This window comes from Ictalurus punctatus, chromosome 24, assembly GCF_001660625.3.
Source record: "Ictalurus punctatus breed USDA103 chromosome 24, Coco_2.0, whole genome shotgun sequence".
Lineage (NCBI taxonomy): Eukaryota > Metazoa > Chordata > Actinopteri > Siluriformes > Ictaluridae > Ictalurus > Ictalurus punctatus.
Window position 1 is genome coordinate 15373672 of NC_030439.2, and position 72089 is coordinate 15445760.

Consider the following 72089-nt stretch of genomic DNA (forward strand, 5'->3'; position numbering starts at 1 on the left):
CCACCAGTGAAGACTCTGCAGCAGCCGGACCATCTGCCTGCAGCCCTCTCTCTCTCTCTCTCTCTCTACATCGCTCCCTCCCTCCTCTTGACACACACACACACACACACACACACACACACACACACACACACACACACACACACACTGAAGCTGAAACCTATATTAATAGAAAAAGAAAAGATATATATTAATATTAATGGAATAGATATAGATACTGATAAATAAGTTCATTAACGTTACACTATGTTCTAACTTCATTACCCTGTTATCAACCACGATCTGCACATCTGCTCTTACTTGTTTGCTGTTATTGGAAACTAATCAATGACAACTCCAAAGTTTATTTTCCATTCATAATTACAGAATCACACACTTTAAAAAAAAAAAAAAAAAAATCTGTTTAGAGTTACATTTATTATTGTGGAATGTCTGCAAAACAAATTCCTATTATCCTTTACCTTATAACTACTATAGCTACATTTTTTAATGATCATATTTTAACATATTTTTATATTTCTTTATCTTTCCTTTCCTACCTGTATTGAAGTAAATTCTGGTTTATGTATATTCTATTTTTATGTGACAGACCATTTAAAAAATGGGAGCATCGTACTGAATATGGTTGTATATGTGACCAATAAAATTTTAATTTGAAAGACTCATTTCCTCACCAGACTCATATTACAGAGGAACCACAATATCCTCTGTACTAAACACTTCTCCATGTTGGAAAACTTAAAGTTGCATCTTTACCTCTGACCGTTAGAAGTGCTGACACCGAAGACTCCTTCCATAAACATTATACAAACAGAAAACCTAACTATATCCACAATTACAGAGCTTTCTTGCTTTTCTTTTCTTTTTTTTTTTCTTTTTTTTTTAAACAAAAAACAAAAAGTGCCTGCCATACAAGTCCCTGTGCAAGAATGATAACATTAAAACAAGGGCTATAATATAAAACTTACAGCTGAAACCATTAGTCAGAGCTGCTGTTATGGAAATGTAATGTACACATTCTGACTACGCAGAATGAAGCATTCAATATAACCACTGGTGCAGCTGGACACTACCATAAAAGCTCCGTGAGCACATGTGGCTAAAATCCAGCATCGCCTCGACTGGAAACGTAATGACATTTAAACACTGCAGACTCACGTGTTTTGCAAGGCCTGACAAAACAAATCTATTAAACAGAGCTCCTAAACCGCCAGCAATGAGGAAATATGACCTACTGAATTCTTCTTTCGCTGCTTTAATGAAGCTTATCTCCTGTCCCAAAACTAATTACAGGTACAAAGAGACACTGGCAGATGAAAGAACCTGTGCTTTGATGGATGATGTGGGGCTCCGCAAATACAATTTCTGCCCTAATTGACAACAGAGGAGTGTGTGCAGCTCTTGGTGGGTTTGTTACCGGGTGTTATGATTGCTCTCCATGCCGTTAAACAGGCAGCTGACACATGTTGAACACTTACACACCTGTATATTGACACATGCACAGATAGTTTACAGTGTTAATGTCGTCGTTAATGTATTGATGGATGTATGCAGCATGGTGTAGTTTCAGCTCAAGTGAACATGCTCAAAACTGTGAAGCATAAACAGCAGTATATCTGTCCATGAGAACTGTCTCAGAAATATGCACTGTTTAAAGACCGTGTTTATTACTCACACGACGTTTCTAGCATTTTAGGAATTTCAACTATGTTCCAGAAATTTCAGCAAGTGAATTAAGCGAGGAAGGTTCCAATGCTTGGATATAATTTAGTACCAAAGTACACAGTTACAGTTGTATTACAATAAATGCAGATTCTAGAGAAAACAATTGGTTACTGAACTACACTGATTTGTTTATCATGCTTATTAACCCTGCATCAGACTCTGATTCCATTGTAATAAACTTCACACAATTAAGGGATTTTTCTTTATTAAAATGCATACATTAAGAGAAGGTTCACAGACTGGTTAACGGAGAATTCTGGGTAATCTGTTAGAGTCAGGATTTGTTTTTTTGAGTGCCACATCCAAAGAAAATTAGCATCATTCTGAAGAGACGCATGACAACTATAACAAAAAGGACCTTCCAGTACTTCTTTACAGATATCTTTACATGTTAATGCTTATATTTGATCATATCAAAACGAACTTTAGGGTTTAAAATGATACTTTTGAACAGTATTTTCATTATTTTATAAACATTTTTTTTATTATTTTTTTTTTTTTTTAGAAACTGATGTTGCTTATTGTAAACACAAATCTGTGGAGATACAGTGTTAGTACTTCTATTGCATGGTAAAGACAGTGATTTTTTATTTATTATTATTTGATGATATACAAAATCACACAAGACATATGTTTGAATTTTTACAGTTCACAGAATTAATTTCCTAGAAATTCTGCCAGAGGATATCTGTCTAAAACTGAAAAGTCAAAAAAAGTCATAAGAATAAAAATGAAGATCCACTCAAGGTTAAGGCAGACTCAGAAATAAGAGCAAAACATTCAATATTTTAATACAATCAATGTTCTTGAAACCTAATCATAGGGTTCAGGAGCAGGGTCTTGGGCCTTGTGTTTCAGATTAGATTAGTCCTCGCAGTAAAGTGTGACCCTGACCCTTCCCCCAATCCATATGACCAGATACTCCCAACTTTCTGCTGTCACTGCAACTGGCTGGAATAGGTTGGAAATAAGTAGACCAATCAGATGAGACTGATGCACCAGTAATGAGCTTAAAAATAAATAAGTAAATAGCTGACCCTTGGAATTTATAAGATGACATCTGGCTTCTTATAGTCTTTATAGTAAGATGCATTCATGTATACATTTTTTAAACTCGCAAGGTTTCGCAATATTGACAAGAGCAATGAGTTAATGATATATTCAGGGCACAAAGAAACACTTTGTATGGTGATGAATTAGATGACTGATAAAATGAGTAGCTAGAAGCTAAAAGTAAACTTTATACATCAAAATGTTGTTGTCCTTGAAACCTTGAAACTCCGGAGGTGAACAGGAACGCGTCACGCATAGCGGAGCCCCTGAACTCTGACCTGTAGGCGGAGTATTCGCAGCCCCCACTCTCCCCTGATCAGCATACGAAAGCACCCCCTCCCAACGGAAAAAAAAAAGGATGGAGGATGAAACAGTGCATTGTGATAGAACACCACAACCACAGGTTGCAATTTTGCTTCTTCTGTCTTTTTGTACAACAAATAGGAAGTTACAGAGATCATATGTTACATACTCTACATATAATGAAGTTCAAATATGAAGTTCAGTATCATTGCAAGTGAACATTTTTTTTTACCTGACCTATAAAGTGTGAAAGATAATGACAATGGGCAAAACAAGGCAAAATTTGCATTGACACTCCTAAACACACACACACACACACACACACACACACACACACACACACACACACATAATGGTACTGTAGATTGATATTGTTATTACTGTTAATAACTTCTAAATGACCATGCTCTGTCCTTTTTTCTATCTTGTTTTCTTTTTTATTTTCCTGTTTCATGTTCCATTTCTTATATCTCATAGTGAGTGTTTTCTCAGTGTTGTCTGTCTCGACAGAATCTTACTTGTTTAAGCATAATAATGCTAACAAGCCCTCCAAAGGGGGGTTGGTGGGTGGGTGATTGGAGGGGAGTATTGTGGGGAGTTGGGCTAAGAAAAAAGAAAGGAAAAGAAATGCACCAATGCATAAATTGTTATCCATCCATACGTCATATTTAAAATCCAGATACAAAAGAGATAACAAGACATATACGGCGTATCACACAGAGTATGACTTTGTAACCCATTTGAATAGAGAAATCATATTCCTTGCGACTGGTGGTATTCATTGCAGCTGTATACGGCAATCATTCATGCTCATCATGATCCTCCTGTGCCCAGACCAGAGGCACACATTCGTCTGAGCTTTTGTGTTTGCTCATGAGGAAGGGAGGGGTGAAAGAGTTCAGATCCACCCCTCCCCCTATGCAACAACAACAAAAAAAAAAACATCAATGTTCACATGTTCACACTCCTACATCCATCTGAAGACGAGGCTTTAAAAGGTCGTCAGGGCCATTAAGGAGTTTTCGGACCCTTCACCTGTGTTTGTGTATGTTACACACACTCATATTAATAGAATAAAGAGAGTTTATATGAATATGAGATATAAGAAATCACCCAAAGACGCCAGACAAACAAAAGGTTCTTTTGATAGGCAGATGGATAATTGTCCAGATGGATTGATTAATGACTAAGGCTTAGCTGGTATAGTGCTTGGTGCGTAATGATGGGGGCGAAGTAACGATGGCGTGGAATTAAGTGTCAGCGAGGTAAGTGGAGAGCAGGGAGTCAGGTTGCATGCCGTTTCAGACACATGGCCCATACTGGAGCATTGTTTAATGTCAGGGCGAGGAGTGCGGCTTCAGCGGCCACAGCCCCAGCTGTCACGTCCTCGGATAATACTCAATAACTGCACTTCAGTGATAGATCAAATTGCTCCTGTAATTTACAGCCCAACCTGAGGAGCCAATGTAGTGCAGTACACTGCAGTGCTGAATGTGTATGACATATACAGTGTCTGTTCAAATAATATGCAATAATTCTTTAAATTGTTCATTCAATAATCTTCAGGAACTGCTTCAGGCGTGATCAGGAATACATCCTGGATCACAGGGTACCATACACACACGTACACACACAGTCATGGAGCAATTAAGAGTCACCAATTCACTATCAGGATGCTTTAGGAGTAAACTTATTTGAACTATGTTGGGATATTAATATGGACAATTAAACATTTTGTTTGTTCTGTATTTGATTTGGAGTAATTTGAAACAATAAAAAAAAAATACTAGTCGAATACTTGATTTTGATTGGTGAGATGGTATTGAGTAATTGTTTACAACAGCACGGCTCTGACAGTAGTTCTAGCTGCAGGGTTTATATTAATGCACTGGTTCTAATACATTATCATTTCTACAGTAACAGCTGACACAGGGACTTGTACAGTCCCTGTGGACTTTTTTAAACAGCAGGTTTAAAAAAAAACAAAAAAAGTTTGTTATTTTTATATAACAGGATACTAAACTGTTTCTTAGAATCAAAGCATGTTTACATGCATAAATTTAAACGTATAAATTTAAACGCAATCTGAGTGCAAAAAGTTTGCACACCCTCACTTAGATGTTTCATCTGCTTTTGTTTTGACAGCATATGCCTAATTAATGATATATGAATATTGTTTTTCATGTGTTTGTTATTATATTTCTATCAATCATGTTGTTCACAATTGGAAATGTTGTCCCTCGTTACTTAACCCCTTCTCCAGCTCTGCGAGCTCTAGGCTTTTCCATCCATCCATCCTTTTCAGGGTCACAGGGAAACCTGGAGAAAACCTGAAACCTGGAAAAGCATCATGGGAGGCAGGGTACTAGTGCTAGTCCATTGCAGGGCACACTCACACACCCATTCTACAGACACTTTTAGACACGCCAATCAGCCTACCATGCATGTCTATGGACTGGGGGAGGAAACCGGAGGAAACCTCTGCAGCATGGGAACGTGCAAACTCCCAAGTCGCAGCGGGACTCAAACCCCGGACACTGGAGGTGTGAGGCGAACGTGTTAACCACTAAGCCACCATGTTGACTGCACACGTTATAGAGTCAAATGCACATACACTGACTAAGGTAGTTTAATGGGGATGTAAAACTTTTAAGCTTAAACACTTTTTAAGCTAACATAGACTGTTGTAATATTTAAACTATGTGTTGTAACACATTTTTTAGTGTACATGGTGTAAATTTTGTAACTAAAATACAGTTGAGGTGAATTTTTCCTCTTCAGCTGTGGCTAGACTAAAACAACATGGCACTGTGGTATCCAGCCAGGTGTAATTGTTTTTGTAGAATTACTGTAAGTAGCCTAAAGTGTGTGTGTGTGTGTGTGTGTGTGTGTGTGTGTGTGTGTGTGTGTGTGTATGTGTGTATGTGTGTCTCTGTGAGAAAGAAAGAAAGAAAGAAAGAAAGCTGGAACTACTGGCCAGACTATAAAGTGTGCATGCTTGACGCAGATCTGCAGCTCTCCTCCACCTCCACACTTTCGTGCATCCCAGCAGCAGTAGATGGGAACAGGGAGAAATCGACAGCGCTCCAGGTGTCGCACTAACATTCACACAAACGCACACACACACACACACGCACACACGTACGCACGCACGCACGCATGCAGACGCGCGCGCACACTCGCACACCGCGCGTTTGTTCGTCTGCCCCGAAATCGTCGCGCGAGCTCACCGAAACCATCTCTTTGGCTGGAAGGTTGGAAGGTGGAAGTTCACTTGGTTGGAGTGGCCCTGGTTAGTGCACTGTGCTTAGGGGAGAGCCTGTGAAAGCGGACACGGCGCTCGGCTCGTCATTTCCACCCGAAGCCCCGGAGTGTCACCTTGCGTTGCGTCTTGTTGTTCTGCTACACAACTTCATTACGTCATTTGTTTGTGCCCAGAGGTAAGTTATTATTCTTGTTATTCTTATTATTACCATCAGCTCGCCTATGTGGGCTACTTTAAGAAACATTAAACGTACAGATCAGCTCAGTCTTGGGCTACTTTGAGTGCCCTGAATCCCAGAGGGACGCTTTTGGAGGCGTGAGGAACCCTGGAACCCTGGCACCATGGAACCCTGGCACCGAGCCGCTGATGTGAATGCGTTATACTGCGATCAAGATAAAGCGCCTCACCAAACTCAAATCATCTTTAAGCTTGATCTTAAAGCATTAAAGCAGAATCGCTTACAGGATGGAACATGTAAGGATAAAGCATAAAGGCTGCATTGTCGAGTCAGTGCTTGAACCTACTCCGTTTCCTGATGCGCTATTTTTAGGAAGTTTTTTCTTTCTTTCTTTCTTTTTTTTTTTTTCATCGGCTTGTCCGTGCGGCTTTAACGATTTGAGATCTTTCAACTGAACTGCTGCCTCTGTAGAGTAGTGTAGCCTGTACCTTGTTCCCATATACAATAAATAATCCTATTGATTTATTCATCATAACCCTGTGTGTCAGCTGTTCATGGTTTAACTTTAAGAGTTTTTTTTTTTTTTTTTTTTTTTTTGCTATCCTGGATCTTTCCCCAGAGCTGACAAACACCATCTCACACCTTTTTGGAATAGATTTGCGTGCACATTAGAAATTAATTTTACTCACAGGGTATTGTTTCTTCTTTTCTTAAAGAAAGATGATTGCATTTGATGAATAGATCTATGTAAAAAAAAAAAAAAAAATGTTCCAGCTAAAACATTTGTTTTTCCTGGATTGGGGGATGGGACTGGTGTAGCCTCTTCTAAGAACACTTGGGTTTATTATTTATAGATAGATAAACCACTTTTATAGGCTGCACACTGTTAAACACGGTTCTCTCTCCTTTTCATATTCAATTTTTATTTATTTGTATAGCACATTTAACAATGGACATTGTCTCAAAGCAGCTTTGGAGAAATACCTGAACACAGGATACAGAGTTTAAGTGTGTGGATTTATCGCTAATGAGCGAGCCTGGTGGTGACGGTGGTGAGGAAAAACTCCCTAAGATGATATGAGGAAGAAACCTTGAGAGGAACCAGACTCAGAAGGGAACCCGTCCTCATCTGGGTCACAACAGATAGTGTGAAAGTAAGAGAAAGTTCATTATGGTTTTAACAGGAAGTCTGTTTGTTGAACTAGTCCACTGTTCACTAAAGGAGTGCAAAACTGCATGTTGTAATTGCAATCCGAGCGGTACCATCCTAGACAATCTCCAGGCTGTAGCGTCTAGTTGATGAGAGCTCCATCCAGAGGTAGGGCATCAGGATAGATATCCATCATACTGATTAGATTGTGAATGGAAATACTTGAGTTCAGAGCATCAAGTGTCTTATTTTTTTCCTTCAATAAACCGTTTTGATGGCCAAAGCTGATAATACTGAGTCTGCTGTCATGCTGGTCTAATTTCAGGGTGGGGCTTTTGCTCTTTACTTTTTTTTTTTTTGATGTCGTTTGTTCAGTTTTTTTTTTCTCCAGCTCCTAAAGCACAGATTGCTGTCAGTTCACATTTTCTCTTATCAGGATCAGCCTGAGAAACTGAGACTATAGTGAGGAATTAGAGAAGTGTCTGAATGAGAGCTGAAGGGATACACGGCTATTCACATTTGCATTGGAAAGCTCAGAGAAGAGGAAAAACACACACAGGGGAGGATGTTCACACTCCCCCTCCAAAGAAAAAAAAAAATGTATGTAGGTTATAAGAAACCCAACACAGCCAGATCCTTTATCTGCAGATAGGCCAGGACACCCACACACATACACACACATTCAGGCACACACTTTTCAACTTTACGGTTGAGATTATGAAACCAAAAACAGATTCATTTTCAGACAAAGAGCTAAGTGTTTCCCTTCCTCTTTCTTTCTCGTTCATTTGAATATTTAGGTACACGTGTAACATCAGTGATCCAGGTGTTTTTCAATGACACTATATAGACCTATTTCCTGAACTACAACAACAACAACAACAACAACAACAACTTTTACTTTCTTAATCCTTCCTTTGAGGCCTGTAAGAAAGATATATATATATATATATATATATATATATATATATATATATATATATTGCTGAGTGTGAAATTTTGCAAAGGTTCTGGGTTGAAAAATGTAAACCTTTACAAATACACCTGCAGTTTAGAATTTAGCTACGGTTAAAAACAAACAAACAACAAAAAAACAAACAAAAGGATTATAAGAAGTTAATAAGAATGCAATAGGGGTGTATCCTGCAACAAGAAAGCAGTATAGGACATCTGGCAGAGTTATAACAGAGTTATAACAGATGTCCAGAAAAATAGACAAAGACTGGACAACAATTCGAGTTAGAGCAGAAATGGCAGGAAGGGGGTGGGGGAATTCAACTCAGAGGACCTAAAAGCTGCTGAAGATACACAAAGAGATTGGAATGGTAAAAGATGGGCATACAAGTTGGACATTACAGAATATTTTATATTACCGTCAGAAACTTTTGGACTGATATCCCGACCCCATTATTGTCTTAGCATACACTATTGAACCATTTCTGTAATGAGGCATGCAATTTGTAGAACCAAACTCCCTAAATATCTTTGTCTTGTTAATTTTCTTATAGGGGGATGCAAACATTTGCATTCTATTGAATGCACACAAGCAATGAGATGGAGATGAGAATAGTCTCTGCTCTTCTTACAATCCAGGAACTAACACAGTCTATCTCAGTTATGTTATCAGGATGATCTACAACACGTGTACGTCTGTTCTCAAAGTGCACATGTGTAATAATAGTCACTAAAACGAACCAGTTTAGTTTGACTGCATGATGACGTGGACTTGCTTGGATCAGGGCTCGGGGGAATATTAGCGTGGTGTCAGCACAAAAGCTAATACAGATGAGGGCCCCTGTTTCTAACAGGCGTGACTTTTAACGGGAACTAAAAGGCAGTTCGTTGTCTTCTTATGGCTTACATGTGGTTGAAGTTCATTCTGTAAAGTGTAAGTGTGAGCACTTTTTGTATACTGGGACAATTGAATGGTTTATATTGAATCTTTTCTTAAGGTTTTTACATTTCCACAGGGTTTATGTTTAGATCATTTGTAAGAATAATGCCAGCCATACCGCTTAGTAAATTACACACAGCCACAGCAGTTGGGATATTTGCATGGACGAGCTCTCGAGTTAAACTTAACTTCCCTTTTATTTGCAGCAGCTGCTCACATTTGCAGCAACTCCACCAGGCTGATTTTATATCAGCTAACTGTGTTCTCTTCACCCACCAGGCTAATCAAACAAACTCATGTATGTTGACATGGAGAGCTCTGTTGGCATGTTGGATTTCATCTTTGCCTCACACAGCCCATGACCTGTTTCAGACCTCAGGATGCACTGCTTTAGTCTGACGTGGAAGCAGTAGCAGGCCTGTGATGATTGGAGTGATTAGACATTAATAGCATTCAGGGTCAAGCAGTGTGTGTGTGAATAGTTGTGAAGTTTCAGGAAGTTTAGCGATCTTTAGACTGAAGTCGAGGAAGAAGCTGAGGTTTAGATGGGAATGGAAATACAGTGTTTGTTTTTGCATTTAGTAATACCTAAATGGACCATAGATGGTTGTGTAAAATCAAGACCCTGGTTGTTGCAAAATTTCTAATACCATTATATAGGAAATTTTGAATTATGTTAAATATGTCACCTGCCTGTGGTTCTTTTCTTTAAGGCATATGAAATACTCTAATAGTGCTAAAAGTAGTAATTTAGTACAAAAAGTAGCTTAATTTCTCTCTGTCTTTTGCTTAAAATTCCTTTTCCAACAACATTGAACCTTGAAAACTCACCACACTATAATAAATTAGCATTTTGTAAACCCATGATTCTCAAAGTTAGATTTTATCCAGGGGTTCCATGTTTTATAAAATTTTATTCCAGTGGTGGAAATTACTTCCTGGCATTATCAAAGTTATTATATTTAATAACCGGTTTGACTTTTACTTCAATTGAATTAAAACCTCCATAACTCAAAAAACAACTTGATTATATAAATACTAACGCTTCAATTTTAATATAAATGTTTTCTGTTGCTCCAAAGAAATAGCCAAAATACACACATTTAAAAAAAAATGTTCAAATACTTAGCCTAATATTTGAATATTTGGATTATGTTCATAAAATAAATGCACCTAGGGATCTGTGGAATTTTCTCTTTCAGTTAAGAGTTTTGCTTTGTTGTCACATCACATGTTACACAGGGATAAAAGTGTAATAAAGGTACAAGTATGATAGAATATTTCTGGTGTATAGTAGTAAAAAGTGGAGTTCTTATATCATACTTGTTCAGTTGATTAAATGAATAAAGGCTTGTGCTGTGTGCAAAAAGTTTGAGCACAAAAAGTTCGCAGTTAGCAATGCCAGGTTTCCCCTGTACCTTATTGCCCTATTTGGGTTCTAGTTTCATAGATCATGATTTCAATTAGCTCTAAAGCTTTCATATGATTAGTGTATGACTCTCCTCTAACCACTAATTTGTAAAATTTGGCATTCTTGTGAGGAGACAGTTTGCAAATAAGTCATTGAGAATGGATGCAGTTGTTCTAGCTGACCAAAACAAAAGGCACAAGGGTGCCATTGTTAAGATCAGCAGTAGATTACTGGAATTCCTTTTTTCCCCACTGCCTGAATAGGCTTTCAGTGCTCCCCATCTAGATGCGGCCAAAAAACTTGCACCTTAATATTTTAATGCTATTGTTCTCAAGGAATTTTGGGTTGTTGGGCAATTATTGCCATTAGTGCCAATTCTGACACAGTGGTATAATAAGTCTTTTCAGAGTACTAGTGAGGTTACATTCATGAAGTTAGCAAAATGCTGTTATGAGTTTCAGAAACCGCACAGAGAGAGAGAGAGAGAGAGAGAGAGAGAGAGAGAGAGAGAGAGAGAGAGAGAGTGAGTAGGAAGGGAGTGACATGTCAGAAACAGGGGTTCTCTGTTGTGTTGAGAATCATTTGAATAACTTGCAGTGTGATAAAAAGTTGGCTGTAGTTCCTCCTGTCTAATGACACAATGCCAACTGTAATATTGCCTCACCTATTATTCACTGACAAACAAAACCACAATGTTTTTCCATTTACAGCGCACAGGTGGAAAAATCAGTAGAATGAGAAAAGCACATTTAATGTCTGGGCTATTATTATTATTATTATTATTATTATTATTATTATTATTATTATTATTATTATTATTTTAAATTTGTAGTTGCTTAAAAGTGCTATCTTGCTCACGGTAGAATGATTTTTTTAGTGTGTGAATTCATTAGCATGCACAGATGACAGAAGATGGTGGATTTTTTCCAGATATGTAGAAATGCTGATGAAATGGACGAAATAAAGTCCAGGGTGAAGTCTGCTAGCACATCACACAGTCACCTTGCAGTTAAAATCCCTGTGAAGTATTTTGAAATGTGCAGTGTTATTCGATTTGATGATGTAAGTCAGGGCGGGGCATATAGAGTGACCCCACCCCTTTTTAAAATTACCAATAGCATTTAGCTTACCTCACAGCCTGGGCTAAGCCGTATTTGAGAGTTAGTACTATGGGTTTTTATAATATTGGGGGTGGGACACTTCAGATTCTATTTGATTGGACAGAAAATCTGATAAGCAGCTGACGTGAAGAATGATGTCATCAAAATTGTTGATCTGTATTGGTGGTAGAGAGAGACTGTACATTTTTGAATGCATATATCTTCTAAATGTGAATTTTGTCATTGTTTTGGAGCACACTAGCTTAAGGCTAACATATTCATACTTAAAGCCACAAAACATCTATGCTGATTTCATGGGGACTTTAAACATTTTGAGAGAAAGTAAAGATGCTAGCCAGACTTTAATAATGTCCAATATAAGGACAGAACACCACGCTGATAGCTGAAACATTCACCAAGGAACCGTTGAGGTTTTGTTGCGGTCACAAACACAATGATATACACGATCATATTAATTGTATTAATGCACTAGCCACCTATCTGATCTTACTATCTGGCTTCTGCTTCTATTTTTTTATCTATTCAGTTAGGTTTGTGAACATGGGCATGGGTAGCACACTGGAGCTTTTACTTGCCCAATGGCATACTGTAGCTATTACATCATTTATTTATTGTATTTGTCAGCCCTTTGTCATAGCACCACATCCTCATAAAGGCTGATCGTGATTCAGCAGTGCATTCTGTCGGTTATGCGCTATATGTTTTACCTGTTTCCTTTCATACAGTAATCGAATCATATGTGTTGTTCTCTGTCTGTTATTCTCTTCCAGTCATTTCAGAGGGGATCTGGCACCACTACTGAGCAGTGTGGGCCACGTGTGTCCAACATGTGGCTGCTAATCCTGCTATTAGGGTAATCTGCTCAGGCTGCTGATCAATAGCTAGCATGCCCAGGCTCCAGCAGAGCCACTGTATCAGGAGAAATTAGGACTGAGGGAAAGGGGGGAAAATGATTTAATCATTTGTATTAAGGGCAGTGGAGGGGAAAGGGGGGCTCCTTGAAGGTATTAATTTGCTGAGTTAAGATATCTGAGTTGGACAACAGCAGATGTGTGCTGGAATAAGGTTTTTACTGTTTTGCACCTAATGGCTTAGACATTGTGTACGTGTTCATGGACAATACTTTATACAGACAGTATAATTCTATATACACAGTACTGTAGGACTGCATGATACGGACAAAATCTTATTTCATATTAATCTTTTATTGTTTTTTCTCCCAAAAGATAAATACCCCGAAATCAAACAAAATGAAACAAGAGAAACAAACAAAAAAAAAAAACATGGTTAATCACCTTAAACAAAAGTTTTTGGGATGCAATTGTTTATTTTTGTTCGGAAAAAAAAAAAAAAAAAAAAAAAAAAACTATGATGGTGAACCTTTGGTGTGACATGTTTACTAGTCAAACTATATTACTTCAGACGGAATTTGCTGGATGACATGAATGCTTTGATTCATCAAAACTGAACAGAACACTAATAAGAAACTCATAAGATGTTCACAACATACAATAAACTACTGGTTAAATAGTTAGAAAACACATTTGCATTAGAGATCAACTGAAATATATATTATGTATGTATATATATATATATATATATATATATATATATATATATATATATATATATATATATATATATGGGCTAGGTCATGTGGTTCCAGTGAAGGAATGCTACAGCACAAAACAACATTCTAGAAAATTCTGTGCTTCCAACTTTGTGTCAGTTTGGGGAAGGCCCACATATTGATGTAAATCTTAGGTGTCCACATACTTTTGTCCAAACAGTGTACACAGTGTGGCCAATTTATCAAATACATCTACCTTGTACCTATACTCATTGGCCATTTTATCAGGTTAGTTTCTAACCTTTTATACACCTTGGTATAGTTATGCAAATTTTATCATCCTCCTTTTACTCCATCCAACAACCAAAGAGACAAACTTAAGACCACTGCAGAGCAGATATTATTTAGGAGGTGGGTCTGACACTCATGTGGTAGTGTGTGCGGCACTGGGATCAGGTCAGCAGTGTTGAATTTTTTTTATTTTTAATTTTTTTAACAGCATGCACACTTAGTAGTCACTTTATTAGTCATAGAACACCAACCCATCCGAATACTGAACACATGGCTGTTTAAACACCGACGAGCGTAGAACACTTATCAGAGTATGTGAATTACAGCTAATGGACCCCAATAAATACATTTTAACTGAGTTTTAGTTAATTATTAAATTTATTACATTTACTCAGCGTTTATAAAAGGCTACTTATAAAACAAGTAAAATGAAAAAAGCTGACCAAGGACGTTCTCTCTCAAACAACATTAAGATAAGACCTGCATTTTCCAAATTCTGGTACAGATCATTTTACCCTGTATGTAGTGGGATCCTTGCATTGGTGTTGTGTTGGCATGTCTTATTCATGACATTCAATTTGGCTTTGTTTATTGTATTTAGTAACATTAGGCAAGTCTGGGCATGATTATGGCTTGTGCATTGTGCATAATATACTTGCTTATTACACAAATCCTGTACCTGATTAGACAAAGTTTCAGCGTCTCATAAACATTATGCTTCTTATTTACTTTTACTGTGTATGTGTTGAATTTTTAATTCTGACTGGTCAGAACTGAAAACAACAGCTTTCACAATAGTTCCAGCTAGTACAACAACTTGAACAGGGGCTTGTATGGCAGAGGCTTAGCATAATCAGATAAAGAAAGCGTGTAATCGTTGATATGATGATATAGTTTTCTGTGAGGCGATGTTTATTTTGTATTAATGGAAGGAGTTTTCAGTTTTAGTTCTAACAGTCAGAGCTAAAGCAGTACGTTTTCTGCTAAGGAACATCTTCAGGATGGTGGGCTTTTTTCCATTTAAAATTCAATAAATTGGAGAAAAAAAAATAGATGTTGAGGGAATGACTGTTTAGAGTTGACGTGTCATAACATTAAATGTAACGACAAACTTAAAAAAAAAAAGTTTTTTGTCCTTTTTTTTTACGGAATTGAAATTGCAATTGCATGACATTGTCTATCACAGTGATGTTTGTTGGTAAATGAGACCTTTGAACTGTATTCATATTCGACGCACGTAATCGAAGAGGGCTTTGGCTAAATGTGCGTTGTGATGATGTCACATGGCACATTGTGAGGCCACGTCTTGGCCCAAATGGCGGAAAATCTGTGATAAGTTTGGATAATTGCAAGCTCCTCTGAATATTGCAGCATTTCCTTGAGTTTGCGGTAATTTCTGCAATCGCTAAATCCTAGAGGGACTGATAAATGTGGCATGATTCGAAGCAAGTGTGCTATTGAAATATTTATAGATATTCAGTGTGTGGAATGTGGTGTTGGGCACTTGCTCAGGAAGGTGACTGGTGGTGGTCTTGGCTCTGTCTGGTTGGCAGCAGAGTCAAAGAGAGGGCACCACAGCAGGTCACACAGCAAAGCATGGCAATGGGTGGACATCTTCCTGTTCAGCGTTCCAAATGAAACAGTTTGGTGGTTTGAAGGCCTTCAGGCTATATTTAACACATGCACAAACTTAACCACACCTGCAAAAAAAAAAAAAAAATATTAAAAAAAAAAAAAAGCATTAATGTTGATTTACTAACAGGGCAATATGTGTCTTTCAAATAAGCAAAATAGCACGTTTTGTCCATTTTGCTTTAATGAATATGAAATTTAGTCCAAAATATAGTGTGATTTACAGCCTTAAAGGTACTTCAGGAACGACAGTTGTGTGTGCTGGATAACCACTGCCTAATCATTTCCATCATTTAAAGTAAAAAATACAGCATTATTTTACTGCAATTACTCCTAAACATGTCTCTGTATTCTAGTTTAATTCAACAGTGTGTAAAGTTGGTCTCATGTTAAATATTCGCCACTGACATCTTCCCACCTCCAAATTCAACAGTGAGTCGACGAAAAGCTTTTCTTTTTAACATGAACACAACACACGTGTGCACTTCTTTGTGTTAATATTGCATTCTGAACAGATTTCTACTCACCTCATGTCTTTAATCAGTTCATTAATTATGATTTCTGCATCCATGTGGCACGTTTCAGTTGACACTTTTGAGAGATCGTTTTGAGATCCAACCTCACCATGGCTATCGAGAACAAGAACATCGATAAATCTCATTTAACTGTTGTTTTCTCAGTCTACTGTATATTTCACCCAGAACACACACATCACTTAAACACACAACCTATTAGACTACATATTAGCACTCTTAGTATATGTTTATATATGTTAATATTCAAACACTTTTAGAGGATTACACTGGAGGTGATATTTATTATACCAAGGGCCAGTAATAAGCACTGTTATCTCTGAACTCAAATTTAAAACTGATGTGTACATATACATTATTAATGTCCAAGTGAAAATACTTTGTGCTTTAATTTTTACTATCAATCTACTTGTAATTGGAGCTTTCTGATGCTATTGATGTGCAATCATGCATACCTTAAAGATTTGCACTTCCTAAAAAAAAAAAAATGATTACACCAAAGTCTCAGCCTTGCTTCAGTGGATAATCTCAACCGGATAAAGCCAATTTGTATCTAAGAACTGCTGCTGTAATCATAAAGACTGTCCTGTACTCATCCCAGGACTCTTATTCACAATCTGCTCATACTGAACATCCTGTAAACACATTTAGTGTTGTTCTTCTTTACTCTTTTACACCTGCATACTATAATGAGATATAATTCCACTATCCGAAACCACGTACTTATCTACTATATAGTAGGCAAAATACGTATTTCTATATACTATATAGACGGTAAGTACACAGTTTCGGACGTAGCTCACGTCTTCAAGCAGTCGACTATTTGCACGTACAGTGTGACAAATGATGAACTGCACTTGAAGCTTTCGTAAAATTTAAAATAAAAACACCCAAAACTGTGTACGGTACCATAACGAAGACCAACTGTATGTCGATACGTGAAATTCTGGAGGGAACGTCGTGGCGTGGTGACGTAATGACGTGTGCCGTTAATCGATCCATGTGCTATAACATGTAACACAGGAACATGAAAGGAATATTCTGAAAGCAAATCATATAAACACCTTAATCACAATATTGTCTTATTCAGAATAAGGTCAATAATTAGATTAGTCCTGTCCATGTAAACGTAGTCAATGTCAATTGGTAAAATTGCTATCACAAATAAAATTCAATTGAGAATATCACACTTTACTAAAAACACTCTTTCCAGAAAGCATTTCTGACTACACACTGAACATGCTTAGTGCTCTCTGTGTGTTGTGTTCAGCAGATTGAAGGACATAGACGTGCACTAATTGGAGCCTGGGGATGTCAAGTGCTCGCTCCTTTCAATTATTCAGTTTGCTTTGTCCATGCAAGAAATAATAATAATAATAAAAACAACAACAACAACAACAACAAAAAAAAAAAAAAAAACCTGCCGAAAACAATGATGATTCATTTCTTTAATTTTGGCTCTAGGTCAATTTAAATTTACATAATATATATATATACAAATACAAATGAGTATATTGTATTATGAAGTGTTATTCTAAAGCAGTGGCTCAGTTGAGATCACACTGGTCTAAACACATTCCTAAATCTGAAAAAGTGACCTGGAATATCAACAAATCTGTGCGCTTTAACATCTGGCCCTGTGAGAAAGCATGCACAGTTTATTATTAGCACCAGCTCCAGGGATTTCTCTTGGTAGTCAAAGGAATAAAGTCACCATTCAGAGCCAAATATTCCATGTCAAGGATGATGGTTTGTGAAATGTAGAATCTCCCTCAAATGCAAGTGTCTTTATCAAGGACTATGAAAGTAAAGGGATTGAACAGGTAGTGGTATGAGTAGACTTTTTTGTTTATCTATTTATGCCTTCCAACTTAGTCTTACATTCAATATACTGCACATTATAGTGAGAACGCTGTTGTTGTTTTTATCAACATGGAATCAAAGCACATGCTTGTTCGAGCTCAAGGTTTGAATGTAAAGGGCTTTTTGTGTGTCTTTGACTTTGAGCTCAAATTCACCATCACACTCATTTCCAATTCTCTGAATTAAATGCATCTCTGTTCTGTTCATGCCACTTTTTTAAAACCTCAAGGAGACACAGTACAACTACTGTCCCTCTCCTACTAGTCAGCGCATTCTAGCATTTTTCATCTCATTTACTGTATGTAAAATGCTGTCCTTGGCCTGGAAAGGAGTATGACCAGCATTAGTTCACTTCTTTGGTAGGCTGAGATTAAACGGCATAATCCTACCCATTTTGGCAGCAGACGTCCAGCTGGAGTAGCCTCAAATCCCTCAGGGCCTGAAGTGCAGGATCTTTTAGATTTGGGAAATGATGGCTGTCCGTATTCTTTTCAACAGCTCCTGCTCAGAAGTTTGAAGTTCTGATTTGTCCATTAATCGCTTTGAGTTTGCACAATGCATTCGGAAGTGACTTGGCTTATTTGCTAATCAGTAGGTTTTATTTGTGAGGCATGACAGTCAGAAATCCACCTGTTCATGTTTCTATTGATGGCCTTCTTTCACAAAAATGAATAATCTGTCTGGTTTTGTCCAAGAGCCTTTCCTCTACAAGTTTGAGCACTTAAAAGTACTGGCTCTTATCCAGATTATGTAGAACAGTTATATGTTTCATTACTGCTTTTATTTATTGTCAGAATAACAACACACACACACACACACACACACACACACACACACACACACACACACACACACAAAAGCTTGTTTTCCGTGCCCTGAGTTTTGCATTTATATTTACATTTAAACCATTTGACGGACGCCCTTGTCCAGAATGACGTACAGAAGTGCTTTGTAGTCTCCATCTAAAACACATCCTCATCCTCGTACAAATAGATCAGGGTGTGAGAATCTGATCAGGCTAAAATCCTCTTAAAGAGGACAAATACAGTACAAGTAACAAATACAGTTCTTACAGTAAATAACAAGTACAGTAAGTTTATTTGATTTGTTTATTTAAACATTTGGTGAAGAGACAGGTCGCCATTTGGAGACGACCATTTTGGTTTTGTCTGATATTCTGGTGCATCACTAGTTACATTCAAATTAAGTTAATTCTAACACATCTAACACTATAACACTAAGACTGAATAGTTAATGTGAGAGGATAGTGATTTTCCAAATTTGCTCCAGAATGATCATGGCATGCTTTTTACATTTTACGCCTTGTAGTGAGACTCAGTAATGTTCAATAATGTGATTGGACCACTGATGTGAACCATATGCAATGATAGATGTAAGAGGAAAAAAAGGGAAGAGACATATAAGTGCTTCACATTAGCATCAGACCTCAGAGATGGAGGACAGGCTTGTGGACAAATGCATGAGTGCCTTTGTTATTAAAACCAGAAGTGAGCTAAATAAGGAATACAGTTTAGAGTTGTGTTTTATGGGAAAATAATCAATGACAGGGTGGCATGATGCACTCAACATGTATATTAATCTGTTTATTAATCTGTTTATCATTAGCCTTAGATGATGTACGTTTTATGAACTCCTGTTAAGGAACTGTTACCATAGACGCTGTAATGTATTATTGTTATTGTAATGAGCGCATTAATATAAACATGTGGTTTGAATTACAGTTAGAACTTCAGTCAGAGCTTCTGTTACAGAAAACTAATTAACACCTTCTGAAACATCAATTTAGAGAATTCAGCAGCGCTATGGTATAATAGAAGATTATGCTTCTTGTCTGTGTATATAAAAGCTACAAACAAGATGTTCTGAAGATGTCCAGCTTTCTTGTTTTATCACGTGTTAATAAGGTTTTCCCTCACTGACACTAAACTTGTGTCTTTGCCATTGTATGCATCCTTATAAAAAAAAAAAAGCAAAATAACAAGAAAAAAACAACAACCTTTTTTTTGTGTGAAAAGCATGTAGTGTACACATATCTTTAGAAACTGCTGCGTGTTTAGGGTTCATTCTTCTGCCAGATCAAAATCCAGCCCTATTGTTGCACTCGGCTGCTCACTTCATAAACAGGAAGTCAAAACTCTAACTGAGAGCAGAGATCTCTTAGTGAAATTAGGACACACACACACACACACACACACACACACACACACATACGCACACATACCACCAAGACAGATGGGCAATGTAGTGAGATATAATAGAAAGATAGACCCTCTGAACAGATCCGAAACAGGAACAGAGAGAGAGAGAGAGAGAGAGAGAGAGAGAGGGGGGGGGGGGTGGGGTGGGGGGGTGGCTTTCATGGTATTAGATTACAGTTTCTTACTAGGCTTACTAAAGAAAAAAAAAATTTAAAACCATTCTTCCTGTAGACACAGCGGTGATCTTTCCTGAGCCCAAACCCAAAATCTGGAATATGTTCTTTTTTTCTTTTCTTTTTTTTATCTTTCAACATATCACATGTGGATTTTAGGGGAAATCAAATTTCTCAGCAATCACACACTTTCAAAACCTGCTTGAATCATTTCACCAGTCCGAATAGAGGAACTGGCATCTTATTATGATCGGGAGCGTTTGTATCACGTCTCTGTTTTCTCTCTAGCAAGCGTCATTGTTCTGCTATGATAAACAGTATTTGTTGTCCAAGAGACGACACCGCGTGACTCGACATTAATAAATAAACGGAGAGGGAAACAATACAGACAGGGCCGTGAGAATGGCATCTGGCTGCTTTGCCTCCTAGAATGTGATCATGTCTCTCGCCAAGGACTGATATTCTCACAAAGGCCTGAGGAAGTGTGTCCTGCAAGGTCGCTCAGCCCTGAAGATAGATGGCAGGTTTGGATTCGGTGAAATAAAGTTCATCTCATCAATCCTTTTTGGAGAAAAAAATTTCTAGAGATTTATACACAGTTACAGACCAGTCCCATCCACATTGTAGGCTCTGGGTTCACCTCGATCCTGACCAGGATAAAGATCTGAAGTTAAATGGATGAGCGAGTTATGTGTTTTGACCCTTCTATACATGTGTCATGTTCAATAATGTAAACAGCCATTATAACAAATTAAAGCAAGACCCTTGCCCTTACTGGGTGTGATTTCAGCTTCCTGCCCATGCTACATTGTTCTATTGCGAGTTGTAAATATAGAAATCAATATGGATGTCGAGCCCAGAGGCCTGGATAATGAGACTGAAAGGGGGTTGGGTAAAGGTTAGCTTTAGATAATGAGAACAATTGGTTTGTGCTTTTGCAGTCTTTACAGAATACGCCATGCTCCTAATATGCACTGGCACTATCTGTGTCTGTTTAGTGCTTTAAACATCCGTATTTACATGGAACTCATATTTGGATGTAAACCTGAAGTGGTTATGCTTTAGTTGATTTACTTCTCAAAATCGAAACAATTTAAACCATTCTTTTTTTTGTCCCCGTGAGGTTCAAATCTAATGCTCACTCACACCGACGTGAAAGTAAAATCCTTGTGTGAATTTTTGGTTGCGTATCATAGAATGCCAATCTCAACACACACCTCCAGTATTAACCAGATGCTCTGTGAACCTTAAAAAATACAGTATGTGTTAAGTCCAAATAATGTGTGCATTTGGTTACATCACTATGATATGGACATGTAGTAAAGAAAAAGACTAAACCACTTCGAAGGAGAGAGAGAGAGAGAGAGAGAGAGGGAGGGAGAGGGAAAGAGTCTGAGCTGACCTTAGCATGATAATCTAATCCATGTTGAGAGGGAGAGCTTTTTTAGAGAGCAAGTTAATACCACTAGATTATAGTGTAGTCCCAAACCAACGCAAGCCACTGTGCAACAGTTACATTCTGAGACAATTAGACAATACAAGGAAAAGTTGCTAAAATTTTTTATTGCAGTCCACTTATGTCAAACCAATAGCTTCTAGTAAGCTTACTGAACTCATACACGTTTACCTACTCCTACAGTGAGGATTTCACCAGAACAATTTTTTGTGAATACTATCTAACAGCTGCAGAGATGAGATGGCTCTCTTCTGTAGGAAACGTCTATGCTTATAGACGTAGTGCTCGGTTGGGCATATCAGAAATGTAATAACTCACCAGGCAAGTAAACTCTCCAGTGTGATGTCCAGTCCTATGTTTTGGTTGCCCAGAAACCTAATTGACAAGGGTAAAATGGGGTAGTTTACGAAATGCAGTGTAGTACCTTGTGGCAAGTTTGCTAATTAAATGCAGACTAATGGAAGCAAAAAGGTTTGTTATTGCGATCCTCTTCTAACCAATTTTCTAATATAGCACACTTTGTGCCCTTGATAAAAAGTCAGAAAGTCGTTGACCGTCTCCACTATGAGCCGTGATGTTCGATCCTCGCACCACATGTAAAAGATTTTATTTGAGTCCAGTTCATGTTTTTATTTTCTTGCAATATGTTTAACCGCAAGGTAGTAAGCAAGAGAGTTATTTATGATGACTCTGCGTTGCACTTTTGCTTGGATTTGTCAGTTTTCACACACCTGCATGTTCCTGATTTGGAAAAGATCATTTCTCATTGGGGTACATCACAGCATAGTGACGTGCACTGCATTTAAACATAGATTCCAAATGAAAACTTTGTGAAAGTCAGTAAAGACTAGGATTTTTTCTCTTTTTGACTCTCTTATCTGAGGCTAATATGAATAAAAGCCCAATACCCTGGACACAAAATATGCTTGTCCTAGGCACCCAGACTGCTGATTTGTCCACTCCTGGTAGTAAGACTTTATATTAAGGTTCTCCAAGTAAGATCATTTAGATGTAATTTCCTGATATATATATATATATATATATATATATATATATATATATATATATATATATATATATCACATTCCAGATGTTTATTCCAGTCATTCCAGATGACTGGTTTCTCAGTTCAGTTCTAATATGGTAGTTTTGTATAACACTCACTTTTACTAACTGATTTATCAAGAGATTAATCTAGAATCTTTGCATACAGTATATAAGACTAACATAGGATTGTATGCTTAGTATAAGCCTATGTAATCGTTAATGGTTTTGATTTAGTTGTGCAAGCAAATGGTTTTCTTATCTTGTCCGTTACATTGTTTTGATTTAATGTTGAAAACTGGAGAAACAAAAATGTGGAAATGAACAATTTGAGTTTAAGTTTTACAATCATATAACTATCTTTATATAGAACCTGAGGCAAGAAGAAGAAACCCATACTTCTCTGTCCAGTTATCTTGAAATGCTGTGCTTTTGTCTTCGATGTATTTTTTTCACCTGTTGTACATGTTATGTTGTCACTTCATTAATCAGACCTGGGGGGTAAATTAAATGAAAAATCAATGAAAATCTGTGCAGCTTCTTCCGGTCTGAATTAATGTCTCTAGCCTTGTGACTAGTGTCTGAGCTGATGAGCTGGCATTAGCTAAATAATTTACTACATGTGACTACATGTGATTGGATGAGCCACAACAGAAGATCTGCTACAGAAGCTGAGCTGGTTGATGTTTAGAAATCTGGAGTCGCTAAACTACAGCCCTTTTATTATATATTGAACACTCTACTATAGTATTTTTCAGTTCAGACCACTGAAATCTTTCCCTTTATCCGCATTTAGTGACCCCTAGGCTGGAAGGTAGCTGCCTTGACTACCAGTCAGATCCAAAGCAAAAAATGTGGGCTATGGTACCATTTATGAATCACCGTTTTGGTGCAATCTTGGCATCTAGCGGCCTCTCAGCTGTTAGAGGCTTGTTTAATTTTAGACATTGCTGTCAATCAAAGCGTCTTAATGCCTCAGGCAATTGAGACGAATATAATCCTGGCTCATACATCACAGCTATTGTGGAGTGAGTCTAGCCATACAATAAAGATCCTACGAGAGGACTGACCTCAGGTCACACACTGCCGAACTTTCAGTCACTACGTGAGGAGGATTTAATATGAACTCATAAAGAAACACAGATCTTAGATCAGATTTCTGCCTTACGACTGATTCAGGACAAGGGAAGTGGCTCTGTACCTGCAGGTCTACATTTAGACTCTCTGTTAATGTGCTTCAGTGGAGCATAAGCCACTGCAGTGCTATAATCCTATCAGCAGATGCCCATCGCACCCTCCTAACACTCACGTAGTGATCCAGGGAAGGGTCTGTTCAGCCATGCTGAGGTTTCCATGACCTGGTTGCTAATTGTATTATGTAAAGACAACCAATACTGAGTGATGATGTTTGGATAATTACGTTTAATAAAGTTTATGCAACCTCAATATGGAAAATTGACTAAAGGTAGCGGTTTTTGCTATGAAGTGTTATATTTATAGAATTTTTCCGTTGCACCAGCATCACCTTTTTGCCATTAGCATTACTATCACATTTTGGGAGGTGTGGTTGCTGTAAATGCATTTGAGATTTGTGTTCTTTGCAGGACCTGTTACTGTGGATACACAAACATATGGATATCTTACATATATATACAGTAATGTGAAAAAATAAGTACACCCCATGAATCATTTATTTATTTATTTATTTATTTATTTATTTTTTACATATTTGGACAAGCAAACATTTGATCCTCTTTGAATCAGTGCCTATTAATAAAGGTGTTACACTCTATCAAATGACACATAACATTTACATTTTATAGTAATTTTTACGATTTATATTAACAAACATGGAAAAGTAAGCACACCCCTACATTTATCACACTTTCAAATACAGAAAATTAGAATCACGTGTTCAAGATTGGGTTCCAGTAATTAGAACCTGCTTAGGGAGTGCAGGTGGAAAACGTCTTATTTATACCTCTCTTATATCTAGTGTCTGGTGTTCCTTTTGCTATTGAGGTGCTTGGTGTCATCATGCCAAGATCTAAAGAGTTCTGTAAGGCCTTCAGAAAAAAGGTTGTGGATGTCTATAAGTCTGGCAAGGGATTTTAAAAAGATCTCCAAATTATTTGAAATACATTGTTCCACTGTAAGGATAAATAATCTACAAATGAGGCAGATTTCAAACGACTGCCGATTTGTCCAGGACTGGCCATCCCAGCAAATTCAGACCAAGAGCAGACTGTCTGATATAAAAAGAAATCTTCAAGAACCGCAAGATTTCATCACAGGATCTGCTAGTAAGTCTTGCAACTGTTGATTTTTAAAGTGCATGCTTCTACAATCAGAAAGAGATTGCACAAATGCAGTGGGAGGCATACCAGAAAAGTCTTTGCTGTCTAAAAAGAACATTAAAGCAAGACTACAGTTTGCCAATGAGCATATACTGTAGGCAAAGACCAGGCCTTTTGGAATAATGTGCTCTGGACAGACAAATCAAAGATAGAGCAGTTTGGCCACAGTAACAGCAGACATGTTTGGCACAGACCAAAGACAGCTTTTCAGGAGAAGCACCTCATACCGACTGTGAAGCACGGTGGTGGAAATGTTATGGTTTGGGGTTGCTTCACTGCCTCAGGGACTGGACAGCTTCATTCATTGATTCAGCTATGAATTCTGCATTATACCAAAGAATGCTTAATGATAATGTGAGGCCATCTGTCCGAAAGTTGGAGTTGAACTGAAAGTGGACCTTTCAACAGAATAGTGATTCTAAGCACACTTGCAAATCCACCAAGGAATGGCCCAAAAAGAAGCAGTGGAGGGTTATGGAAAGGCCTAGTCAAAGCCCAGATTTGAATCCCATTGAAATGTTGTGGGAGGGATTTAAAATGAGCAGAACATGCAAGAAAACCCTCAAAAATCTTGCAACTGAAAGAATATTGCATGGAAAAGTGGTCAAAATTTCCAGAAAGCCTGGTGGACAGTTATGCAAAACGCCTACAAAGAAGTTATATCTGCTAAAAGGGGCAATACTATCTTCTGATGCACTTAACTTTTCAACAGAAGAATATCACATCTCTTGATATTTCTGTTGAATAACTGATTGAAAAAGATATTTTTCCTTGTGGTTTTGTTCAGTTTTATCAATTTTATTAATAGGCACTGTTTCAAAAATGATAAAATGTTTGCTTGTCCAAATATGTAAAAAAACAAAACAAAAAAACAACAATTTCCATGGGGTGTACTTATTCTTTTCACATGACTGTAAAAGGCGCTTCTTACAACAAGTACTTAAGTATGTATGCATATGTTAAATGTTAAGATTTTGGCTTCAGCGTTGTCTGTTGGAGAGAACATAAGTGTGGGGCCTCTGTAGTAGCACGCGCGCGCGCACACACACACACACACACACACAGGCACTGGCTCAGAGCAGAGGAGCAGTGTCCAGAGCGTGGGGCGTTTGTGCTGAGCTGGTCTGGCCGTCAGGTTGAATAAACTTGTGGACAGCTGACTGGACATGGCTATTCATCGGCATGAGAAAGGAGCACAGAGAGAGAGAATGGATCACTAGCTTAGGGCTGCATATAACAGATATAAGCCTACGTGTGTTATTTCCTTTCTATTTCGACCTCCACTATATATATATATATATATATATATATATATATATATATATATATATATATATATATATATATATATGTGTGTGTGTGTGTGTGTGTGTGTGTGTGTGTATTTGTATATGTATATCTATCTATCTATATTATATATATGTAGTACATACAGTATATATACAATAATTTCTTTTGCAGAATTAATTGCTCAGTTTATTGATGACTGTAGAAATTGATGTGCTGAGTCAGATTGTACTGCCTGTATAAGAAAGAAGCAGAAGTAGCTGCTACTGCAGATGTATCAGATGAAATGCAGAGCTCAGACAGAGGGGAGGGTGAACCTAAGGTTGCATATATCCTAGAGTAACAGCAACCGTGGAAACTGTTAGAATCATAAACATCCCATCATACCCCAAACGCTAACAAAGGCTATACCTGGATGCTGATCAGGTCCTGACAATATTCTGCATTTACATGTTTCGATTGCAACTGCAAATGCATTTGACCCAGTGCAAACATATATGGAAAACATCTAGCTTGTCTTTCAGGCACGTAGGATGTGGGCATGATGCCTTTACAAAAGGCATACATTTTCCCTCTAGATTTGCATTTCATCCAATTTTTTTTTTTGCTATACCAATGTGCCACATGTGTAAACTACATGTGTAAACATACCACATGTGTAAACTAATTGCATAATAAAAATATTGTATATTGTTATGAATGTGAAATAATAACACGGATTTAATAAGAACCCACATAAGGAGCATTGATTTTTATGTGAAAGTTTGTGGGTGTGTTGGTGGTTTACAGGGTTGTTAAGTTTCTTTGCTTGTGGTAATCGTACTTGAGAGCTGTGACAAATTCAGACCTCAAGGAGACTTGAGGAAAAGTAACCAAGACTAAATCTCAAGTATAATCGTGATTAAAAAGTATATATTTAAATATATATCAAATCTACATAAAGTTTATAACGCATGTGTAACTGCAAACTTTTTTCAAAACACTCCTATTAATGCTACTTTTAAATATAAGGAACTATTTCAATAAACTTTCTCATTATTATGACTTTGTGTAAGTAGATGGTATAGTGCTGTTGCCAACTCATGGAATTGAGCCTCTGCAAATTTAATACCTGCCCTTCAGTTGTATTAAATTATGCATGCAATCCCTATTCCTTTCAAGTTATAAATCAAAACTCAAACTGAAAAACAATATTTAATACAATACTGATATTAGAGCTCTAAGAATGGTCTGATACCCACTATGATGAGTGGTATCCACTATGATGATTGACTTATTTAGAGTCATTTTTTCAACCCAGATATAATATTGCCCAGTCTAATATTGGCCATATGGATACTCAATGGTGTGTACCTAAATAAAATACTAAAAAATGATAGAAATGTCAAACATTTAAACATGACAAAGTAAAACCAAAAGATAAAATACAATACATTGAAACAATGTTGCCATCTGATGGTTGGAATATAGCGTTAAATTACTAATTCTTGAGGAAATCATGTTTTGTGCTGCAAAAGGAAAACAAAATGAAATCAGATTATGCTGTGAGGCTTGTAACTGGAGTCATATTTGTACTCATTATGTCAGCAATCTCATGTAGAGCACCACAATAGATGCACTGCAGGGTGGGACTGTAATGCTGCAATGTCAACTGTTTAAATAGTATGCATGACACTGACAATACTCATGTCAATGTTCTCATTGTAAGCAGAATTACACTGAATAAACATTTTATGCACATTTGTATTTGATATTCTCTGTCTTTGGATTATTAACTGGTAAGTTAATTTACTAGTTATGGCTCCTGTGGAGATTTATTATTATTATTATTATTATTATTATTATTATTATTATTATTATTATTTATTGCACTTGTACTGGTGGTGTTGGTTCAAAAAACTCAAAAGATGGCCCAGAAAACATGGCCCTAAAGTTTCCTTGAATATGTATATTTTTGATGTGTGAATTCTGCTTTATTCCTGTGTGGGGAGAAAGCATGAGGATCTGGTTAACAAACAGGAGTGAACAAAGAAATCCCTTCACCATGTGAAAGCAGCACCACTGAGCTTCATGTGCTGACTGAATAGAAACTGTTGTAACTTTTAGTCTCACAGTTTTATCTCGTGATCACATCTGTAATCTGGAATTTTTGGTTTGCAATTCAAAGCAAGAGAATTGCTGTCAGTCAGCTTTCTTTCTTCTCTGTTACAAACCTCCAGGGTGTGTTCCTCTGAGAAAATTTGGTAGCGACCATTGGTGCACTCATGTATAATATGTATTACAGTGTTAGCCTCAGTTTCTCAGAGTTCTCATGCAGACCACCATTAGGATTACAGACAGAAATGAAATGGTTCCTTCTTTGTCTTCCTGTGAAGACAAGCTTCAGGCTCAGTCCTAGCACAGGCCAGACCTTAACAATGGCTCTGCCTCACTCCCTGCTGCTAGGAGGAGGTACGGACATGAACTATTGTGACAGTTCTGGTGTGAGGCACACAATGCACTGGTGGACTGGGGGATTTGGGATCCTCTGGATAGTTTCAGAAATGGAAAGGGAGTGCCAACTAGAAATCACTCGCTTCTGAGAATGTGCTTTACACACTTAGTAGTGCTAATGAGTAGAATGAATACAGTGAGGACTTAATGATAGTAAGGGTTGGGGGGAAAAAAATCAATGAAACAACACCAAATGTTGATTGAATCAATGATACATTATCAAATGTTAATTAGGTAGAGGTTACTATGACCTATGACGTTGTATGAGACCAAAGCTCCTTACAGCCACAGTTGGAAAATGCTGAAACAGCACTGCAGCCACTCCTAGTTAAAACATATTGTACATTTCAGCAGGATTATTGTTATCATTAGAAAATGATACTGTAATGATGAGTACTAAAAGACTTATTCCATAAAATAAGCAAATCACTGATCCATGTTCCTTCTTGTGATATATATATATATATTTTTTTGTGCTCAGGTGGAGGGGTGGGGGTGAGTCTTACAAACACAACTCGCTTAATAAAACAGGATACGAAAATTCTTTGGCATTTGGCTTGTCTCCAGTAATTTACTTTTCCGTTGTCTTGCCTGTCCTAGATCACAATGTAGTTGAATATCTGTCCCTGAGCATCTGGGTACACAGAGCATTTGGATAAGGACACACGCACACACACACACACACACACACACACACACACACACACACACACACACACACACACACACACACACGAAAGCAGAAGCTCAATTTGAAAAATGCACTGATCCTACATTGATAGAGCCCCAAGATGAGCTCAACTGTCTGGGGATAAGTAGGTCAGCAGAGCTGAGGTAAGCCCTCGGAGAACAAGCACGACTGAATAATAACCCCACTGCTGATGTTTTGCATGTTTGTGTGTGTGTCTGTCCTCTTATACATTTCCCAAACCTCCCAGTATCACTGCAATTGGATCTCGTATGTTTTTTGCGTGTTTTTGTACCAAACTAAACTAAACACGGTTCTCATAATTTAGGATTTCCATGTGGATAATATTTATGACTTGACTGGAAAACTGAACGGCATTCTGATATACTGTAACTCTTATTTAAACAGTTTAAAAACTTTACACTCCCTCACCACTAAAAATGAACTGCTGTTAGTTTATGTGATTTTAAAAAAAAAAGAAAAAGTTCACTGTCTGTTTTCTCTGAGTCCATGCTCTGTTTTTCTGTCCGAGTGTGTGGTGAAATGCAGTTGTTTTATAATGGATTATTGATTGGTGAGAAAGAGGGAGGGTTGGCCCTGAGGCTTCGTCCCAGCCCAACTCCTCTCCTGTCCTGCTCATGGGGAATGCAGTGCTTAATGCCTCAGTGCACACACACAGACACACACACACGGTTTAAGTCTGTAAACGCATAGCCATCACTCATTCTGACTACAAGGGGAAGCTGAACTGGGACTAGGATGAGACTGGCACCACTGTCCTTAAGACAAAGCCTTACACGCTCATATACACCAATAAACATTCTTATAGGCAGCATACATGACCATTCTTAAACGCTTGAACCATCAAATAAACATGTGATACGAGGAAATAATCTCAAAGCAGACACTGTGTAGAGTGTATTCAATGAGACCAACTCCCTTGAAAATGAGAGCTCATTTGTCTGTTCAAAACAAATGAAAAGCAAGACAAAATGGCAGGAAATCCTCAGTTCCTGACTGGGGTATGTGATTACTGATTACACATATTTTCTGTCCTTCTTGATGGAATGGCTGAAATAATTTTGCTCACAAATGACATTTTTAAGGTGGTCGTTTGGGCATGGAGAATTTGTTAAAAAAAGAGTGAGTAGTATAATACATTCTGAAAAACAACAATCCATGTTTCTTCCGGGGTGTTGGTGAGGTCATTAGAAAGTTCTTCTGTCTCTTTGAAACACCAGACTGGCAGAAGTGCTTACATGGTGCATTCAGGCAGCTCGTCATCCAGGCCCAGAAGATATCTCACATAATAACACATTAGACATACTAATGATGTTTGCTCTCTCCTGCTCTCCTTCTTGTTAAATAGTGTATCAATAGAGGGCATTGTGCTTAGTACACCGTGTCTAGTTACAGCACACTGATCACATCTTAAACTTGTATAGAGGGGAAAAGTCTACAAAAGACATATACCCGGTGTTCGAACTCTTGTTTCGTATGGATATGATTGCTTGAGTTAAGCTGAGTAGCAGGTTTATGCCAAATAGGACATCTTTAACTGTGCATTATGTGAGCAACATTTGAAATATTCTTACAGTTTGATGTGCTTCCTGCAGCTTATTTCTGCAATGCAGGCCCATACACATAGCAGGAATGCCGAAGGGTACATGTCAATTAATCATTATACCTATTATAAGCTTATATAGCACAACTCCTATTCACATTTGTTAATGCTTGCTCATCTGTTATACAAACAAACGTAGTTTATAGGCTGGCTCATTTTTATAACGCTGTCCTTGTTTGCTCAACAGGTCTCAGAATGAAGCAGGTCTCTGGTTGGTAAAACATGGTTCCTAGCAGAAGTTCCTCCAGCTGTAATCAAGTGGAAAACAACACAAGCTTCATAAAACATTCAGCAATGATCCTTTCTGCAAACAGAAATTCCGTACAAGACGTATGACCAAAAAAGACACAGATTTACTAGGACATAAGAAATTGGACAGAAGATAGCAGGAAAGGAGAACACTCGAGGTTTGACATGGAGGTTGCGCGGCAAGAGGTCACAGATGACTCCCTCTCCAAAACCTCTCGTAATGATTCAGATGAGGAAAAGAATCAAGTTCACAACTGTGACCTCTGTGGCAGGTCTTTTCTTTTCTTAAGCTCTCTGTCCCAGCACATGAGGAAACACACAGGGGAGAAGCCGTACAAGTGCCCCCATTGCCAGCACCGCTCATCCCAGAAAGGCAGCCTGAAAGCCCACATTCGCACCCACAAGGTAGATGGTATGATTCAGAGCACTGGGGGTAATGAAGAAGAGGTGGACGATGAAGGAGACAAGGAAGGAGGAGTACCTGAGGAGCAGGGTGGTTGTTCCAGCCCGACAGAAAGTACCTCTGCTTGCAATAAAGTGGTCAGTGGTGAGGAAACCACTAAGACAAGAAAGAAAGGGGTTAAGAAAGAGAGGGCAAACAGTGAGGGAGGCAAGCAGTGCTCACTGTGTAGGAAGAGGCTCCGGAGTCAAGCTGAGCTAGAGCAGCATATGCGAGACTTTCATGATACCTCACAGGAAGAGCACTTGCAGGCAGAAACACAAAACACACATTCCACAGAGGAAAACTCCACCATGGAGGAAGGACTGAACATGGAGGAAGCAGAGAAAGAGAATGAGCTTTGTAAAGGGGACTTTCCATGTGATCAGTGTGACCAAGTCTTCACTCAAGCCTGGTTCCTCAAAGCCCACATGAAGAAGCATCAAAACACTCGGGATCATGGCTGTCGCATCTGCGGCCGGCGATTTCGTGAACCCTGGTTCTTGCGCAGCCACATGAAGACGCACAACACCAAGTCCAAGCCAAAGAATGATTCGGAACTTCCTGCGACTGTTAATGAGGTGACACAGGTTGAAGCTTCCTTGGTAAACGACGTATGCCTTTACGAACTGTGCGCCAAGTGTGGTAACTTCTTCCATGACCGCAAAAGCCTGCAGCTTCATGAGCAAGTCCACAAGAGCACAGATAATTCGACTAACAGCGGTGATGGTCTTTCATCGCCTCTCACCAAGAGACGCTTCCTAGAGTGCCTGAACTTGAGAATGGCAGGTAAGATGGAGAAGCTCTCAGACGGAAGACTTGGCAAGAGAATTCCTGAGTTGGATCCTGTTAGCAGCTATCAGGCCTGGCAGCTGGCCACCAGAGGCAGGGTGATGGAGGTTTCTGAAAAAGGCCTGGGCTGGGACGAGAGGTTAGCAGATGCAGATGTGGTGTATGACAAGAAAAAGGGTGAATATGTACTAATGAGACAGGAGAAACGAAAGAAACAATTGGATACCACTCTAAGTATCCCTAATAAGAAAAAGCGAGGGGTAGTGACCCAAGGCTCAAGCAACACCAGCACGGCCACCGATCACCAGCGATATGGGGGGCAGACATCTATGGAGATTGGAAGCGTTGACAGTCTGAGCGACTCTGAATATCGTCCCTCTTTCCGCCATAGCCGTAAAAATTCCCAGAATAAGATCTCTGAGTGCTTGGAGTGCGGAAAAGGATTCCGAACTCAGCAACAGATGGTGATTCACATGCTCATAAGACATGGCAGCATGACTGAAAGCATGAATGGGGTTTCTCTCCAAAATCTCTTTCCTAAAACACAGTCCAGTCTTTCTAAACCTGTGGAATCTGCAGAGGACCAAAGTCAGAAAATATACCCTGAAGATACAGGTAAGAAAAGGCCACACTTATATATATATATATATATATATATATATATATATATATATATATATATATATATATATATATATATATATATATATATATATATATATTTCTTGTTGGCTCATCTAGGATGTATGAGTGATGAACTACAATTGTATTGCGCCTTAACTGCTTCAAGATGTGTAGATGTGTACAATTGTGGTGTGAACACAGTTACACTGATCTTTAGTATGACCAGTAATGGTACTAAAATGTAAAATTAATGATGGACGTTATGAGGAAGGCTTAGCCACTGCCCTATATATACAGACAGTGTTGAAATACAGGATCCTCTTTGTTTGATTTCACAAGCTAAACTGAGCAATGACACGATTGTGTACAGATGTGTCTTTCACTCCCTGAAATACAGCTGAACAGGAAAACATTCAGTGGCTTGTATTAATCCTATTTTGCAGTGTGTAGAATGCAGTAAAAAGGGTTGCCAAGTAAAGAAAAACCTTTACAGCATGCGTAAACTGTTATACCAAAGGGTTTGCATGTGTGTTTAGAGATGTGCATATTACTCCCTGGGTAATCCAGGTTTCCGAGTAATGGTGCAGGGAGACATCTTGTGGGAAAATTCGGAAGAACAATTGATTATACAACAGTGGCGCTATTTGTTTTTCATTCAGTTGGATCATTGTATTAGTATACTCATAGATAAAAAACGTTCCCTTTGGGTTCCAGTGAACTAAAGAGACATTTAAGTGTTATTCGCTTTTTAAGGAATGATACTTGGAACCTTCTTGAAAGCGAAAGCCTCCTGTTCTTCACATTACCTAAATTATCCTTTGGTTTGTCCCCCTGAGAGAACCTTCAAAGATTCAGTTCTTAGCATCCTTAGGGAGTGATATATTGAAGCCTTCTGTTCTCCATCAAACCTTTAAGGGTTCCATAAAGGGTTCTTTTTTGTTTTTTGGCACTCTCAAGGAACCCTTAAAGATTCTATGGACATTAACAGACTTCCCCTTGGCTTCTAGTTAACTAAAAAGTTAGTTAAGAGAACATAGATTATTAAAGGAGTGGTATCTTGAAGCCCACTGTTCTCCATAAAAATCTATAAGCATTTCTTAAATGGTTCTTTGGTTTGTCCTGTTGATGGAAGCCTTAAAAGTTCTATGAAGAACATAGGGCTTCCTCTGGTGTTCTAATTAACGAAAGAGAAATATTTTTAGCTTGTAGTGCTTGGTTCCATCTCTGAAAGGGAAGCCTTGTGAAGCCCTCTGTCCACAGAACCTTTAAAGCGTCCCTGAATGGTTGTTTGGTTTTTCCTACTAAGGGATATTTTAAAGGTTCTATATAGTATAGAGGGCTTCATCTAGGGTTAGCTAAAGAGGATTTCTTAGCTTAGCTTCCTAAGGAGTGGTATTTTGGAAAACGAAGCCCTCAGTACTCCATAGAACCTTTACGGATTCCCCAGTGGGATAAACCAAAGAACCTTTTAAGGTGCTAGATGCTTTCTTTTTCTGAGAGTACATATTCATCCACTTTCCCAGGCGTACTTCTCACTAACAGTGTACATACAAACCCCTGTAAATCACCTGACATTTCTTCCCTTATATAGATTACAGACTGGGGTCAGTGCAATCCAAACAGCTGGATGTTCTGGTTCCAGTTATTACAGAGTACCAGGCACCACTGATTTGTCTGTGTTATTATTATTATTTTTTTTTGCTTGTTTGACTATGGACTTGTATGCCTGCTTTGCATGATGCTATTTTAGTATTTCCTGTCTCAGGAAGACAAACCCTGAAATTTTTTATGTCCCTTTTTTTGTCTGCTCTTCCCTTTTCTGTACAGAGCGTATGTGAAAACACTCACCCAAAAGGCGCAGATCTTTCAAAAACAAAATGTTCAGTACAGTAATCCTACAGAAGTCATTATTCCTGAGAACATTCTAACAATTGATCTGTCCTGAAACTCTCAGGTTAGTTAGCTATGTATGTATAACCTAAAGCCATGTAAATAAACGGATGCTTATTAAAGTACTTTTCATTGTGTAGTTACATACAACATTCCCTAAAGATTAAAACCACCCTGAATGACATCAATATCTACAACCAATATATGATCTTCAGTGGTCTGTCCAGCTCCAGTTCTCTCACCTCCACATCTGTACTATGCACTCAAACAGATCATCTTCCAAAGCTTCAACATTCATTTTAACCTCACCATCAAAAACCTCACCTCCCTAATTGCTCTATCTGGGGATTAATAAAGTATTATCTTATCTTATCTAAAGATGTTGCGCTTGTCATTTTGAAGATGACTAACTAGCTGACCCGAGTCTCTGCCATAACTTTGTCGTCAAGAAAAGAAGCTGTGTGATGTCAGAGCAGCAAACAACTGCAAACATGATTAACAAAAATACAGCACCGCCCAACAAATTGGTACAAGAATTGCTAAACATATATTTTAATATAAACGTATTTAACAAGTTTTAGGGTGGAGCTTTCCTTTAAATGCATCCGTATCACTGTGGTTCAAGATTCACAAAATGCATCACTACTTTCTGCAGTAACGAAGGTTTAGTGCGCATGAACAATCAGGTTAGCCTGATTCAGCACATCCAGTGTAGAAAACATAACAAGGGTATATTTGATATCTTTAGTCCTGAATGAAACAACAGCAACAACAACAACAACAACAAAAAGAAACAGAATAAGAGTGTTACAGCAGTGTGTGAGAAAGTAATCATTAATGACTAAAAATGTCAAAAATGTGACTGAGCCCTTAACTCAGTTTAACATAAGCCTGCATATCTGTCTTTTAAAATGAGTGCTTAGGGGAAATGTAATGTATGGGAATGGTCATAATGATGAAACTTGGGAAGAGTTAATGTGTGAGGACCTCCTACTCTGATTTGGCTTAAAAAGTGTTCCTCAGAGGCCAAAAGAGAACCATACAGCAGCCAGGCTTAACCACCAAATACAAAACAGATGGCAGAGAGAGAGAGAGAGAGAGAGAGAGAGAGAGAGAGAGAGAGAGAGAGAGAGAGAGAGAGAGACTACTGCTGGTTCCAGACAAACTCAATGTAAACAAACATCTCAGTGACAGATGAGAGAAGGTGGGTTCAGGCTGTGTTCCCAGGCCCTCTCAGTTACTCCCTCTTATGCCTTCCTTATGTTCTTCTATTCTCACAGCTGAATGTGTGGGAGGATGCAGCTACTGTTCACACACATTGCCCCATTCTGTTTATGGATTACTTAATGTGCTTATTTGAATGTAACGACAGTAAACTTTACAGTAGGATTATTTGTGTGATTATGTGCACAAATACAGACATGTTTTATGCAACTCCACCATTGTAACAGATTATATATTCACTTATTTCTCTAATGTGAGCTTCATAAGAAGCTTGGTTTATCTCTAAAGCAGTACTAATCAGGGGTTTGAGCTGTTCTTGCACAGTGAAGTGCTGCCATCTTGTGGTCAAACTGAGAAAGTAGGAAGCTCACCAGTTTGGTGGAGCGTAAAATGCGAAATCATTTTTACAACACTGGAGTTCTTTTAAGCCAGTTATTTAACAGTTATATCTAATTATTTAGATTATACATTATGTACAACAGGGAATGACATGTACCTCAGACTTTTGTCATTCTGTCTAGGTAGTCTTCAAATCCAGATTGTGTGTTGAAAAGAATAGGCAAAGATTGGTCAAACAAGCTGGTAATTTGAGTTTGAATAGTTCTAATATGCGGCCATAGTGGGGATTAACTTGTCCCCTTAGAGAGAAGAGTCACTGCAAATCAATACAAAGTTCTTCTGAGTCATCGTAGACTGTAGATCATAAACAGCATATGACAGTGACATTGCTCTCCAACACTATCATGAGAACACCAGTTGAGGGGCTTTTTTATTTTATTTTTTATATCAGTTACAGTTATAAAGGCAAATTCATTGGGCATACAAGTTATTGGAGAATATTTGTATCAGAAAGAGAGATGCAACTGATTTTTATTACTATTAGTATCTTATATACACTATTTGGCCATTTTAGTTATTTGTGATAATGAAGGAAACATCTGTGATACAAAAATATATCTCCTCTTCATTTTGTGCTAGGGTGTGCAAACTTTTGCACTTCACTGCAAAAATAACCCAAACAAAAATGTTAAATGTTAAATGACTGTTTAACTACATTATTATATATCCATTATTATTATATATAATAATAATATTATTATACATATATTATGTATAATAATATATAATACATTATTATATATCCTATTATATATATATATTATATATCCTTATATATCCTTAACTACATATTATATATGTAGTTAATAATGTTTAACTACATTATTATATAACGATTGGAACCATTCTTTTTTTTTTCTTTTCAATATATGTGAATGTAATTTCTTTTGTACTTTTTGCTATGTTCACAGATAAAAAAACATGCACCTGCGACCACTGTGACTTCAGCACCGCTGACTCAGCTGCCATGGTGTCCCACATACACAATGAGCATGCAGCTATCAGCAATGAGGCCTTAACCAGCGTGATCACCCAAAGCCACAGTCCTTCCACTAGCCACAGTGGCTTCCCCAGGCTGAGGAATGCACTACTACAGCAGCCCTACTGGCCCTACACCAGCTCCACCCACCTGGAGAGGGCAGCACTGAACAGCACAGTACCTTGGACCAAGAACAGTGATGAAAATGGAGATGAGAAGATCAAAGGGCATGGAGAGGCCAGTTCTGACAAAATGGATGCCAGTCTATTGAATCTCTCTGTGGAAGCTGAAAGTGACAAAGCAGAAGCTCTAGACTTAGGACAGAATGGTCTAGTGAGGCATCAGTGCCCATACTGTTCCCATGCTACACTGTACCCTGAGGTTCTCTGGATCCATCAAAGAATTGCACATAAAATCGACAGCACCACTCTGATCCCTAAGTGGGCTCCTAAAAATGGTGTTAAGGGGCCTAAGTCGATTCTTGATTTCAAGAGGCGCACTGGACCACCTCCGTTTCTGGAAGGCAAGGACTGCCCTTCACTTCCTCAGACACGAATCCTCCGCACAAGTTCCCCTGAATTAAGCCCCAGAGGGACCAAGGACAAGCCTCAAAGCAGCAGTGCAGAATCCACTTACTTACAAAGCAAGGGTCAGCACACCGGACGACTGTCACACTCCTCTAAGCAAAATCCCAGCAGGTCCCAGATAGATGACGTCAAGAGCGCCAAGAACAAAACGGATGCCCACCAATATATCACTTCATCAACAAGTAGAGCACGACCAACACCAAGTCCCCAAAAGTCTGAAAGCCCAAAGACAGCAAGCAGACTAATGGAAAGTAGCTTGCTGCCCAAAGAGGGACTCCGCTTCATGCTCACCAGCAAGCACAATGCCTCCGAGCAGAGAAGTCCCAAACCTCAGACCTCTAGCCGATCTGAACCTCCAGCCCAGGACACAGAGAGCTCTCATGGATACGACCTCTGGAGTAGACTCAGTCTAGGTGGATCATCCTCACACTCCCAAACTAAAAAGCAGCCGTCAGGAGACAGTCCAGGTGCTCTTACCGACATCTATAGTTTCTTGAAGAATTGCAGTCCTCATGATTTGGCAGCGCTTTATCATCACTGGGGCTTTAGTAACATGATGATAGAGCAAGCAGGTAAGAACATTAAGTACTCTCATGGCAAGTTAAAATAGTGTTACTATACTATTAGTATATTATTACAAGACATTGTTTAAGCAGGACCTGAATTAGACACTTGCAAAAGGTCAGCATACAGGCCTCATTTCAAGGTGATAAGATTCCTTGTTCTGAAAAATCAGAGAGTTTTTTTTGTCACTTTAAAGGAAAAAATCCACACTAAAACATGTTAGATATGTTTATATTGAAATATATATGATGTATTTAGTGCATTTAAATAAGAGAAAATAATTCAAGGGACAACAATCAGGTTTCATGGTTAGCTCCTAAAAACAAAAGAGCAAGAGCTTTTTTTCCCCCTTACTCACCATTTTCCAACAACGTTAAATGTCTCATGAATGTAAAACCCAATGTAGAATAGTGGAGACAGCAAATGCTGAACTCAAAGTTCCATGCAGCTCTAAGACACATTTGTGCTATGTTATGGCAGAGATTTGACTTAGCTAGTTAGCTACCTAATTTTAAAGATTAATATGCAAGTTGTCCTTGATGGAAATACAAGCCCTAAATCTCATAGTGTTAGCAAATAAAGGATTATAACATCACCCACTAATGCAGGTTTAAAATATAATTTGCTTTGTGTTCAGGAGTTTTAATTACTGAATTATTTGCTTTTGGGGACAACTGAATTCAAATGTAAGGCATTTTATGCCTTAGGAAGTCCCAATGTTTAATCCTTTCCAGGTAGATAGTTTAAGTGGTCTTTAAAAAAACAAAAAAACAAGGGAGCTAATAATTGCATTTAAAAAGCTGAGGGACAGAGAAATGTAGTTGTGTCATAAAATATAAGAGACAGGTTCAAATATGCAAACACAGGCTGGGCAACCATGCAGCATGTATACATGAATTCTTATACATGTTTTTCAGGTTAAGGGATGGACATTTGTAAGATTGGCAAAAAAAAAAAAAAAAAAGTGCTTCTCATTACTTTGTATTGTTTCCATTCCTTGCTTGACATCTTAGCTCCACGGAAGAAAAAAAAAAAAGAAAAAAAAAACATGCAAGAAAAGCAAATAAGGACAGGAGGAATCAAGGGCAAACATATTTGCCTAATGAGACATTCTTGCTCACTGAAGCATCACTTTAAAGCGACTTCATTTATTAACTTGTTGCACAGCTATCGCTTGTCACTCCATAACTGATCTGCGTTTACACAACACAGTGGGATACACTGAATAAACATTAATTAAAACATTATTGCACTTGTACATCACACATATTGAATGTTGATGGTTTGTAAGATTCAGCTGGCATCTCATATGCACATTTTCTTTTGTCAGGCACATTTAATTGTCTTTTATCCGAGCTATTTATTTGTGCTCATTGTTCCTTGTTTAATTAACATCAATTTTACAGTTGTCATTATTATTATTATTATTATTGTATTATTTACTCAAATAATTGACAATTTTTTTTGCAGGGGATGGGGTAGGGGTGGAGTGTTAAGCTAGTGTATTCTCAATCTAAAAGCATGCTGTACTTAAATATGGAAGTTTTCATTGATTATCAGATCACAGGCTTAATGGAAAAAAGAAGGCATTTGTTTGGGTATCAGGGTTCACCTGACTTGTAGGATTTTATAAAGAACTTTTAAGGGAAAAAGCAAGGAAAACTCTAAATTTTTAATCACATCTCTGTTCCTTAAGGAATGATCAAATAAAGCAAAGTCACTGAAACTAGAACCTGTCAAAACAAAAGAACCAGCATAAGCACAACATCCCTCCAAAAAAAAACTTTGCAAAGAGCAAACAGGGCTTAAGTAAGATTGTGATCTGAGCCTAATGCAAAACAGGTGAGTATAACAAGTCACTAGGACAAGCAGGTTGTATTCAGAAGACGGGGACCTCTGGTGGCATGAGGTGGGATCCCCGTGTACTCATGTGACACACCAATATACACCACACACACAAACACACGGCCTCAAAAGGTTAATGGAACTATTGAGTAATGTCTTCATCTTTATGCAAACTCTTAAAATGTGCAAAAACATTTCAGACAGCTATCGCTGAGAGGCATTTTAAACAACATGCGTCCAATGCCATGGCAGGCAATCTCTGAGGGCTCACAGTGCCTCAATGCTACAAATATGCAAAGCAGTACAGAGAGGGGAAGAGAGAGATTGAAAGAGCAAGAGGAGTCAAATTAAGCCACCAGCTGCTTTGAAAAAATGGTGATTACTGACTCTCTCTCTCTCTCTCCCTCTCTCTTTTTTCCTCCCCATCTCTTCGCTGCAAGACAATTTGCGAGGCTGTTGTTGTCCGATGCAGCCAGGGCTCGAGTGTTAAACTACACAGAGACAGAGGAAGTTCCTGTCAGCTGTCCAGCCTGATATCATCAGGCTCCACTTTAGCCCTTTAAGTCACATACAATACAGTGACCTTTCTAACATCGGGCTTCCCTTTTGTTCATGCCGTCCGCTGCGCTTCCTGTTAGCGCAGCTCATGCATGCTAATAACTTGGAGACTCATGTTTACGAAAGGTGGCCTGGTTTCGCTCTGCCACCAACGCTCTCAGTCACAGCTTGTCACCACGACAATGCAGGGCCGCGGGGGTCAGAGCAGGTAGGGGCAGCCAGTGCCAAGTGACGGACACGAGCCAAGAGGACAGCATTTCTGTGCGTGCTCTTTTTTACTAGCCCTGAGGGGGAAACGTAAAGGCGGACCACTCCAAGTTCCACTTCTGTTCCCGTTTCTCCGGCGGGCCCTTCTGCTGCCACATGGGTGTCCTAGCAAATCGCCCGAGCGGACGAGGCTTGACAGAGCCAGAGCGACAGGCAGGAAAAGAGCATCCAGCTGCTCAGCTAGAGGAGAAAAGAGCAAAGGCGGGGGAAAGAGAGAGGGAGAGAGCAGGAGGGAGGGCAGAGAGAGGAAGAGAGTGGCACACCTGACATGTGACATGGTAGTGTAGATGAGGGCACATCACAGGGTGAGGCTTTTAATTCACTGTAATTTATGCGGTTGTGTGGGGCCTTGTGTGTGTCAGCCTGTCAGAACTGTTCGCATGATGCAGCCAGACAGCTTCTCATCCAGGCCCTCAAGGTAGCTCACATAATGACACATAAGACATACTAATGATGTTTGCTTCTCTTTCGGTCTCTCGCGCTCTCCCTATCCTTCTCTCATGTGATATTACATATGATGTTTCCTCTCTCCAACTTAGGTTTCCTTATATTTCTCTTTGTGTGTGTGTGTTGTAGGGATGGCGAGGTCAGGGCAGAAAGAGGGCGAGTATGTCTGTCCAGTGTGCGGGAAGAGCTTTAGCCAACCCAGCCATTACCGCACACACATGAGATCCCATACAGGTAAAGGCATTTTTTTCCCCCAGTATTGACCTGATTCCATGATTGGGGTGCCATTTGTTTCCTACTTCATAATAAGTCCTGTGCATGTTTCACTTAAAACATTAATAAAAACCTAATAAGAATCCATTTAACATCTCATGCCTGAGACATCCTGTTCCATGAGTCATCTGTTATACTGTAGGTTATAAAAAATACATATTAATTGTAATTGTAATACATTTTAATTGTATCCCTAGTCCTTTTTCGTTATATTCAATCCATCCTTTTACCTGAACATTTTCACCCCTATAAAATACAGAAATCTTGTGGAATCTTCCACGTCACAAATTCAACAGGAAGTTGCATCATCCGAATTTCCTGATAATGGAATGAAGAAAATTACATTTTGTTGCCTGAGATGGATTAACCCATTTTTATAAATGATTCAATGCATGTTTTCTTAATATTTAATTTTCTTTCTTTTTTTTGTTTTTTTTTTAGTTATGAAGGCTAAATGGTACCACAATCATGCAATCTCCCTTTAAACACACAGACATGGATTTGAACTGTGTGATAATCATGTTCAAATTATAAACACTGAAACTGTGTCAAGTCATAAATACCCATAAAAATCACAAAATCACATAAGCTCAAGTCACTCGAGTTCAAATTTCTTCATGTCTGTGTGTAAATGCCTTTGTGAGTGATCTCTCCGTCCTTGGATGAGCTGGCTTACATTTTTTTCACCTCCAGAAACATATTTGTTTATGACTTATGACTCACGAATCCAAAAAAATATCCATCATAGTGTAACAGTACATCTCTAATATAGTGCATTCATGTATTTTGATATCTATATAAATATTACAAATAGCACTTTTGGAGATAAGTGCATACTGTATAGTATTAAAAAAAAATTCCGAACAACAAATTCTTAAAATGTTGAAGAATAGGATCTAGGTCATGTCGAACTCTGAATGCAAGGACCAATATTCAGTGGCGTAACTTTACATAGAAGATCCATGGGGATTGCTTTGGGAGGAAATATCAGTTATGAACCATCTGTCGAGTATTCACTTTAAAACATATGAACAACTGTGAAATCATGGGGCAGTGGATTTGCAGTTTTGAGTTGTGATTAATCAAAAAAAGTGTCACCTGCAAAGGGTGGTTTTTATTTTGCTCTGACTTGAATTATTCATTTGAAAATATTCCTGCAAAAAAAAAATAAATGAAAAAAATCATACAATTTCCTAAGAAATCTTTAAGCGTTTTCAACAATGTCCTACTGAAACACGGAATATTTCATTAAAAGAGCCGACTCCTATTCACTCGATTAGACTGGAAGCGCTTAGCCAAGCTGGCAGCACAAGAGACGTGCGAGTTCTTTTAGAAGAATGTGCGAAGGTTGCTTGTGTTAGCCAGCCTGATCCCCAGTGACAGAGGCCAAATGCTACATTATACAGAAAGAGGCTTCTCTCCACACATGGAGTTATAATCAATGTCATCAGTGATTGCTTGCTTCAGTGTTAGTGTCCAAATGAAATGGGGCAGGGGCCCCAGGCCTCCATTAGCATATGCTAACTCTGTATGTCAGCCTAAATTGGTAGTTTCAGCTCACTGTCTGCTGCTTCTGCTGCACTAACTGGTGATGCTAATCTAAGGCTAATGCTGGATGAGCGTGAGTCTCTTGCACGGTCTGGCTGCTGGCTCCTCTTAAAGGAGCTCTGCATAGATACTGCACTTTAAAATCAGGATTTTATTTCATATTCAAAATGTAAATCATAAATATGTTACTAGATGGCATCTGTCTTTTGTTTGTAGAAGAGATGAGCCGAAAAAACAGGCCTAAACGGGCAAACAACTTGGGAATCATGAGGCAGTGGATATACAGTCTTGATTCGTGAATGGAAAAATAAAAGCTGCCAGATGGCTAGTGCAAAGGCTGACATACTAATCCGAGCATGTGTGATGCATCTGAGGACACTGTAGCAATGAAAATGCCAGCGTTGTATTATTCATATTTGAACATACGACGACACACATTTGTCAATTCCACAAATGACACTCGTAGTTCCATTACCTGTTTATTCAAGAAAACTGCTAGGCATCTAGCACTACAAGTACTATAATTCTGTATAACAGAGTATTGTGAAGGCAAATCCCAAAACTGCAAAAACACTTCATGTAAGAAGCAGTTATCATTTTCAGCACGTTAACTGAAATAAAAAGAAAGAAAGAAAGAAAGAAAGAAAGAAAGAAAGAAAGAAAGAAAGAAAGAAAGAAAAAGAAAAAACAGGTTACCAAATTTGCTTAAAACTCTAAACCAGTGAACCAACAAACATTATGTTCTGTCTATAAATCCTGGAAATGGGTTGATGTTTTACCAACCAAGTAGAGCATCCTTTAACAAAACCCACAAGGTTTCCAAATACCTGGTATAATGATCAAGATCAATGATACTTGACAGTACAGGTGACTGTTTTTATAATGCCACTCCAACCTACTCACAAAGGAATTTTGATCAATCCTTTCCGTTTCTGTAGACCTGCTTGACCAATCCACTCTGACAGAAGGTTTAACTAATCCCTCCTGCTTCTGCAGCAAGTTTGCCCAATCACACCCACTCCCACAGTTAGTAGAGTTATTCACCTGCGACATTTTCTAATTAACTTAGTTGGACCTGTTTCCCCAAATACATACAGATTAGTAACTACAGTGACCCTGGCCAAGATAATTTGCTGAAGATGAATGAATGAACATGGTAAACACATCGCACAGCAGTACACAGGCAACCCCCTGTGCAAGCAACCTGCTGCGGCCACCACTCTCCCATGTTAATGAACTTGGCCTTTCTTTATCCCATGAGCTTCATATCTGATCACCTGCTCCTATCTGCACATAAGTAAAAACCATCCACTCCTGCAGCCCAGTCCCAATGCACACCTCTACATGGCAATCCAATATACAAACAAAAGGTCTCTGTGATGCTGCAATGTTAATCTGGTAACAATCACTATCTACCGATAAAGAATGGGACTGCTCAAAATACTTTGCTGGTGGTATAGCAGGCAAGGCAGCTACCAAGATTAGCTATTTCAGACCAACCCAGGTAATCATATCAAAGGTTAGATCATACAAGACTACGGGCAGTTGACATCACTAGGATAGCTGTGTGCCTGGTCTTTTCAGGGCACAGCCGCAAAGCAAAATACCACCTCTGCACATGCATCAGGTGAAGGAGGTCCAAGCGAACCACTTGCAAGGCTGTCTGTATTGACTTGAACAATCTCTGAGCATGCAGTTTGCAAGACATTGTCTCACCCTGTCCTTGTCCATTAACCATCATAAAGTTGTTCCAGTTTTGATGAGATTACCTGACTTTTCTCTTGGTTGAGAAGATGTAGTTTGTGAATGTGATTCACCACTGCTGCAGCAAAAAATAGCCAGTTTCTTTAAGGGTGAGCATGGGGTAGTCATCGAGGCATGTCTAGAAATCTGTTCAGAGTGGAATTTTTGTAGCATCTACCCATCTTTAAATGTAAGTGTTGCCAGGAACACACTGAATTGTAATCTTGCTCAGCAAATGCAAACTTGGAACTTTCTGATTGGGTAGTGGTCTGCACAGATTAAAGCACTTGCATGATGAGCAATTGCAGTGGGCAGGGGTAACAATTTAGCAGCCCTAAGGTAAAGATAGAATGGGAAGGTAGTCTTCTTTCTTTCTTAGAATCACAGCACATTTCAAGTTGAACTCATTTCAAGCTATGTATCACTCTGTCCTCTCCTTTTCTTAGCTGTAAGGTAATTTCTTGTTGAAGTACCTGTGGGCTCAAGGAGTCTGAGATGTAAAACTAGAACACCTCCTTAGTGTGGAAGACTATTGGGTGTTAGCTGGTAACCAAAACTCACAATGGACACAATCAAATGGTGGAATACGTCCATGTATCTAATTGAATTTAAGACTGAGTTCATTGTAAGTGAGATACCACTCAGTCAGGAAAATGGGAATTGTTGCAATCAATATCCTTGCCTTAACTGGGATGTTTCAATCAATGTGTCTTAAAAATGATTAGGTACTCAACCTTCTTGTCTTGTTAATTAGCAGATCTTGTTAAAATTGCAATCTGCCTTTAGAAATACATGTACCTCTTTTTTTAATTGGAGAGGGGACATCACATCGTGGGCTATAAATACATTATTAGACACCGTTGATGAGAGAGAATAAAAGTAATCATTGGTGTGTCTAGATGAGCATGTCAGCAGAAGAAAAGAGATGAAGTCTAGTTTGACTGCCAAGACATGATCTGATTCTAACCATGTGATATATTGTATAAAGGTGTCCCTGACTGGAATCTTGCCTTAGCACTTGGTGCATTGACTGAAATTCTGACCTTTAACAGAGTAGGGAAGGCTGATTGTACATTTATGTCACTGTGATATGCAGCACTGTCTAAGGCAATGACAATGAAATGATCTGTTCTGGCAAAATACGCAATATAGCTTGATAGCAGATGTTCCTCAACATAGGCACTAAACCATAAACATGTTTAATATTATGTGTGGCACTTTATGCACAATGTAGATGTCTCATCTTCCAAATCACATTATAATATGACATATGTCTACTTTGCCATGTGTTGTGTACTCAATAGACACGTTTGATCATTGCTTTGTCATGATCTAATTCAGATCTAAACACATGCTTGGATTTCAGACTTGAGGGGGGCCTTTTGGCCCTTCTGGCAGTTTTTCTTTTACAATTCTTTTAAAAGATTCCATCTAGCATCATGTTACATTCCCACAGGATGCTAAGGACTTGTGTGAGAATGAGAACACGAACAATATTATCATTGTGGGTTGAATGGATGGCGCCATCTGGTTTATAGAACCAGAACAAACAAGGAATATTCAGCAAGCTAGTCTTACCGAAGAGAGAGATCATTGACAGTACATAAAAGACCATAAGAAAAACAGGACCATATGAAGTGGTATTTTAGGTAGCTAATCCAACTTCAAGGAAAACACCAAAAGAATACTAAGTAAGTACACTTGGCTAACCAAGCTGTGGAATAGGACCTCTAACTAGGTGTGTCTATTAGTACCTGACGTACATGTGATGATGTTGTGATATGATAACGATCTTTGATTTGTCTCTGTGGCAGGAACTATGTTCTACAGTATGTAGAGGTTTTTGAGTAGAACCGTTTAGAAAGCTAGAACTATTAACCATCCAAAGAACTATTGAAGAACCTGTTTATTTCTAGAAGCAGCACCTTCACATGGTCTCGGGAACTTACTTTTATTCCATTTTGTTGTAAGATATTGATTCAAAATATAGTGTTGAGCATAGTCTTTATAAACATGTGTTTGATGTACATCTTCCATGGCGATGCTCATTTAATAGCCCAAGAAAAATAAAACATTACTTTTTTTTCATATTTGAAAGTTTTGTTTTTAATTTTTAGCACTTTGTGTTCTTAGCTGGCCACCTTCTTCCTGCAGACCTTTTACAGTGCAATGGACTCCTGGGAGTCCAACCTCTGCAGAAGCCCCCCAACAAGTATGTTGATTTTTTTTTTTTTGTTTGGGGGGGGTGTGTGTGTGTGTGTGCGTGTGTGTGTGTGAGAGTTTTCATCTAGACCATCTAGTACCATCTTATACATTCTCCACTGTGCCATGTACTGTGATGTCAGCTATTATGTGTGATCGCTATGACCACCGCTGCCACACAACTTTCTAAAAATAAACAGGTCCCATTGTGCCCGGCATTCTCGGAAAACTGGAAGGACAAATGTATTGCGTCTGCTTTAACAATAAGAGATGTGGCCTGCTGCAGCAAGGGTGCCTTCCTTAATGAATTACCCCCTTTGCATGTGTTGCATACGACAAATGGTAAAATCAGGGAGAGAGGAAAGGTCAAATTAAATATGTATTCTTGCCTCTATGTGATGTACTGACAATAACCTTTAATGTAATTAAGTGGGTTGTGTTTTGGACGGAATTTCACTTTATTTTCCCCTGGGGAGCCAGGGCCGCTGCCCTGGGAGGAGTGTTCACTCTGGCTCAGACCTTATCATGCTGCTAGTGAGACTCAGATAGTCTTGATTAATAGTGTCTGTCTCCTTTTTTTTTATAAGACGTGATTTATGATAATGCCCCCTTTTTCAGCCTCTCGGAATGACAATTATTTCCTAGTGGGTAATTCATTCATTTTTCAAAAATAATAATATGGAGCAAATGAATGGCAGACTCATTTGTTTTGCTCAGGTGTGGGGGGATATTTTTATGCAATTGTATGAGGACAACGCGGTGCATCAGTCTAATTAAGCCGAGAAAAGCGGGACCAAGACAATTATACCTGTTCCGATGCTCTGAACGAGATGGGCAGAAGCAAAAGCTTAGGTGTGTGCATGGCTGTCAAGTTTTCCTCTCAGTGCAAACTTCATGTGCCCAGACTTTCAACATCTACCATCGTTATGACGTTCTATGGCTCAGGGGAAGGTAGGCAGTGATACTCGTGTCTGTGGGTTTCTGTGTTTCTACGAGCAGCTGACAGAAACAGAAAACAAAAGGCTGACTTCCCCTCAGGGGGAACAGTCAACCGTCTCCATATGGCATGTCATCAGCTCATCAATCATGGCTATGGTCCCTCCTCCACCCCCTGCGCTCCCAACCTGCCTCTGTTTTCTTCCTAAAAAAGGAAAGTTTCACTTTGACAGCCAGCTCTCCGGCCAAAATCTCTCTCGCTGCTCGCAATGTCTCATCTTGATGCTGACCTCGGCCTGCCCTTGTGTGTGTCTGTTCCAGGTGAGAGACCGTTCCAGTGTCAGTACTGTCCCTACAGTGCCTCGCAGAAAGGCAACCTGAAAACCCATGTCCAGACTGTACATCGGCTCACCTTTGACAACGCCCAATACCCTGACAGGAGGCTCCACCATGCCCCATCTGTTGACCACACACACCCTTCCAGTCCCGGATTATCCCACAGAGCGACCACTTCCTGAACAGGAAAACCAAAGCTAAACGGGTTAAAGAGGAGAACATGTCCATCCAGAGATCTGTTATCTCCTCGAGGGTATTGTGTTCATAGTCATAACTAAGGAGGGCTGATTTTATTACAAAACACTTAAGTGTATTTATTGTATTTGTTCAGTTGTCTTTAGTTTCAGGTTCTGTGCCAACTGTAATTGGAAGCCAATGTCAACATTTTTGACATGAGGAATTCAAACTAAGTCACTTTGCAAACAAAACAGCAATGTTTTTAATATGTTCCCATTTCCCTTCTTAACCTGAACTCATTTCATACTTGACCGATTGCAAAGTACTGTAGGTTTTTATGCACTGTCCTAAACTATCATCAGTGGATCCCTTACAAATGCTGCTTCCTTACAAACAATGGCCAGGATGATGTTATAAATTGAAATGGTAGCCTTAGTTTGTGTGCTTGTGTGTTTGTATATTTTACTCCTCAGGACTCCTCGGTTAGAGTTCCAAAGTATGTATTATGGTTTTGTTTTGTGTGTGTAGATTCATTGTGGTACTTCTAGAGAACCTGCAGGTTATCTGTCTGGCATTATACACAAAGTATGCCAGTATGATTTCAGAGACTATGGTATGTACAGTCTACAGTATATACACGTTTAGAAAAGCTAAAAAAAAGAATTTGTAGGCATTCTTCAGTTGTCAAAACCTTTCGTAGAAGCTAAGAACTTTTAGTTATCCAATGAACCCTTAAAGAACCCTTCAAGAACCATGGTTTCTAAGAGTATGTATTAACAGTGTGCCAAGCATTTGACATTTAGCTGGCTTGATACTTGGTGGCATGGTGGTGCAGTAGATTGTATTACTACATCACAGCTCCAGGGTTCCCAGTTTGATCCTGAGCTATGATTACTGCCTATATGGATTTTTGCATGTTCTCCCCATTTTCCTCTGGGTTCTACGGTTTCCTCCCACCTCCAAAAAATACAGATTGGTTATGCTAAATTGCCCATACGTATGAATGTGTGTGTGCATGGTGTCATGCAATGGCCTGGAATCCCATCCCAAGCGTATTCCCCCACTTTACACCCAGTATTCCTGGGATAGGCTCAGAATCCACAGCCCTTACCAGAATAAAGTGCTAACTGAAGATGTTTTGGTACTTGGTACATTCTTAGAAAAATGATTCTTTAAGGCTTCATTGGATAATTAAGGTTTCTTAACCTCCTCAAAGGCTTGTACTTGGAACTCTTTCTGACATGGAAACACTCTGTTGTGGGCATCTACATGGAACCTTTAAGGGTTCCACCAGAGGGACAACCAGAAGAATGCTTAAGGTTTCTAAAAGTTTCACAACAGCAGACATTATATCTTAGAATTTCTTCATTCATGGAAGCTTGTGTCTTGTAAAATCAGGGCCAGTTTCCTAGAAACCGTTGAAAGTTAGTCTTAACATTGTTTTGCCCAATTTAATTAGTCAGAAACGTCATATTTTGTGTGATGTCCCAAAGTCAGTCAAAGTCAAATGATCCATTTCCTGTTTTGTTTGTTTGATTTACCCAAGTTTAAGTTTTTTATTCTATTTTTTTGGTCTTTTTTTTCTAGAATCATGTGATTACCATTAATTGTATCTTAAAAATGTCAAACCATCTGATGTAAGCTGATGGCACATAAGGACTTAAAGCCATGACAGAATATTCAGTTATTGCTGGAGGACTTAATATAAATGTACAGAACTGCAATTTCTCTGTTATTAATTACATTTAAATTATTGCATTATAGAAACTAGCTTAATAGCTCTGATCAGATCTATAGCTCAAGAGGTAGTGTGTTTTATAATGCCTTTAAAAAGCTTTAGAATGCCATATTTTTAGATGGTAAATACTTAAAGCAAGGAAATTCATGGCCATATATTTCTATGAATGTTAAATAATATACTTAGGTATTTGCATATTTAGTAAAACACAGTTGTGCAAGTTTGAATATGTTCATATATTTACAGTAGTCACCAATGAATCTTGATATTTTCAGATTGCAATGTATATGCTGAATCTCAATGAAGGAATATTCACTGATCCCAAAAAAAAAAAAAAAAAAAAAAAAAAAAAAAAAAACTCTAGCCATAAGGCACCCCTATAATTTTATCCTGGTTATGCTCTCGTTTATATATGTTCATTTGTCAGAAAATTTTATCTAAAGTGATAGCTGCATATAAGGTTAAACTTAAATTTCCCTACACATTGGTGAACACTGATTGTGTGCATGCAACAAAGTTAAGTGATGGCTGACAAATTAACGGAAAGCACAATATAATATGTGTTAATAAGGTGTTGGGCCTCCATGAGCCACCAGAAGAGCTTCAGTGTACATTGTCATTGATTTTATAAGTCTTTGGAGCTGCACTGCAGGAAGGAACATGTTTCTTTAATTACTGCTTAAAGAGAGAAACATATTAATTGAGTAACATTTTATTCCCCTCATACCTGCTGAAACAGATGCACCAATTGTTTTTACCCAATATTTTATACTGGAAATGATCTGATTATCTTTGAAGCATACAAACCTGACATGCCAAGTCATAGTCTTGAGCTTGGTGTAGCCAGCTAGCCAATAAACACAACGTTGAACATAAATAAAAATGACTAATTCTAAAAGAGTAGATGATGATACACAAAACTAAACTAATGGTTTGCTTGGTGTTTTTTGAGCGTATTCTAAGAGTATAAGCAATATGTCCTAATAATGAAGTGCTCAGGGTTTACATCCAGCTGGCACCATTGTAGCCTTGAAAATTAAATTAGGCAAAATAAAGTTGAAGAAAATAAATGCAATGTAATCTAGTTGTCTTACTTTAACAAAAGCTCCATGCACATGGTCACCTATGACTTTTTGGCTACAGTCAGAATAACTTTGCATTGATTTTAAGTGACGCAAACATTGCCATAGCATTTTCTCCAGTTTTTCCTTTAATTTGTCACCTGCCTCTATGTAAAGTATTGCTGAGTGGACACAATAAATGAATTAATCCAATTATTAAAACATTCAAGCAACATATAGTCCCATGCTGAATTAAATTATTTCTATGTTGAGCTAAAACCTAGATGCATTAGAAAAGAACATAATGAGTGAAATACAGTAGCATTGTTTGAAAAAATGATTAAAGCTTTTTATTAACAGTAGTTTTTTCCCTCTATTTCTCTCTTATATAATATTATTTTGTGCTTTTGAGTAGTAGTAGTAATTCAATGTATGGATTTTTGTGGTATGAGTTTGTGTTTGCCAGATTTATTTCCATAACTCAATGAACTACACAAAACTGTCAGTTACATGTTTGGATTCATTCCATCACATATACACTGTCCATTATTTAAGTTTGAAGTCTCCCAAAATAAAGTTTACCTCTAATATTTCATCTCGGTGGTGTCATTGCTGATTTTCATCCTGATTTATTGAAGCGTGGATTATTACTTCAGTCAAACGGTGTACTTTATCTACAGTGAAGCTTATGGTTTTTAAATGGAGAAAAGTATTGGATTTTAAATGGAGAAAAAAAAAGGAAATGTTTATTCTACATATTATCTACACACAAAACAGGATTCCAAAATGTTTCCTGAATATGGAATGCAATAAGACAAATATTCAAAGAAGAGAAAGGATCCAAAATCTGTTCCTTTACAGTACTAGAGAATATTCATTCATTCATTCCCTGTAACTACTTTATCCTGGTCAGGGCAGCAATGGATTCAGAGTCTATCCCAGGAACACTGGGCCCAAGGTGGAAATACACTCAGGTTGGGACACCCATCCATCATAGGGTACCATGCACACATAAATCCACACACTCATTCACAATTACATGGCAATTTATGGTATCCAATCCACATCTGCATGTTTTTGGGAGGTGGGAGGAAACCAGAGAACCCACAGGACTGAACCAGGGCCTGGAGCCTTGGGAAGATTAGAGAATACTTCTATTATATTAATAAAAGAAGGTGCACCCTCACTAATACTACCTTAAAATATACTGTTTGACCAATTTGTTACTTGTGATAATGAAGAAACATCTGTAAAACCTAACACGGAATGTCTTGCTGTTATAAATTTCTATAGTCGCTCGACTATAGGCACTAAATTCATACTGAAGTTCCTTAGAGAACAGTTTGGAATGATAATCACATTGTGTGCTTAAAAACCTTGTTCAGAATTTAAGCCCTCCATTCCTCCATCTCTGACCCTTTCATGTAACCCATGTTCATACATTAACACTGAAAGCCTTGATGGCTAGACTGTACTGCTTATTGATCTGCTCCACTTGTGCATGCGTAGCCACTGCTATGTGTGTACACTGTGACAAATAGCTCTGGATTACACTCTTACCCCTATGTAGTAACCGTCCAAATGAGGAGTTCTAGTCAAGGGGCCTTCACAGAGCTTAGCACTATCTTGACCACAATAAAATAATATAAAGTTGAAAAACTGGGTTAATCAAGGTTCATTCGTGGTTGATGCTTAAAAGCCTAATGAACAGAAGCACAAAATTGCACCAACTCAAAATTATGAGATAACAAGTCACAATTGTGTAGTATCAACAGACTTTTATTTCAAAATGTTATGCAGAAATAAACCTGTGAAGTGTTTATACATGTGGGAAACAAGCTTCTGTATTTCAAAGATTTAAACAGTTGGATAATGTTTGAATTTTCCAATAAAAGTAGAGTAAATAACATATAATAGTAAACTAAAAACGTTTGTAGTTTCATAATTTTGCAATTATTCAATATTTCCTGTTTTTAACATGCCTGCATTGCTTAATAATTTTGAAAACAATCAAGGGGGAACTTAAAACTTTTTTAGCATTTATCTTTTCAAGCATTTATATAGACTTATAATAGACACTAGACTGATTTATTCAATTTTGACATAAGTCATCAAGTTGACATAATGCCTCAGTCGAAGTATTTTAACACTGATGATTCTGAAAATTCTGAATTTCATGGTTTATGCTTAAAAGAACTTAGAAATATTTATAACAATTCCATGACACAAGTGAGTTATTAGCCCTTTAAAGTGAGAAACACAAGTCTAGTCTTGCTATTTATGTGATTTGATGAAAACTTATGACAATATCTTGACACTGTAACAGCATTCATTCAGTTTTTTTCATAGTGGATATGCCCTGCCTGCCCTGGATGGGATGCCAGTCTATCGCAGAGCACCATGCACACACATTTACAACAAGAGGCAATTTAGGGCAGCCAATCCACCTACCATGTTTTGGGAGGTGGGCAGAAGCTGGAGAACCCAAAGGAAACCCGTACAGTTATTGAGAAAACTTAAAACTCGTGAAATATAGAGCTCAGGATCGAACCAAAAATATATCACCATTATGTGGTCAGTTATCTTTAGCCAAAATAAGACATGGCTATCACCATTAAATTACCTTTAAGTTGTAGCATAAGTTAGCAGAAAAAAGTATTGTTACACAAATCTGTGTCATTTTGTTCAAGTTCTATATCACCTGACATCAAACTAGATGAACACTGTCATTGTGATGATAGACACCTGTTGGCATAAGCGTTTATACAGTTGCGATTAAAATTATTCATCCCCCATTACAAAACAGGTGTATTGTCAAAATGTACAGACTTTCAGCTGTTTGCAATGAACAAATCAAACAAAAGCAATTGAAATAGTTTAACACAATGAACGCTTCAAATGGTTTCCCCAAATTCAACTTAAAATGCAATAATGATTTCTCCAGTTTCAAAATTATTCAATCCCCTGAATAGAATCCCTCACAACAGCACAAATATGCAAAACAGGTGTCTCAAGCACACCTGTGACTAATCAAGGGCTTCATTAGTTGCACAGGTGTGCTTGAGCTGGAACACATGAAATACCTGAATTGGCTAGAGGCAGAAATTCATGACATATTTAGAAGGGGCAGAAAAAGGAAGCTATCAACGGCTGCAACCAGATTTCTGAGAAGGCAGGTTGTGAACAAAGACCTGCAAAAGACATGCAGCAAGACTCGGTGGCAACAGGAACTGAGGTTTCAGTGATCACAGTATGGCACCTACAAAACACAGAAGGTTTCCCTGTCAGAACTAGAAAGGCACACACCACTACTGATCCAAAATCACAAGAAAAGTCATCTCAAAATCATATAAATAAGCCACAGAAGTTTTGGGATTCTGTTCTGTGGCACAATGAAACAAAATTTTTCAGCATGATGTATCAGTGGTATGTCTGTAGGAAGAACAATGAAGAAAGAACACTCTGTCCACAGTCAAGCATGATGGTGGATCGGTGATGCTCTGGGGCTGCAATGCATTGGAAACCTGCAGCGTGTGGAAGGCAAGATGGATTCACTAAAGTATCAGGAAAATGTAGGAGAAAACATCATGCCGTCTGTGAGGAAGCTGAAGCTTGGGTGTCATTGGACCTTCCAACAGGACAATGATCCCAAACATACCTCCGATTACTGGAAGATTCTACAGGCCATCACAGTCTCCTGACTTGAACCCCACAGAAAATCTCTGGTGGGATTTGAAGGAGATGGTTGCAGCACACAAACCCAAGAATATTACTGAACTGGAAGCCATTGCCCATGAAGAATGGGCTAAGATTCCTCAGGAATGCTGCCAGAAGTTGATGTCTGGCTCTGCATCTCGTTTGCAGCAGGTCATAACAGCAAAAGGGTGCTCTACTAAGTAATAAAGATGCTTGTCATGAAGGGGTTGAATAATTTTGAAGCTGGAGAAATCATTATAAGTTGCATTTTCAGTTGAATTTGTGGAAACCAGTTGAATCATTCCTTGTGTTGAACTATTTCAATTGTTTTTGTTTGATTTGTTCATTGCAAACAGCTGAAAGTCTGTAAATTTTGACAATTAACCTGATTTGCACTGGGGGTTAAATACTTTTAATTGCAACTGTATATGGTTATGTAGGTTTATCTCAGTTGTCAGGAAGGGCTTATAGAAAGTGTTAACATACATTATTTCAAGGTAAAGCTTATTGGCAGGTGGTAGATGCCATATATGCATCTAGTTGCAGGTTGTAGTTGTTAAACTGATGGCTGAACACAGAATACAGAAAACTACTGCAAGTTCAAACAGAAAGAAATCAACAAGCTCTAGATAAGGAGAATTTGTACCAAATAGCCTTAGGTATTATAATACTTTAGAGTGTTGAAACAGAATTTAAATTATAACTGACATCTTGTGTAACATTGGCCAACTGTCTAGCAGCCGTTTGCCAAAGCCATGTGACATATATTAACCTTAATTGTTGATCTGCCTCATACTGGAAAAAATGATTCTCTACAATGAAAGTGCTGAAAAAACGCTGGGAAGAGATTTACTTACATTTACTTAAAACATTATTATAACATTAAAATATTAATGAAAGAGCACATGTTTGCAGCTCACTTTCTAAATATATTCTATAAATATATTCTTCATATTCTTTATAATTGCATTATATACCACATCAACAGCTTTGGGATCATCTTAGAGTTAATAATTGGTCTTCCATAACCCATCCACCGTAGGTTCTTCATGATATACACTATATGGACAAAAATTTGTGGGCACCTGAGCATCATACCCATACTTGGGCCTTACCCAAACTGTTACCACAAAGATGTTCAAAAAGCACATACACCAATCAGCCAGAAGATTAAAATCACTGACAGGTGACATGAATAACATTGATTATCTTGTTACAATGGCACCTGTCAAAGGTGGGATATATTAGGCAGCAAGTGAACAGTCAGTTCTCGTTGTTGATGTGCTGGAAGCAGGAAAAATGGGCAAGCGTAAGGATCTGAGTGACTTTGACAAGGGTCAAATTGTAATGGCTAGATGACTGGGTCAGAGCATCTCCAAAATGTCAGGTCTTGTGGGGTGTTCCAGGTATGCAGTGGTTAGTACATACCAAAAGTGGTCCAAGAAAGAACAACCGTGTATAAGTGTAATAGTCAGATGTCCACAAACCTTGGGCCATATACTGTACCTGTTGTAACTCTGTCAGATGCCATACACTGTCTTCTTTATTGTTCTGGAGACTGAGAGAGTCATGGCAAAACTCATTTTTAAAATATTTTTCTTTTGTTTTGAGTTTTTTTTTTTTTTTATTGTATTTTGTTATATTTTGTTAAATCAGTTACAAAATGCAGGTACATTTTCCTTTTTTTCCATTTAAAAACCATGAGGGGTTCAAACTTTTGCCCTCGTGCCAAAAATGTTGTCGTGTTGTTTAGTTTTTAGTTAATAATACATAAAATCTTAGCAAATTATTTTTGTACATTTAATTCTCCCTTTTTTAAGAGGTTAAGACCCATCACACTGTTTGCTGAGACTATGATCCACTCCAGTTGGTTCTAGTTCTGTCACAGGTTAGAGGTCAGAACGAATCTGGGGAGTTGTCAGAAGTAACTAAGGACACTGTTGGCGCTGTTGAAGGAGAATGGAAGAAAGTAGGGAACACGCACCAGGCCCTGATCGCCACGCTCGACAAAAGGCCAAAGGAATTTACAACACTTCAAGTGTTCCCGACACCCCAACAGCTTCGGCGGCTGAAATATGTAAATACGCCACTAATCAAACGATCTGGAATTGCAAATGCCACAGAGAGGTCATGGCCCGGAGCCTTGCTAATGGAGGGTTTAGGGCATCAGCGGAGCAGGTTGGAATGACGGGTACCGCGGGGTTGAGAGCGGAGAGCGGACCCCTGGCGGACGACCTCTGCCTGCAGGCCTCTCACTACGCTGACAGTAATGAATGGAGAGAGCTGTTTATGCATATCAACGATTATTTACACCCAAACAGCTGAGATAGCGCACGCTAGTCATCAGGGACCCACACACTCACTTCACTTCAGCTCACCTCACAGGCCTGCTGTCAAATATGAGGCCAGTAGCCAAGAGGATGGTGCACCAAGTGAGGAGCCTGTTTTTTTTTTTTTTTAACTCGATGCATGAATTTTATTGGTTTCAGGATCAAAAATGTATGTGTAACATCAATTGAAAGTAAAATAAAATACAGCAGGCACAGCACAGTGCAAAGCTTATATGCCCTTAGGACAAAATGAAGAAGACAGAAATTTCATTTCGAGGAAATTTATCAAAATAAGACATTTAATATGTAAGGTTTCAAAACGGTTTTTTCATACTCGCAAGCAACAAAATGATTAAATAAAATATATTTATTAATTTGATAAATTCTAAAGCAGATATGCATTTGATGTGCATGGACTAACAATCAAATGAACTTTATGCCTAACACTGATGTATTCGCAGACATCTAGCAGTCTTTTACCGTGTCTGGGTTTTATGGTTTGCTAGGACTCTTGACTCATATCGGAATAGAAGAGAATTAGGAGGATCTAAAGTATGCTAATCAGAAGCTATTCGCTTGGCCCCTGCTCTTAAAAGCACAAATGGTTCCCAGGACATCCACTGACATTTAACATCGCCTACACTAATTTGTGTTTAATAGGCAAAAAGTGATTAGCATTAACATTAATGACATTTCATACATTGCCATCCACATTTTTTCTTACTGATACTTAACTAAAGCATGTGGCAGAAAGGATCCAAGAGCTTAAACTAATGCTACGCTTTTGGTGTAAAAAAAAAATCCTTCTGTCGCTTGCAATGCCAGCGTAGTCTGTTTAGGACAATGACTGGAGAAGAAAAGCCATCCAACAATAAGAAACATCACGTATAAAGAAGTGTAAATCCTGTAGCATGGAGCTCAGGGTATCAGTCTGACATTTTATGGAACAACCAGTGCTCTTCTAGTAAATGCAAGAGAGGATTAGCATGCCGAGGAGAGCTATTTCTAGAGCATCTTTAATATAAGCTATAGATCTGGCATGTAATGCAATTCCACTATCGGTATCTGTATCTGTTTAATGCTCAGAATATTCACATCTGTATCTCATTTGGATTTAAACCTGAACTGGGTGTGCCCTAAACAGTTGTTTTTGTTAATGTTATGTGTTAATGTTAATGAACATGATCTGTCTTTGTCCCACAAGCTTCATATATGACCAGAACACGTTATCTATTCAATGTAAGTAATGTATTTGTATTCAGATACATCCTTACTATAATTATATTATGTAGGTGTACGGGGGGCTGCGCGGGGGGCATAATGGTTTGGCTCACACCTTCAGGGTTGGGGGCTTGAACCCTGTGTGTGCAGAATTTGCATGTTCTCCCATTGCTTTGGGGGTTTCCTCTGGGTACTCCGGGTTTTTTCCCCAGTCAAAAACATGCATTGTAGACTAATTTGCATCTCCAAATTGTTTGTGGTGTATGAATGTGTGTGTAATTGTGCTCTGCGAAGGGCTGGCACCCCATTCATGGTATCTCTCGCCTTGCGCCCCAAGTTCCCTGCGATAGGCTCCAGGCGCCCCTACGACCCTGTGTAGGATAAGCAGTATGGAAAATATTTCTGGATAGATGGATGGATGGATGGATGCATGGATGGATGGAAGGAAGATATATTAGCCAAGATTGTTATTCTTTCCTGGGCTTCAAATACCATCCTTTGTTGAAATCATAACCTTGAACTGAGTTGAGTGCCACAATTGTAGCAAAAGACAATACAATCCCAATGTATTATCTCTAATACTGACAAAATGGGCCAAAATGGCCCAATGTTCCAAACTTTTAAGCACTTCTATGTTTTACAACTTCCAGTTCCTCATCCATGTCATTTGATCTAATTACAGAGTCAGTAAAGGTCTTTGCCTGGAGGAGAACATCTAAAACACTCATTGTGCCCTACATCTAAGTGATGTTCTCAAAGTCAGAGCAGTGCAAGGACAATTCAATCACCCTGCCTTCAATAGCAACAACTGTTCAGCTTCTTGTGCACTCATGGGAAATGGTCAGGCCCAATGATGATGGACAACCTAATCTTCCAACCAGACACCTTTAAGAGGGACATGACTCTGGCCAACCACCTATGGCCCATCCAGACCTAAAGGTGCTAAATGTATATTGGCAATGTGTCTGTGCCAATGCTATTAGCCTGAAGGTTTAAACTCTGGTGTAATTATCTTGGGGGACTTTTTATTGGCATGGTCTTCTTTATTGACATCTGGGATGGTGGAAAGTATCCCAGACCAAGTGGAGTGGAATTTCTGATCAAGTCTTTTAGTCCACATTAAACTTGTAATAGACAAATGAAGGGAGGAAGGAAGGCTCCTTAAACACACAACAAAGTTAAGGAGAAACACATACCACTGTGCATATATTATGTTAATAGTCTGAGAGGACCTGAGACATTTGGATAACTAGAGACATGAGGAGTGGCTAACAATGATAATAAGATTTTGCCTTCTCACAATCATCAATCATATTTCATGTTTGGGCCAGTAAAAGCCAGTTTTCACTGCAAGTTATTGACTACATTATGCCGTGACACAGCCTCTGTAGTACATCACAGACACACATGCCATTTTGAATAGTTAAGTCCATTGTCTCCTTCAAGGTATTTTCTGTAATCACCAGGGAACAGCACTTTGTCAGTCATTAAGATAAATACCCAGTATGAAAGAAAGCAAACGTTGAGTAATTTGAGTTTTTTGGTTTTTTTTTTTTCTTTTGGATTATACTTGACAATCACACTGGAATCTTTTACACCCACAAAATGCTAATTACTCACAGTGGGAAAGAGTTATAGAGAAGGGCACCAGAGTTTAATATATTCCGTGTAACCGTAAAGTCGACAAAGCTGCAAACTGAGAGCATAGATATACCTAAAGCCAAGCGGTGAAGGATTATTCTTAATGGAAAAGGTCTTAACAAGCAAAGAGCGACTTTACCAAGGTGAATAAAACTAGGAACGTGTCCACATCACAAACTCTTAATGACTGTCATGGTGCTCGAATTTTTACACGCTCATCTTGAGTGGATTAAAAAGTCCCCTAGTGACGTATGTAAAATAGTGAAGCTGAACTGAAACAAACATTACCTTCTTAAAGTATTTCATAGGTGTTAGCTGAAATAGGTCAGCTGGAATTAAAGAAAAGTCATTATTGCTATTGGTGTCGCTGGGAAAGGATTTTTCCATTACATGACTGAACAAAATTAGTAATGATGGATGAACTTTTTTTTTTTTCTTTCAGTTCTAATATTATACCTGAGCACTGAGTATCGGATACTACTAAATACTGATTCAGTGTTCATCTCTGATATCTTCTTAGTAACTGAGACACATTTTGGTTGCCAAGTTAGGTGAAACACACAGCTGGTATGGAAAAACATTGTTTTAAGACAATTTGTATCAATATAATAACAGTCAATATACAATATACAGTTAATATACAAAATACTGATATGAAATGATTAATTACGGTATCAACACTCTGTGAGAAACTATCTGACTTTCTGAAGCAAAACAACTGACTGGTTAATCCTGACACTTTAAACATTTGATCAGAATATAGTTACATATAGTTACATTTCTCTTTGGGGAATGTTGTGGAACATCCATGAAACGAGTTACCTCCGGTTATCACTTACATTATAGCAGCTATAAACATTTATTATGTCACCAGCTTCTTTCTTCCCTTTCTTGAAGTTAAAAAGAGTATCAACAGATCTTGTCCTGTTACCAATAAACAACAGAATACAAAGTCCCCTATTCTGAAGACTTACCATTATGGAAAACTTAGTTGCACCTTTACCTCCATCCATTAAATACGGCAAATGTCTCCTTACAGAAAACTTCACCATATCAACAATTCTAACATTTGTACTTGTTAAACAACAACACAATTTTCAATCAAATGATTATTAGGCTTGAATTATGCAGAGCGTCCACTGTGAATTAGCTGTTACTATAGAAACAATGATGTATTGCAAGGAATGCCACCCCGATCTTATTGGATTATTTTCCAATAAGAGCATGTTGCAAAATGTTTTATTCCTTTTATACAACAGCAATTTGTCAACACAAAATATATTTTTTTGTTTATTAAAGAATGATGCATCATACCTTCCATGTCATTCCTTCAACATCCTGTTTTTCTCTCTTGTGAAGTTCAGAAGACAGAAAGTACAGCTTGTCATGCTACCAAGAATACTAAAAACTCTTTGTCCTGTACACTTTCCCGAAGAATGTTGGCAAACTTATAGCTTTACATGACTATTACAAAGCTCTGACACTGGAGAGTCCTTCCAAAAAAATGCTAAATGCACATCTCACAGAAAACGTCCTCATATTAACAAATACACATTTGTATACGGAGCATCTGTGATACAAGTCCCTGTGCACACAGTTACTATAGAAACAATAACGTATGAAAGTTTGAGTTGAATTGCGGCTGGAACTATTGCAAGAGCCGCTGTTAAAGAAAGTAAATCAACACCTTCTTTCATGTATATACGTACTTAGAAATGCCTTGTAATGTCAAATGCTTAAACCAAGGTACATTTGTAAAGGCACAGTCAGTAATTACCAGGGTTGGGAGGGTTTATTTAAAAAATTATTCAGTTACAGTTACAAATTACTTGATGAAAAATGTCATCAGTAACATAATCCAAGTATCACAATATGAAAGTAATGTAATCTGATTGCTTTCGGATTACTTCAAGGTCACATATATAAATAAAATTAAGAGAAAAGCAATATGATCTAAAATACCTATATTTAGAGCTTATTTTAGAGCTTAAAAACATAAATAAATGTGCTGCCCGTTTGAGTCACAACTGGCAAGAGAGCACCAGAACTATAATCATGCAGCTGTCTATATTGTGTTATGTCAAAAGATTCATTTATTTGGTTTTCAATGAAAAAAAAAAATGTAATCCTGATAGTATTCCCCTTTTGATTAAAAAAAAAAAAATGTACCTGTAATCTGATAACTTAGTTTTTTGACGTTACTGTAACGAATTACAGTTACCAGTTCTTTGTATCTTGCTTGCGTGATGCCGTTACATGTATTCCTTTACTCCCCAAGCCAGGTAATTACTATGGTATTATATTAGACAAAGGCAGAAAACAAGTGCATTCTCAGTGATCAGATTGTTACCCAGAAGACCAGCAGATGGCACACCATAGCAAGCAGAAACACCATGAATATAGATCATATCTCAGATACACCCTCTAGAAACTTCTACAGTTAGGTCAACATTCAGCACATTGTAACCAGGTTTCACAAAAAAAAAAATAAATAAATAAAAAATAAATAAAAGGCGGAAATGTGAAATCCAACAATTTAAACACATCTCTTGGATTTGTTTATGAAAGTCACTGTTTATGGTAATAAACTGTTCACTCTTATGTAGCTGAGCTTTCCTGAGCTTTCCTTCGTTCCTTCACTAGAACTGCTATTTTTTTCCAAGGCTTGATTTCCATGCAAGTGCTGCCAGAGATACAGCATAAGGATAAGGCTTCCTGACAGCATCAGTCAGACTCGAGTTTAACAGACACGGATCATGGCTGCCCTGCCAGCTAGCGACGGCTGAAAAGGCCATCACGAGTTTGCTTCAGGGCTCAGGAAGTGAGGACTGTTACAGAGGCATATGTTCCTTGGCAGCAAGCACTCCACTCTAGCTCTCGTTCTTTCTCTTTCTTTCGGCGTCTCTTTCTCTCTCCTTCTCTGTGACTCAGCCAGTTGGAGGTACAGGAGACGGGCAGCAGGATGATTAGAATGACAGGCGTCTTGCTCTGTGAAAGGCTAGCTGAGAGGCCAGGGCCTCACTCATGCACACACACAGCGAGTGAAAGCAGGAGAAAGAGAAATGAAAGAACAGAGAGGGAACAGGGCCTCCTTTTTATTTGCGCTTGCTACAAAGCTGAATCACGGTGAATCCTTACATCCTCCTGTCAGGTAGACGTGACATGGCAGCTCGACACAAATGCCTGCACAGACTCCACACCCCCTCACTTTCTTCATGTTTTGGTTTGATAAAAGTGCCTAAAAGTATTAAACCTTACTTTCTTGAATTCATTCTTTTTTTCTTTCTTTTTTTTTACTAGATAGCAGTGAAAGGATAATATACGTCATGCACTTCATACTCCATTACCTCCATTACTCAACACATAAGCTTCTATCTTACTGATTTATTCAATTTTATTGATCTGCAAAAGCAAAATTCAGATGACATAAAACATTAACTTCTTGAACTTCTTAGTGAACTACAGAGGACTTTAAACATTTACTATAGCATACAGTATGTAATAGATAAATGCTTGTTTTTCTTTGTTAAAAACTCGCTGTCTTCACTGTGGATGCAATTTAAAAGTGTTTAGGAAATACATGCCCTAAATTTGGATTGTATCCAAAAATATCCAGCTATATTGCCAGAAATCACTGGCCACTGTTCCAGCATTAATTTGTATTTTATTTCTCCAGTAAGAAAAAAAAAAAAGAAAAGAAATAATAAAACCGAATAATGCATTTATCTATCAGATAACACTTTCAACATTAATGAGGAAACAGTGCCAGGTTAAAGGAGTTGAGCTTTTCGACATTAATAATTCGATAACTTTAAATGAAGATTATTGATTCATTAAATTTAAAGTGCTTTCCGTTTAGGGAATTTATTTATGTTTACTTTTCTTTCTTTCTTTTTCTTTTCTTTTCTTTTTTTTTTAACTTTTGCTTGTGGTTTATCCAGAACATTTTAGCTTAGGATATTTAATGGACTGCATTGGACCATGTATTAATCCCATTCAAAAGAAAAAGAACAAGATACTCAGGAAGGCTCTAGATATAACACCTTTAAGAGAATCTTTAAGGCAAATTTTCCAGAAAGAAAAAAAAAAAACTAGCATTAAAACCCAATCCTCAAATAAAAATGAGCTAAAATACAAACTCACTGTATAATGTAACCTCCTAATTCAGTGTAACCTACTCTACATTTTACTGATTATATGTCTTCTTTTTAAATGAACGTATTAAATGCAACTGAATGCTATCTGAGCTACAAATGAACAATCATTATACTTCTTGTTGTTCCAGATAATTCATTGATGTACTAAATAAATGCCTCTTACACTACCATCACGCTACATGCACAGAAGGATAATGGTGCTAATATCAATTCGTGTAGAAATAAGGAGGTGTGTCGGTGTCGAACTATCCCTCTAAGCTGAGTGTGTTCGAGATATTCATTGTTGGAAACAATCTACCTTTTTAATACTGTGCATTAATCATTAGCAAATGCCACTTAACACAAGGTTAATTATACTCTTAACGGCTCCCATAGCCATTCGGAGGCTGAGATCCCTCGTATGTGTAATTTGCTCATCATAATCTCTACTACAGCACATTTTAAGTGGCTGATTGATGGACAGGAAATAGAATCTGCCTATCATATTAAAACATAATAGAACACCATGCCCATGAGGGTCAGACAGAGGGGAAAGGGCTGCTTCATCTCTCACTGAGGACGTCTGCACTTTAATGGAGCTGGAATGTCTTACATACAGTAAGGGCGATGTTAGCTGATGTGAACGATGGAGCTTTTCTTTCTGAAAGATCGCTAAGATTAAGATTGCTAAGACTGATCATGGTGTTAAGATAGGTATGTTTAATATCACTTATATCGCAGAGCTGTGGAATTCTCGAATCTGATTGGTCAGAAGGTTTTGATTAATTTTCTAGAACAGCTACCCTGACTGTAGAGCTGGCTGCAAAGTTTATATTAATGTGCTCGTTCTAATACGTTATCGTTTCCATAGTAACAAATCATTCACAGGGACTCAAAACCTAATAATGAACAGACTTTAATAAATATGTTGTTATTTAAAAATAACAAAGTACAAAAATGTATAACTGTTGATGGGAGTTTCTGGTAGGAGATGTTTATTTAACATGTATGGAAGGAGTCTCCAGTGTCAGCACTCTGTAACAGTCAGTATTATTATTATTATTATTATTATTATTATTATTATTATTATTATTATTTTCCACAGTGGATAGCAGGGATAACAGGAACTAACTTGTCTTGTGGACATTCCACAACATTAAATGTAACCATAAATGGATAAAAACTACAACGAGTCATTGTTTAATTAATAAAGAATTATGATCATTGGCAAATTGCTGTGGTATAAGCAAAATAAAACACTTAAGAAACCTGCTGTTATATGAAAATCATCAGCTTTGGGCTGGTGACAGTAAAGCAGTGTTTCCTCACTGATTATTTTGTAGTAGAGATTATGATGATTATTTTCTTATAACAGCAGGCCTCAAAGTGTTTTATTATTTATTTAAGAACTTTTTTGTTTAATCGAATAACCCTCTGATCCTTTTTAATCTAGTTGTTCTACACTTTGGAAATGTTTTTTTTTTTTTTTTTTTTTTTTTTAATGTTTTTCCTTAATACAGCAGGAGTTCATTCCATGCAATGCTCTCTTCCACTGACATTACCATCAACCACGTAGAGGGCATGACCCTAAGATTTATTCACCAGCCACAATGACCAGGACGTTGTTTCATCTCGACTCAAAACTTCAGCTGCTTGCAATTGAAAACTATTGATTTAAAGTCAACTTACTGAGGATTTCATTTGTTTGGGAGAGTGAGAGCTGCTAATACATGGTAATATCTTCATAAGCCTGGGATTTAACTCGTTGTCGGTGGGTTGTAGCCTTGTTTCGCACGTCACAGAGACATTAACAGTATCGGTCAGTTAATTTAAAAAATATGCTCATGAAAGAGAAGCACATTGATCATCCAGATACATTGGCATTCAGTGTTATGAGAGTACAGAGAGCTTGTATACACTTTACAGCCAGACTAACTGGCTTTTTAAAAGCTGGATCTAAAGTCTGTCTCACTGGCATGGATCCAGAGAATAAAACAAAATAAATAAATACAACCACACTCTGGGCCTATCCGTTTTGGCTTGGAGTTCAGTGGTACATTTAGATGTTCGCCACACATATACACTGTCATGTAAATGGCTTGTCTCCTCCTGCTTGTATTTGCACCTTCCTCATTTTCATTATAAGGGGCTAAGTGGGTGGCATGGTTGTCCTCCTCCCTCTCATGCTCTCTGTCATCTTTATATTATATTTTGGGTAATAATCACTGCTATCAGGCCATCCCCCGTCTCTTTGTTTCATTTCCTGCTCATTGGCAGCCCCGTCGTCTCTGTCTGCTTATCCCTCTTGGCGGCTTTGTGTTGCGCGGGCCTTTACAATAGGGAGCTGAGGCAGAGGAGGCGTGAGGCAGGCACAGCATGTCATTAACTCTTTATTGCCGCCTTACGGTGAGCCCGACAGCAATCTGCCTCGCTGAACGCCAACACGCCGTGCTTCCCCCCTACACATAACAGTATCTATTAACACGTCCTTCTTTTGTGCATATCAACAGGTACTTAAACTCCTCTAAAGCCTCACATTTAGCTTAAAGGAGAACACCTATGTTTAGTTGTCACCCTGTAACTATTTCCGTGAGTTAAATAGCCACTATTTTTTTGCAGCGTGATCGTGTATAAGCCGTGTGACAACTGCATAAAAATGAGCAAATGTGTAGCCATAGTCTCAAATAACACCTAGTTCCATTCAAATGATACATTTTTGGAACAATGTGGCAGGTTCAAAATACTATCTGTTCATTCATCTACAATATGGAAACATATGAAGTAAAATGTTAATGCCTGTAATCATGTTCAGTCCCATTAGGATTGATTTCTTTAGGAAGGATGTATTAAACGACTGTTTTGCTCTAAATAATATATTAGTTTGTTCATTTTTATGAATGACTGAGTGCTGGGCCATTAGCTGATGATTTTAACGCCAGTGGAAGAAAATATCCATAGGCGTCAAACGAAAAATAGTTTCTCACATCCTCGAGGTGAGAAGAATATATGAGAGCATATTTGAAACATGCCCACTGTATTCTACATCATCTGGCATTTTCACCTTCTTGAGCTTGTCAAGACTGTCAACATTAAAACAAATCACCAAACAAAGAATACAGAAGGGAGAGATTTAACAGAGTGGAGCATTGATTTCTTTCTCCCGCGCACAAGGGAACACTTTACACAAACCTAGACATTTTACAGATCTGTTTAACCACATCCGGGGCGTGCATTAAAAATAGCCAGGGTTCAAACTCACCTACGGTATGGTATTCTTTTTTGTTTTATGATTTATGGTATGTCAAAATCTGCAAGGAAGTCATTTCTATTGCTGGTAAAGAGTATTTCCTGCAAAAACTTTGGTTGGGGTCCATGAAGCATATAAATATATATATATTTTTTTCCTGTTACAGTTGTTAAAATCACAATCCACCATTATTAAAGTTATTATGTAATTAGCATGTTTGGCTGGTCACTTGAACTGAACGAGTTTGACTGAAATCTCAATAACTTTGAAAAACAAGTACGCCTATAAATAATGTCATCTAGGACCTTATGTGTTCTGTTGCTGGAATGTTCAGGAATAAAAAGCTCTATCGCTCCAGTAAAGAGACAGTATATTGTATACATTTAAATAATGAGCTTAATGTTTAAATAGTTGGATTATTTTCATGAAATAAATCAGGATTGATGGCGTCCATGAAATTGATTTTACACTTAACGGCATCTATGGATACAAAAAAATGTTGAGCATTCAACCAAAAAAAGATTTTAAAAAATACCCCATAACAACAAAACCCCACCTTCAGCACAAAGGTGTGTGGCTCTCTTGTGAACAACAGGAGGAGGACTTTGGTGAGAACACCATATTTTGGCATTTTACATGTGTAAATTGTCTGTCCCGTCTCCCCTATCTCCAGGGAACATGGGACAGGTGGCCATCATATCCATAACAGATGCTGAAGAGAAACACTGCTGATGAGATCTTCTGGCTATTGAGAGAAAAGGAACGTGAAAATGAAGTCAGCATTTTTGTTCGTAATCATGCCCAGGGCTGCCATGTTGGCATGCTTGTAAAACTCTTGCTCCCTGGTGACAAGGAGGGACAAAAAAAAAAAAAAAATTGGCATTCGGCAGACTCGTATTGCTTTAGCCATTTTTGTGTGGATTTGGCTTTGTGCATTAACATATGAGAACATGGAAGTCGCAGTGAATAGATCATTTAAAGCATAAGCTGTCTCTTTTGTTTGAACAGGAAGCAAACAACAATGCACACAACAATGGAACAAAATAGTTCTGTCTTTCCTGAGGAAAAAAGGATTGAGGGACTAGAATGCATTTCTAAAGCGGCACATAAATCTGCGTGTTAAAGACTTATTTTTCCGTTATAGAGCCGTGCTTAATCATAGAATATAAAGCTCTAATTTAAAAGGTAAAATGGATGCTAGCAATGCTCTCCATTTTCAACAATAAGGATTTGTTTTTGGCTGAATGTCTGAATAACACAATAGAGAACAAAGTGATACATAATACACAATATTGCCCTATGGGACAGAATGCACTCAAAGCTGCATGCTACCGTTTATGCTAATTAGGAACTGGAATATAAATATTAGCATATTACCTAGATGTGTTTGTTATCTCAGAATTAACAACAGCTAAGTAACTACAACTACTTTTGCCATTTCTTTCCCGTTTTCTCCCCCCTCCTACTTCACTTTATTTGTTTGCCAGCTGTATTATAACACAGCCTAGCGCGCACGGACGAATTAGAGTGTCTAGGTTGGCGTTCCTGTGCTATGCGGGCAAGGTGATGAATATTAGTGTCTACTCTGCTGTTAAGTTTGAATTAATCATCCTGTGGATGCTGCGGTCCAGCAACACAACCAGTAAAGACAATTTATACTGCACAAGTGCAACACAGCACCAGCTATTGTTCTCAGATATCTGTTTGCCTGGTCCTTTTATTGGGGAGAAAAAAGAAAATGGAGAATTGAAGGGAAGATGAATGCAGATGGACATGCAGGATGAATACCCTACAGACACATAACATATTTCACTAATTCAGGGGATTGTTATAGCTCAAATTGAGATCAGAAGCCTTCTGGACACCAACGTCCTATTTGGAGGCCTAATGATGACGACAAAGTACTAGCTCCTGTTCTCACACTTCCCTCTGCCCTCCCTTTAGGCTTGCTTAAGGTTCTCTTAACATTTTCCTTTCCTCCCAAGTGGATCCTGGTGATAGATGGACATGTGCCTGGGCCACAGAAAGCGCTAATCTGGCCCCAACACGTCAGCTCACCTTTATCAAAGCAAGCCTGCCATGGCTCATTACTTCAGTGCAGCATGCTTGAAATGTTTGAGCTTCTCCCCTCGATTTCCCCCCTGCCATCGTCCCGCTGCTCAGCTAACTTTGTAGTACTCAGGGTAAAGGAGACAATTGAGCAGCAGCTATTAGCCGCTAGCGGTAGAAGAATGGGTGCAGGGTGAGTGATGGATGATGCCACGGCTGCTGCGGTTGAGGGCAGGTGATCAGCGCTAACAAGGGAGCCATCAGTGACTGCTTTGACGGATGAGGGCCAGGCTGCTAATATTGACATGCGATTGACAGTGAGCAAGACGATTAGCGCTGCTGAAAGCCCTTCCAAAACACTCACCCCTCCTTTTCTGAGGCTGACCGCTGGATGACACCAGCTAACTGTATTGAACGAAGGATCGGAGCCCAAGACTAGACAGAATTTTTCTGGAAGAAGATTAAGCTGAGTTGCTCTTGCAAAAAAAAAAAAAAAAAAACCAATCTCACTTCATTCTAGGCTAACCTTAACCATTTGCATACCTTTATTTCGCAGGTAGCTCTATGTATTTGAAGACCAATGTTCTTAATATCCATCTCCTTGGCCTTAAAAGGGAGATTTCAGTAAGCGCAGTTATTCTTCATCCACTGATCACCACGTAGAGGTGGAACGTCATCCATTCTCATACGCATCCATCATCCATTCATGCAGATCTACCGTCTCTGTGAAGTTTCATATAATGTTGAGATAATAAAGGTTCAAAACTTTCTAATAACACTCAGCCCATCCGTACTGAGAAGTACTTGGCTGGCAGACACAGGGATCCATAATAAATCTTGCAGTGTTGGTGTGCTGTTCAGTGGAAGCCAGCTCACCTTGTTAGGAGCTAACAAACAGCCTTGGGCCTCCTGGTTAGCTTCACGGGTCTATTACTCTTCTGATGAAGAGCCTGTGTCTGATATCAACACAACAGCAAGGCAAGCCACTCTGTCTTATCCCAGCTAGAAAGCTTTTTACTCTGATAGTACCGCGTCAGTATTGCGAAGCATTTTTTTTTTCAGATTCATAGTAACATATAAAACATCAGAAGCAGAGAGTGCTACACGGGTGTCTATATGTAGCGACTGGTGCTCATTGGATAAACTGGAGGTAAACATCAAATTATAAAGACCAAATACTCCATGAGTGCCTTGGAGTACTTCGTCTTTATAATTTCATGGTAACATATCTTCCAGACTTTTATGAGGTTGTTGTAGACACTCACTGTCCTCACTATGAAATAATAAAGATCTGTGGAGTCTATTTTAGGAAATGTGAAGTCCCATTTGGATGCTGTGAATAAGAATTAAGCATCTCTTCTATCTATATAGGGCATACAAATTTTAGAGTTCAGGCTTCTGTAATTCTACACATTCTGGGAACGATAGCGTTACACTTCAAGCTATGTGTTATTCGGTTGTCAACTGAATTTTATTTGTAAAGCAATTTTAACAATAGACAACATCAGAAAGCAGTTTTACAGAAAGAGTACAGATTTGGATCCCTATTGAGCAACCAGAG

At 38.2% G+C, this 72089-nt stretch overlaps 1 protein-coding gene across 5 annotated transcripts; it reads left to right on the top strand.

Moving 5' to 3' along the window:
- Window positions 1-6088: 6088 nt before the first annotated feature.
- Window positions 6089-52803, top strand: znf516 (zinc finger protein 516). Of its 5 annotated transcripts, none has more exons than XM_053675292.1 (6): window positions 6089-6521; window positions 7492-7678; window positions 31518-33425; window positions 37859-39085; window positions 42324-42428; window positions 49218-52803. In XM_053675292.1, the coding sequence occupies exons 3-6, from the start codon at window positions 31745-31747 to the stop codon at window positions 49412-49414; spliced, it is 3210 nt and encodes a 1069-aa protein (XP_053531267.1). In that variant the 5' UTR covers window positions 6089-6521; window positions 7492-7678; window positions 31518-31744; the 3' UTR covers window positions 49415-52803. The 5 variants fall into 5 exon arrangements, with proteins under 5 accessions (XP_053531267.1, XP_053531266.1, XP_017310210.1 ...); XM_053675291.1 differs by having other exon boundaries at window positions 7495-7678; XM_017454721.3 differs by lacking the exon at window positions 7492-7678 and adding an exon at window positions 47892-47970 and having other exon boundaries at window positions 49218-49357.
- Window positions 52804-72089: the final 19286 nt, after the last annotated feature.

What these genes read in the sequence shown, in the direction of transcription:
- znf516 (XM_053675292.1), top strand. Translation starts at nt 31,745, where the DNA reads ATGGAGGTTGCGCGGCAAGAGGTCACAGATGACTCCCTCTCCAAAACC. An exon ending in AATATACCCTGAAGATACAG is followed by an intron (nt 33,426 to 37,858) that starts GTAAGAAAAGGC and finishes CTATGTTCACAG; the next exon opens with ATAAAAAAACATGCACCTGC. An exon ending in ACACATGAGATCCCATACAG is followed by an intron (nt 42,429 to 49,217) that starts GTAAAGGCATTT and finishes TGTCTGTTCCAG; the next exon opens with GTGAGAGACCGTTCCAGTGT.